At 38.3% G+C, this 69,145-nt stretch overlaps 4 protein-coding genes across 4 annotated transcripts; 1 reads left to right on the forward strand and 3 right to left on the reverse strand.

The window, feature by feature from the left end:
• The first annotated feature begins 26,024 nt into the window (after nucleotides 1-26,024).
• On the forward strand, nucleotides 26,025-28,586 carry LOC141723322 (uncharacterized). The gene has a single exon (XM_074525116.1). It carries the CDS (start codon nucleotides 27,720-27,722, stop codon nucleotides 28,359-28,361), a length of 642 nt encoding a protein of 213 aa, XP_074381217.1. The 5' UTR covers nucleotides 26,025-27,719; the 3' UTR covers nucleotides 28,362-28,586.
• A 12,727-nt stretch (nucleotides 28,587-41,313) lies between these two features.
• Nucleotides 41,314-44,400, reverse strand: LOC141659690 (uncharacterized). The gene is made up of 3 exons (XM_074466617.1): nucleotides 42,737-44,400; nucleotides 41,966-42,655; nucleotides 41,314-41,761 (listed from the first exon to the last, which is right to left on the reverse strand). The coding sequence occupies exons 1-3, from the start codon at nucleotides 44,398-44,400 to the stop codon at nucleotides 41,314-41,316; spliced, it is 2,802 nt and encodes a 933-aa protein (XP_074322718.1).
• A 14,879-nt stretch (nucleotides 44,401-59,279) lies between these two features.
• LOC141659691 (uncharacterized) lies at nucleotides 59,280-60,467 on the reverse strand. Its single transcript, XM_074466618.1, has one exon. The coding sequence runs from the start codon at nucleotides 60,465-60,467 to the stop codon at nucleotides 59,280-59,282; it is 1,188 nt and encodes a 395-aa protein (XP_074322719.1).
• Nucleotides 60,468-61,815: 1,348 nt separating this feature from the next.
• Nucleotides 61,816-62,268, reverse strand: LOC141659692 (uncharacterized). The gene has a single exon (XM_074466619.1). It carries the CDS (start codon nucleotides 62,266-62,268, stop codon nucleotides 61,816-61,818), a length of 453 nt encoding a protein of 150 aa, XP_074322720.1.
• Between the last annotated feature and the right edge of the window lie 6,877 nt (nucleotides 62,269-69,145).

The raw sequence follows: 69,145 nt of genomic DNA on the forward strand, positions 1-69,145 counted from the left end.
TTTAACACAATTTGATGTGAACTTAGCAAATTTGTATTTCAATAATTAGCAATATGTTAAAGTTGCCTTGTAATCCCTTAAATTAAATTACAAATAACTTTTAAACTAAAAAATATATTGATAATATATACTTTTTGCATTTATATATGTACTTTAATCAATTCGGGAAGTTACCAAAAATTGACAATATTGACTGGCAACCCTAGAGCATCTCCAATAAAAGTTGCCCAAAAGGTTGCAAAATTTTGTCAAGTTAATACATATATTATTTTTTTTATTTATCTCTCCTTCATGTCATCTTTGACAACCTTTTTTAAAAATACACTTAATAGTTGACAATCCCAATAGTTGTCAATATGGTTTATATATTAATGTTATATATTTATTGGCAACCCTAATAATTGTCGATATGAAAAAGAGTTGGATATAGTTTTTGGACAAAAGTTGCATTTAACTAAATGAGAAAATTATTTAGTTTTGGAAACCTTGATTGATAATCTCTTGCAACTAAGTTTGTAATGCCAGATAAGAATTGGCAATTGTTGACAACCCCAACCTACCAACTCCAATAGATAAATTACTAAGAGTGTCTTGTCACATCAATTTTGACAAATTCTTACAACACTTATTGGGGATGCTCTTCCGCTTGTTTACTCTCATCATAAGAAGTAGTAGATTCATCTAAATGTACTTTTACAGTTCCCAACTAGAGACCCATTATCTCTTTATTGAATCCTAAAACGGTTCTAAAATGTCACGTGACATGTCCAAATTGATTAATTATGTAATTAATAAGATGTACTTCATTCATTCCCATCATTCTCACCATCACCTATTAAAATAGTTTAAAATGACACATCATTCCTGCCCCATCATTTTGAAACTATTTTTTGTACACAATTTTATGTTTATATTGTTTCACCGTTCATTGTCGAGTAATCTACCGTCAAAAGAGGGAATTACAGTATAAATAAGGCTAAAATTACACAATACAATAACTTCACAGGTTCTGACTTCTGAGTTCATCATGTCACAAAGAAAAAACAAAAACAAAAAATTGTTATGATATTATTGTATGACTCTTAACTTTCTAGATGTCCTTTGACCTTTCACCTTTATCCCATTAATTGACACAAACTCTTGGCTTTTTACTTCTCAAGTAGTATATGTTTTAGAAGCCTATAAAAGGCTTGCATGTACATTATCTTATGATATCAATAAACATGAAATCTTAAGTTCTTTCTTACTCGCTCTACTTTTATATTATATAGCACGTTATCAACACGAAAGCTAAGAAGATCTGTCATCAACCGGGTGTGGCAAAAAGAGAAGTTGGTTAACAGATTACAAGAGTTTCTTTATAACACAAGTACAAGGTGATCATTACTTCTGGTCTCTGCATAAGGTACCATTACTTACCATCTTTTGTAACACCATAGACTACCGATATATTTATGTAGGTTTGTAACTTGTATTTGTGAATTAGAATGATTGATTAACGAAAATGTACTTGTCATAATATATTATTATTCCATGTTATTTTATTTTGTGGCAATATAATATATTAGTATATATTCTTTTGCACTGGTGTATATTAAAGATGTGGAGCATAAGTAATCAAATTATTTTAAAAGCAGTATCCTTCTATATTCTTAATGATAACATTATTTAATACTCTTAATTACTTTGATCTCTTAAAAAAAGGGGAGATTAGATATATTGTAGCCTTGTTACTCATGATTTTTAAAGTCACCATGAAAATTTGAGGACACGTGTAATATGTCTTCTTGATGTAATTTCCGGTTAATAACAAATGGAGGTTGTTCGTTGCTATAAGGACATAAACATTCGTATTTGGATCTAAGATATTTTCTTAGTGAAATCCATGTAGAAATAAGAGCAAGAATGTTTATTTGTATAAGAGTTGTTTCGGTTTTAGCTGAGGAGCATAGTGTGAAATTTCTACAATGTTCAGGGTCTGAGGTTGGAAGCTCAGGACCTGATGGTATGCTGAAAACGTTTCTGCAATGTTCAGGGCCTGAGGTTGGAAGCTCAGGACCTGATGGTATACTGAAAACGTTTCTGCAATGTTCAGGGCCTGAGGCTAGGTGTTCAGGTCCTGAGGTGCTAAAAAGTTTTGGTTTGTTCATGGCCTGAACTGGAAGCCAATTGCTAAAACTATATAAACATGTTTTGTATAAATAAGTATATTTTATATTAATATTTGAGCGAGGATTGCTTGTTTTCTTTGATCGTATTCTGTGCAAGGTATATTTGCTAATTTTCTAGACTTATACATGTTTATTGGATAATTAATAGAATTTTATTATTTATTAGTGATAATGTCGAATCTTACAAAACTTAGTTTACCGCACTTGATGTTACCAGAAAAAATTACTTGACATGGATTTTGGATGCGGAAATCCACCTCAATGCTATGGGCCTCGGTGACACAATAAATGAAGGAAATAAGGCCTCCGAGCAAGATAAAGCAAAGGCCTATGATATTTCTCCGCCATCATCTTGATGACGGATTGAAAACAGAATATTTGGTTATTAAAGATCCAACAACCCTTTGGAAAAATCTGAAAGAAAGATATGATCACTAGAAAACTATCATACTTCCTAAGGCTCGCTATGATTGACTACACTTGAGGTTGCAAGATTTTAAAAATGTAAGCGAGTATAACTCTGCAATATTTAAGATTACTTCTCAGTTGAAATTATGTGGTGAAAATATATCTGATAATGATATGTTGGAAAAGACCTACTCCACTTTCCATGCCAATAATATGCTCCTGTAGCAGCAATATTGTGAACGAGGATTCACAAAATATTCTGAGCTTATATCTGTATTACTTATTGCTGAGCAAAATAATGAACTTTTGATGAAAAATTATCAAGCTCGTCCAACTGGTTCGACACCATTCCCTGAAGTGAATGTTGTGACTAGTAATGAATTTGGACGAAATAATCACTTTGGGCGTGGATATGGTTTTGGACGTGGGCGTGCCCGTGGACGTGGTTTTGGACGTGGTCGAGGTCTTGATCACCAAAAAATTCTCAAATTTTAAGAAAACTCACCACCAGAAGTGGTCAAAAAATGAGGAAAAGTCCAAAGGAAGTACAATGGATAAAAAGGTTGAGCACTTGTCATCGTTGTGGGATGAAAGACCATTGGAGTCGTACCTGTCGTACCTCCAAACACCTTAGTTGATCTTTATCAAGCTTCTTTGAAAGGTGTGGAGACTAATTTTACTGAACAAAGTGATCCTTTGGGCATTGCCCATCTTGAAGCACACCTCGGAGGAGGAAATAAAATTGATACATTCAATTCCACTCACATGTAAGTGGCTGATTTTTTTGGAGATGGAAATGTGGAGATGGTCAAACTTGGTGATGAAAACACTAATAATAATTAGAATATTAAGGCCTTGTCTTGTTAAGCTTTTATGTATTTATTTGAACTCTAAGCATTATGTTTGAACTTTTATTATCTTTATATGTTTCTTATCTTATCATCAATAAAATGTTTGAGATATTGCATTCCGAATTTTCATATTATTTTTGTGAAGAAATATGGCCAACAGCCTCACTTCATGTGCTATAAAAGATGACGAGTCACTTTGCTTAGCGAATAGTGCAACAACACACACAATATTGAAAAATCGAAAATATTTTTTGCATCTAATACTAGCTAAAGCTAATGTTAACACCATATCTGGTGCATCAGATCTTATTGAGGGCTCCGGAAGGGCAAACATAATGTTACCTAATGGTACACAATTAACTATCGATGATGCAATATTTTCTTCCAGATCAAAAAGAAATCTTTTAAGTTTTAAAGATATACGTAAAAATGGTTATCATATTGAAACGACAAATGAAAATGATGAAGAATTTTTATATATTATATCAGTTGTTTCAGGGGTGAAGAAATTAATGGAAAAGCTCCCCCTCATATAAATCTGGATTGTATTACACCTTTATAAATCCAGTTGAGTCATATATGGTGATAAACAAGAAATTATCGGACCCGACTATTTTCATTACATGGCATGATCGTTTAGGCCATCTGGGTTCAACAATGATGCGAAGAATTATTGAAAATTCAAATGGACATCCACTCAAAAACAAAATTCTTCCATTGTCCCAAGATTTTTCATGTGTTGCTTGTATTCAAGGAAAATTGATAACAAAACCATCTCCTGTAAAAGTTGTCATTGAGTGCCCAAAATTTTTGGAGCAAATTCAAGGAGATATATGTGGACCAATTATCCCATCTAGTGGGCCATTTTAGTACTTTATGGTACTCATTGATGCATCAACAAGATGGTCACACGTTAGTTTATTGTCCACTCGTAATGTGGCTTTTGCACGACTCCTTGCTCAAATAATTCGATTACGAACACAATTTCCTGATTATAATATAAAGAAAATTAGATTGGATAATACAGGGGAATTTACATCCCAATCTTTAAAAGATTATTGTATGTCTATTGGGATTGAAGTGGAGCATTCTGTTGCCCACACACACACTCAAAATGGTCTTGCTGAGTCTTTCATTAAAAGGCTACAACTAATTGCGAGACCATTACTTTATGAGAACAAATTTACCAACTACCGCCTGGGGACATATAATATTACATGCGGATTCTTTAGTTCGGTTAAGACTGACTTCTTATCATAAATATTCCCCAATGCAACCGGTAAATGGTCAAGAACCAAATATCTCTCACTTGAAAATTTTTGGGTGTGCAGTTTATGTTCCAATATCCCCTCCCCAAAGAACAAAAATGGGGCCCCAAAGAAGATTAGGGGTATATATTGGATTTGATTCTCCCTCGATTATTAAATATTTGGAGCCCAAGACTGGTGATTTATTCACAGCAAGATTTGTCAATTGTCAATTTGATGAGACGGTTTTTCCTGCATTAGGGGGAGATAAGACAAAATTTGAAAAAGAAAAGTAAGAAATTTTGTGGAATGCAGTATCCCTGTCTCATTATGATCCTCGAACAAATCAATGTGAACTTGAAGTTCAAAAGATTATCCACCTACAAGAAGTCGCAAATAGATTGCCTGATGCATTTACTAATGTCAAGAATGTGACAAAGTCACATATACCAGCTGTTAATGTTCCTTGTAAGATTAAACTTTCTGAAGAAGATAATAAAATCATGCTAGCAAATGAGTCTAAAGCACGCCATAAGCGTGGCAGACCTATTGGATCCAAGGATAAAACTCCAAGAAAACAAGGAAACTTGATAAGAAAGTTGGAACATCAAATGACATCATAAATTTGATCACTGAAGAGACGTCTTCCAAGGATGATCAAACACCTGAAATTGTTAATAATGAAGAGATCTCGATAAATTATGTCATTTCAGGAAAGAGATGGAACAGAAAAGAAATTTTCATGGATGATATATTTACATATGCAGCTGCACTTGACATTTCTGAGAAAATCGAGGATCATGAGCCTAGATCGACCTATGAATGTAAAAGAAGAAATGATTGGCCAAAATGGAAAGAAACTATTGAAGCATAATTGAAATTACTTAAAAAACGCCAAGTTTTTGGACCTATTGTCCAAACAACTGTAGGTGTAAACCCCGTTGGATATAGATGGGTATTTGTGCGTAAAAGAAATAAGAAAAATGAAATTATGAGATACAAGGCACGCCTTGTTGCTCAAGGCTTCTCATAAAGACCGAGAATCGATTACGAAGAAACTTATTCCCCGGTAATGGATGCAACAACATTCAGATTTTTAATAACTTTATCAATTCTAGAAGGGCTCCGAATGAATTTAATGGATGTTGTGACTACCTACTTGTATGGGTCACTCGATAGTGACATTTACATGAAGATCCCTGATGGATTAAAAATGCCTGAAGCATATAGTTCAAGACCCCGAGAGATTTACTCAATTAAATTACAAAGATCATTATACGGATTGAAACAATCGGGTCGTATGTGGTACAATCGGGTCGGTGAATATCTTTTGAAAGATGGATATACTAATAATGTAATATGTCCATGTGTTTTTATTAAAAGGACAAAATTGGGGTTTACTATCATTGTTGTCTATGTTGATGATTTAAACATCATTGAAACTCCAGATGAACTCCATGAGACGATTGGATATTTGAAAAGAGAGTTTGAAATGAAGGATTTGGGTAAAACAAAACTCTGCCTTGGTTTTCAAGTTGAATATTTATCTAAAGGAATCTTTATTCACCAGTCTTCATTTATTGAAAAGATTCTTAAACAGTTTATTATGGATAAAACATATCCTGTGAGTACACCTATGGTTGTACAGTTCACTAGAAAAGAACAAGGATCCATTCCATCCAAGAGAAAAAGGGAGAAGAACTTCTTGGTCCAGAAGTACCATATCTTACTGTCATTGGTGCATTAATGTATCTTGCCAATTGTACACGTCCTTTAACACCCCCAAATCTGGGGTCGGGGATCTGGGTTGTCACGAGTTCCATTTCCCTTAATAACACTCAATCTTAATAATTACTCAACTACTCTGTACTGTGACCCCACAATAAACACACACACACCACACGTTATAGTCTCAGAGATGAACATCCAAAAATAACCACAAGTCATTTTATTCCATAATTATCTGCTAATACACCTTAAAAGGGTTCTGAATAAATTTACATTTCTTTGCCATTATTACAATTCATAAATATACATAAATCTGGTACATCAAAAGTTGAAGCCTAGTCTATTGGTAGTTCCCTACCTCAGCTACAGTGACTTCAATGCCTATAGGAAGCTGCGGAACGCTTCCTATCCGCTCGCGAATTGGGAGCTTGGTCCTGTTCATCTTATCTATCTGATGTTGTGTGATGAAAGAAGAAAGCAAGGGTGAGCAGCAAGCCCACCAAAATAATATGTATAATGATTTACAATATATGAGCCTACTCATAATACTCATGAAAGTCTTGGTCAAAAGAAATGAACCAAGTTGATAACTTAATGCGATGAAGTCGCAAAATATTCAGTATATATATATACATATATACTTTTCAAAATATTGGAAGTCCTCTTCCATGCATAATATACACAAAGTCCCAGTGTATAACTGTATAAAAATATCGTTGCAAGGTGATCTAATATATCTAACCTTGTCTCAACGTTTTTCTGAAAATCTTTGTCATTCATAAGACAATTATTAATTAGATATAAGTTTAAAAGATGAGGTTACCAAATACCCCAATATACTTATATCTTTCCCAATACTACTTGAACTACCACCGTTCAAGTTATAATCAGTTTCAAAAGTTCATCACATAGATGAGACTACAAGATAAGATTTGAATAGATTCAATCTTTGAAATATTATTGAATGAAATAAAGTTACGAGATACTTTATTTAGTCCCGATATATATATATCCACATATATATATCTCTTAAACATTTCCTGGAACCTCTGTTATGTAAAGTATGAACAGAGTTTGAAACATCCAATGAATTTTGGAAAGGAAAAGAATTTTGGCATAAACCAGATATCTTGCTGATCAGGCAAAGATACCAATAAGTAACCTTTTCTACTAGTAGATGGACGAATTCCCCACTGGTCATCACCCTGGCCGCATTAGGACCTATGCTGGACTGCCACTCAGCCACTTATGCATTTGATGGACTCCCACTGAGCCACTTACACTATCATGGACGCCCACTGAGCCCATGTTGCTTATGCCGACTCAATAGATGGACTTACTTCCCGAACGTTGGGTAAGTAATCAATTCATTTACCAAAACTGCAACCTTGTTGCGAATATAAAATACACCACAGAGCCGGATTCCCCAGGTTTTGAACGAGTATTTAAATCCCCTTTAAAAGGAAGATCTTAAATATAAAAATGAGTTTTGGGATCCGCTCTAACTTTTAAAAATCATTTTGAAGACTCGAAAACACTTTAAAGAGTGTTTGGAGTAAAGCTGATTTAATGAAGTAAATCAGTCCCCAGAATATTTAGAAAATGACTGAATATTATTATTTAAATAATATTCCCATAAAGAATAATCTTTTATAAAAATAATTGAAGTAGAAGTTTTAAAACTTATACTTGAAACGAGTATTAAATAACCAAAGATATACTTATATGAAAGTATTATCTTTATTTGAATAATCGAAAATAAGTTTGATTATTAACACCTTATTCTTTAATAAAATAAAGAATATATTTCAGCAAATAATCGGAGTCATAGATCCTCAAATGAATATTCAAATAATATTCATTAAATAATATAAACTGAGTCATAAGCCCTCGAATGAATATTCAAATCATATTGAAATAATAAAATAAACTGAGTCATAACCCTCGAATGAATATTCAAATCATATTCAAATAATAAAATAAACTGAGTCATAACCCTCGAATGAATATTCAAATCATATTCAAATAATAAAATAAACTGAGTCATAACCCTCGAATGAATATTCAATATAGTAATCAATTAATAAAATAAAAGTTATCGAATAAACCTTATTCGATTAATAGTTTGGAAAAATATAACCATATATATATAAAAATATATATATTATACTCGGGAACATCGACTCCCGGTTTAGAAATATTTTCACCTTTTATCCCCTATACTAAGGGTATACGCAACTACTTGCTTATTTCTAGCATAGGTATTATGCAACTATAAGCATTGAAATCAACAGATAGATAACCAGATTACGAAACAGACATGCATATATACCATATTAGCATGCTCCAATATATCACAAAATTTGCTAATAACAATCATGCAATATCACAAGATAATGCATATACATATATTTACATCACAACAACAGTATAACGGGTAGAAAACTTGCCTGAGCGACTTGGGGTGATAAAAGGCTCGGGACGAGTCTGGTAACCTATAAACAACAAGTAAGTTGGAATTAAACCAAAGTCACTTGTAAACCTATACTTTAACTAACTTAGACTCTAACGCTTGTTTTGCGCTTACTGATTCTCTTAAGTCACTCGAGTACCCTCGGCTCCACCATTTTTAATAATTTAACCTTTACGAGTTTTAATGCGATTCCTTCGCGAGTGTCTTACCAACTGCCTAACATACTTACCATAAATGTTTCATACATTAATTAACCCTTTTTGGTCTTTAACCTATGTTTCAAAGTAAGGCGAGGGGAAAAGTTTCATTCGCGAAACGCCGTTACTTGAAACGGTCGTTTCTCCTAAACCGTGCATCGGAATCGAACGAACTACATATCAAAATGAAGCTCGTAACATGAGCTATCTAAACATGGCAGTGGTCATAATCTAGCAGGGGGTCCTCGGGTCCTAATGTTATGCACAAAACAGTCTAAAGAAAATCGGACGTTACGACGGCTATGTTTACGCGATTACCAATATTTATACCACTCCAATTCTTTACCAATTCACTACAAACCACCCAACCATCATCAATACATCAAACACAACTTATATCAAGGCAAAGTCAGTCCATAATCTCAAGGTTTTCCAACTTATTCAACCGCAAACATGATCTACTAACCATAACTTAAGATTCATTAACCATTAACCAAGATTCATATCCAAAATCACCACAAATCCAACCAAACTATCTAACATACATGGATCTTGCTATACATACATGGATATTTCTATATATACATTAATCCATCCATAAACTCATCAAAACTCAAAGTTCAAACTATAAGTTAAAGGTGAAAGTTGTTTATACCTCCTTGAAGCTTCCTAACACAACCCAAGAGCTTTGAATGCCTAAAAGAACCTTGATCCTTGCTTGTATAACCTTAATCTTTCATAAAAATTCAAGAAAACTAAAGTTATTTCTTGAAGGTTACTATTCACCATCTTCTTCCTTGATTTATTGGAAGAGATTGTGAAGGAATTAGGAGCTTAAACTTATAGCATATCCATATCTATGTACAAGGAAGCTTAGATAATTACCTTGTGATTTAACAATGCTTGGAACTTGATTTTTGAAATTCTTGCCCTTGAAAAAGATGAAAAGCCGAGAGCAAGATGATGAGAATGAAATGATTGTGTGTTTTTTTTGATTTGTTTGGCTTAGCTTGGTTGTTTTTTTGTTTTGTTTTTGGTTAATTACCTTAATAACCTTATATTTGTGTGGTTATAAACCAACCACACCTCCTCCTTCCCTATGTCATGCTTACATCACATTGCTATGTCATCCTCCCTTCCTTGTCCTCTTCTCATTGGTTGGGTGACATCACTTCCTCTAATCCCTTTGCTTAACTTCCTAATTGTTTGCCTAATGACCGCTGATCTGTTATACGGTTCGCTTAACTTTCGTTTTCGTTTATCGTTTGAGGGATCATACCCGGGATCTTATTACTTAGGTTCCCTTAACCTTTCTCAATATATTATATTCCTTTTATGATCCTCTCCTATAATCCTTTAATTTAAATCCTTTTTATCCTGTTACCTTATACTCAATTCTCTCCGTATCTAGTGGATTTCCGGGAAAAATCAAAGTGTTCGGATTTGGATTCTGACGATCTTTACATACACTTATATCCCATATAAAGTACTAATAAAATCTCAGAATATCCATATCAGAACCCCTACATAGTGTGGCATGAAAAGTTTTCTCATTCAGCAAAAACACTATTCATAAGGGTTTCAAAAATTTCCCAAAAATTGGGGTTATTACAGTCTCCCCTCCTTAAAAGGATTCCGTCCCGGAATCAGATAGAAATGAATAGGGATACCTTCTTAGTATTGCACTTTCTAACTCTCAAGTCAATTTTCCCACATTGTGATTCTACCATCAAACTCTGACTAGTTTGATAACCCTTCTCCTAAGCACTTGTCCCTTTTCGATCTATAACCCTTTCTGGTTGCTCCATATAGGTTACGTCGGGTTGCATATCTATGCGCTCATATGCCTCTATTTATCTGGCATCTGAATTACACTTCCTTAACATTGATACGTGAAACACGTTACGACCTGCTACATGTTCGGGGTTAGGACTAGCTCATATGCTAACTTCCCAAACGTCTTAATATATCCAAGGGTCCAACAAATTGTAGTCTTAGCTTTCCTTTCTTTCCGAACCTCATCAATCCTTTCCAAGGGATACCTATAACATTACTAGGTCCCCTATTTCATACTCTTTATCCTTTCGTGTCAAATCAACATACTTATCATGTCCATCTTGGGCTACTACCAGCCGTCCTCTGATTAGATCTATCATATCCTTGGTCCTTTGGACTACTGCGGGTCCGAGCATCTTGCGCTCTACAACTTCATCCTAACATAAGGGAGATCGACATTGTCTTCCCTCAAGGATCTCATAAGGCGATATCTCAATACTGACATATGATCTATTGTCATAAGAAAACTCAATCCGCGTTATGTGATCATTCAAATTTCTTTCAAGTCTATTGCACAGACTCTCATTATAGCTTCTAGATTTATAGCTTTTGCTTCTTAATACCCATTCTTTTCCAGTTCGTAATCGCTACTACCTTCCGTTCCTAATATTATACTGGTTATACTTTTGCTCGCTAGCGTTCTATAACCTTTTAATAACCACGTCAACCTTAGTATCACGAATGTGTTTCCATTCCGAATACTACCACAACTTTACTACTCCTTTTTCAGCTGCTTCTATCTTTGGAAGCTTGATCAATCATATAGAAGTAAAGGAATTTGTTGAGAGATCACTATGATCATGAACACTTGTTATATCGCATAGTTAGTACAGAAGGTGGCCAGCCTTTAGTACTTGACAAGCAATTAAACAATAGCTGGTATCCTACTCGGCTTCTATCACACAGATAGATAGTCATTCGGCAATACCTCCCCTTCTGGAAGGGTTGTTCTTCTCAGCTTACATGAAATGAAAAGAAGAGAAAAGAACGAACTGAAGAGAATTGTATATATGAAAAAAAATATACTGCCACAAAATATCTGGCTTGGAACCTACCTCTGAACTATAGAGGTTTGTCATAGGAGAACAAAACATATACGTATTTATATCAGCATCAAGCATTATAGCCTCGTATTTCCCATGCCTAAATATTTTCGCTATCCCGTCCATCATTCTATGGACCCACACTCTTCCTCGAGCTTATACATAATCACCTTTGAAACTCCCTCGACATCGAAAATCGAATCTGGGATCTCATTCTATACATCATCGTTACTAGAATTCTATGCTTGCACCGCAACCTTCCTCGTATAATAATACGACTCTCTATTGATAAGAAAGAATAATTATTCACTAGGTAGATACTCTACTTAATTAGTCTATCAATGATAACTTATACACTACCACGACCCGATTAGTGGTACTCAATCTCAACACCCATTCCAATACAACTCTCACGGTTGTAATCAGCTCAATACTCGCAGAATCATTGCTGCCTTACTATGGTCCACCACTGACCTACTGTCGTCATTCATTTTTCTATAAAATCTCAATATCTAACCATACGGAGTCCATACATATCGTATCGAATTCTTCTAAGGAGGTAACATAATCATCATTCATGATTCATGAAGAACACTCCTGATCCTGACATACATACATGACATGAAGCATATAAAATTGCAGAAGAGTTTCAATCAAAGCACCGATAGCAGGTTAATACCATTCTTAATCATATGCCTTCAATAGAAGACTTAACTCAAAGGTTTGTTTAGTCCTTTTGAAACATGGTCCAGGCTCATTCTCAAGATAGTACCTTCTAAGATAGATAGCCCGCTCATGGCGATTACACGAATTAAACCTTTACCAACTACTATTACGGCTGGGTATTGCACAGTCATCAGAAGGAATGTCAATCTTCCAAACCATAATACAACCTTCAGCTTTTAACCATCATCACTGTATCCTTTGGCACAAGCGCCTACAATTATCCTTTTACCGTTAAAGTGTCGGCCACCTCTTTGGCCTTTCTTGATAGTAATAGTTCCTTATAATCAATGTCTTTTAACCACCTTCAACTAAATTTTCTATCTCATTTCAATCACAGCTTATGTGAAGATGTTTTCCTTAAAATCTGATAAGAAAAAAAAAATATCACCATTTTTCCATAAGTTATTGCCTCAGTCTTTAGAGGCTAATCACTGTCAAGACTGACTCTCAATCATACTTAGAACATTTTTTTTTCTTAAGTCCTAATTACCCTGAACAATTTCGACCATTACTGGTTCGATCCATACTTTCTCGTGGTTTAACACGTGCCCCACTTGGCATCATTATAATTACGTCATATTTCCTTTATCCACATTTCTATTCTTGAGAATTTTGAATATTACCTTTTTCCTTATAAAACCTCTAAGGTTATCCTTCAATCGTTCCTCCTGTATTCCCTAGATACAGGGCATATCACAATACCATTTACTAATAGTAGAACCATTGTCTATATACTTCTGCAAAATTTCTCCACTGATTCTTAAAGGTTGTTGTTACCTTAACCCTTTCCCAATCATACTGTCAAAACTCATACTGTCCCTATTAAGGGTGAAATGCCAACCTTTATGCAGTCCCCTAGGATTCATTTTAAGTTACCAATGTTCTATCCTTAATTCCACCTTTAAAAAGGTACAAGCATCCTTCCATGGATAAATAAAGTCATATATCCCTGATAAGGGTATCTTATTCAATCATTTCCACCTCGATAGTCTATACTGAATTTCACAATAGCATCCTTATTCAAGTTAAGGTCAATCCACATGGCCTCCAAAAGATAAAAATGGTTATCCGCTTTTCTTTCCTGATTTGGTAATGATCACATGGATGATCTGGAAGATATTGGTCGTGTTCAACGTGAACTTCTTCTTAATAAATCCTTATTTACTTTTGTTGTTTATCTCAACAGTCATCTCAATGTTGGGATATCTTTCATACCTGGCGTCTCCCTTCCTGGGTATCAAGCCACCGGTCTTACACTTCACATTCTTGAAGGTCACTTCCTTCATCCAATTTTCTTAATTTCTTACTTTCTTGTCTCCTCAGTCTATCCGCGTCTCATTATTTATCCTTCGAACTATCTCAAGGTTTCTTCGAATCCTCCCAACTTACAGGGGGTAAACTATATATATCTCTTATGTCTTCCACCATCAACTTTAACTCATGGTGAATCACCCTCATCCTTACGAATGCATACTTTTCTATGTCTATTGCTACGAGTCTTTAGGGTTTCCTCATACCCAACTCCTTTATCATACCTCAAACTCTATTGCCTTTATATTCCTTTCCACTTCAGTTGCTTTTTTTTTTCCTTTCTCTTATCCTTATTTCATGAACCAACACAACATAAGCATTGATTTCAAACGTCCCGTCATTCTGGAGTCGTGTCCTCAGAACGAATCTTGATAACTTTTATAACTTAGATTCATAATTCATCATACTCATCCACTTTTGTTCTGGCTCTAAAGCTTTTACACTATCTCCATAACTTTGGGAAGTACCTTCCTGAAAACAATTGACTGAACTTTAATCAGTTTATTCTAACCTCTGGCTCCGTGCCTTTCTTGGTCTTTCACCAGCGAGTGGTCTCTCTCTTAGGAGGGTAAGTGACAAAAACAGTCTTTGGTGATTCGTCAATCATTTAGAATCTCCAATGATTCCTATATTTCCTTTAGCCAGGCTCTTGCCTCGACTGGGTCAACCTGTTCCTTGGAACTCTGAGAGCTTAGCGATTTAGAGGTCATGAAAGAATTTTCTACCGCATTGTTTCCTCAAGGTGGTGGTTGGGGATAATAGTCTAAGTTCTTTTTAGACAGGTCCATGAATTGCCGTATAGGAGTACCGTCTCGGGTCTCCTTTCCTTACTCGACTTTCTGTTTCCTTAGTATGAAGTGTTTCACCCTTCTCCCACAATCAGGGTTATCTTATACGTTAAAATCCTTGTTTTCCACTTCATTAAATTATGGGCTCCTTCTTTCTTAATGGCGTCCTCCCTGACTATCACATTCAGGGTTTGCTCTAAATCTTATTCCTCAACTAGCTTCCATCTAAGATCTCATCTTTAAGCTCTTGAACATTTGGAACCCAAATTCTATAGGAATACCTCATTATTCCCTTACCATCTCTCTCGGTATTAATCTCATATCTATTTGTTGGCTCTCTGCCTTCATTCATCACTCTTTCTGGCACAATATGTTCTTTTCCGATAATTCGGACTGTATTGCAATCTCAAACAGCTTTTCGGTACCGGCTCCGGTTACCTTCACTTCTATTTCCAAAATCTCTTATAAACTCTCCCAAAGACCTTATCATCTTGAGCCTCTCCTTTTTACTAAGGGCATCAGCCACCACACTGGCTTTCCCCGAATGATAAAGAATCTCCCAATCATAATTCTGGATTAGCTCTAACCGCCTCCTCTGGCGTATGCTGAGCTCTTTCTACGGGAAAATGTACTAGAGTACTTATGGCTTAGGTAAATCTCGCACTCCTCTCCATACAAGTATTGCCTCCAATCTTTAGGGCAAAACTATATCCACGAGCCCAAGCTCATGGGTGGGGATATCGAATTTTATATTCCCTTAATTGTCTTGACGCAGACGCGATTATCTTGCTGTGCTAAGAAGCACCCTAATTCCTTATGTGAAGCGTCACTTACAAATCACAAAATCTCCTTTTTCCATCCGGCAATGCCAGCATAGGGGCCATCACCAACCTCTGCTTCAGTTCTTGAAAGTTGTTCTCGCATTTCTCTGTCCATTCGAACTTCTCAGTCTTACGAGTAAGCCGCGTTAAAGGGGCTACTGTCTTTACAAACTTGAACGAACCTCTGGTAGTGACCGACCAATCCTACCTCTGGTAGTCGACCTAACCATGGTCATCAATTCATCAGTGGTCCTTTATTCATTCTTGTCAAGATCCTCCTTGGGATCCTCCTCAACAACTATCCCCTCTAGGACAACCTCCTCAACCGCTACATCCTCAATATCAACATTATCCGGTCCTGCATTAGGACGCTCTATCGGATCCATAATCTGATCTCCAATAAGTAATAAACATCATCGCATTGTTGCTCCTCAACCTCAGGGTTCGGAATCCCGCTACCATATACGATAACGAACTACGCTACTATCACGATATTTATAAGGGTTCCCATAAGGGTTTTAACTGTCAGTACTACGTTAGGTAGTCCGACTATGAACTTGGCAAGAGTTCTTATTATCTTAGTGAACTTATTATCTTAACGTCACATCATCTCTGAGGTTTATAACGCTTAGCTCTGATACCACTTCTGTAACACCCCCAAATCCGGGGTCGGGGATCTGGGTTGTCACGAGTTCCATTTCCCTTAATAACACCCAATCTTAATAATTACTCAACTACTCTGTACTGTGACCCCACAATAAACACACACACACCACACGTTATAGTCTCAGAGATGAACATCCAAAAATAACCACAAGTCATTTTATTCCATAATTATCTGCTAATACACCTTAAAAGGGTTCTGAATAAATTTACATTTCTTTGCCATTATTACAATTCATAAATATACATAAATCTGGTACATCAAAAGTTGAAGCCTAGTCTATTGGTAGTTCCCTACCTCAGCTACAGTGACTTCAATGCCTATAGGAAGCTGCGGAACGCTTCCTATCCGCTCGCGAATTGGGAGCTTGGTCCTGTTCATCTTATCTATCTGATGTTGTGTGATGAAAGAAGAAAGCAAGGGTGAGCAGCAAGCCCACCAAAATAATATGTATAATGATTTACAATATATGAGCCTACTCATAATACTCATGAAAGTCTTGGTCAAAAGAAATGAACCAAGTTGATAACTTAATGCGATGAAGTCGCAAAATATTCAGTATATATATATACATATATACTTTTCAAAATATTGGAAGTCCTCTTCCATGCATAATATACACAAAGTCCCAGTGTATAACTGTATAAAAATATCGTTGCAAGGTGATCTAATATATCTAACCTTGTCTCAACGTTTTTCTGAAAATCTTTGTCATTCATAAGACAATTATTAATTAGATATAAGTTTAAAAGATGAGGTTACCAAATACCCCAATATACTTATATCTTTCCCAATACTACTTGAACTACCACCGTTCAAGTTATAATCAGTTTCAAAAGTTCATCACATAGATGAGACTACAAGATAAGATTTGAATAGATTCAATCTTTGAAATATTATTGAATGAAATAAAGTTACGAGATACTTTATTTAGTCCCGATATATATATATCCACATATATATATCTCTTAAACATTTCCTGGAACCTCTGTTATGTAAAGTATGAACAGAGTTTGAAACATCCAATGAATTTTGGAAAGGAAAAGAATTTTGGCATAAACCAGATATCTTGCTGATCAGGCAAAGATACCAATAAGTAACCTTTTCTACTAGTAGATGGACGAATTCCCCACTGGTCATCACCCTGGCCGCATTAGGACCTATGCTGGACTGCCACTCAGCCACTTATGCATTTGATGGACTCCCACTGAGCCACTTACACTATCATGGACGCCCACTGAGCCCATGTTGCTTATGCCGACTCAATAGATGGACTTACTTCCCGAACGTTGGGTAAGTAATCAATTCATTTACCAAAACTGCAACCTTGTTGCGAATATAAAATACACCACAGAGCCGGATTCCCCAGGTTTTGAACGAGTATTTAAATCCCCTTTAAAAGGAAGATCTTAAATATAAAAATGAGTTTTGGGATCCGCTCTAACTTTTAAAAATCATTTTGAAGACTCGAAAACACTTTAAAGAGTGTTTGGAGTAAAGCTGATTTAATGAAGTAAATCAGTCCCCAGAATATTTAGAAAATGACTGAATATTATTATTTAAATAATATTCCCATAAAGAATAATCTTTTATAAAAATAATTGAAGTAGAAGTTTTAAAACTTATACTTGAAACGAGTATTAAATAACCAAAGATATACTTATATGAAAGTATTATCTTTATTTGAATAATCGAAAATAAGTTTGATTATTAACACCTTATTCTTTAATAAAATAAAGAATATATTTCAGCAAATAATCGGAGTCATAGATCCTCAAATGAATATTCAAATAATATTCATTAAATAATATAAACTGAGTCATAAGCCCTTGAATGAATATTCAAATCATATTGAAATAATAAAATAAACTGAGTCATAACCCTCGAATGAATATTCAAATCATATTCAAATAATAAAATAAACTGAGTCATAACCCTCGAATGAATATTCAAATCATATTCAAATAATAAAATAAACTGAGTCATAACCCTCGAATGAATATTCAATATAGTATTCAATTAATAAAATAAAAGTTATCGAATAAACCTTATTCGATTAATAGTTTGGAAAACTATAACCATATATATATAAAAATATATATATTATACTCGGGAACATCGACTCCCGGTTTAGAAATATTTTCACCTTTTATCCCCTATACTAAGGGTATACGCAACTACTTGCTTATTTCTAGCATAGGTATTATGCAACTATAAGCATTGAAATCAACAGATAGATAACCAGATTACGAAACAGACATGCATATATACCATATTAGCATGCTCCAATATATCACAAAATTTGCTAATAACAATCATGCAATATCACAAGATAATGCATATACATATATTTACATCACAACAACAGTATAACGGGTAGAAAACTTGCCTGAGCGACTTGAGGTGATAAAAGGCTCGGGACGAGTCTGGTAACCTATAAACAACAAGTAAGTTGGAATTAAACCAAAGTCACTTGTAAACCTATACTTTAACTAACTTAGACTCTAACGCTTGTTTTGCGCTTACTGATTCTCTTAAGTCACTCGAGTACCCTCGGCTCCACCATTTTTAATAATTTAACCTTTACGAGTTTTAATGCGATTCCTTCGCGAGTGTCTTACCAACTGCCTAACATACTTACCATAAATGTTTCATACATTAATTAACCCTTTTTGGTCTTTAACCTATGTTTCAAAGTAAGGCGAGGGGAAAAGTTTCATTCGCGAAACGCCGTTACTTGAAACGGTCGTTTCTCCTAAACCGTGCATCGGAATCGAACGAACTACATATCAAAATGAAGCTCGTAACATGAGCTATCTAAACATGGCAGTGGTCATAATCTAGCAGGGGGTCCTCGGGTCCTAATGTTATGCACAAAACAGTCTAAAGAAAATCGGACGTTACGACGGCTATGTTTACGCGATTACCAATATTTATACCACTCCAATTCTTTACCAATTCACTACAAACCACCCAACCATCATCAATACATCAAACACAACTTATATCAAGGCAAAGTCAGTCCATAATCTCAAGGTTTTCCAACTTATTCAACCGCAAACATGATCTACTAACCATAACTTAAGATTCATTAACCATTAACCAAGATTCATATCCAAAATCACCACAAATCCAACCAAACTATCTAACATACATGGATCTTGCTATACATACATGGATATTTCTATATATACATTAATCCATCCATAAACTCATCAAAACTCAAAGTTCAAACTATAAGTTAAAGGTGAAAGTTGTTTATACCTCCTTGAAGCTTCCTAACACAACCCAAGAGCTTTGAATGCCTAAAAGAACCTTGATCCTTGCTTGTATAACCTTAATCTTTCATAAAAATTCAAGAAAACTAAAGTTATTTCTTGAAGGTTACTATTCACCATCTTCTTCCTTGATTTATTGGAAGAGATTGTGAAGGAATTAGGAGCTTAAACTTATAGCATATCCATATCTATGTACAAGGAAGCTTAGATAATTACCTTGTGATTTAACAATGCTTGGAACTTGATTTTTGAAATTCTTGCCCTTGAAAAAGATGAAAAGCCGAGAGCAAGATGATGAGAATGAAATGATTGTGTGTTTTTTTTGATTTGTTTGGCTTAGCTTGGTTGTTTTTTTGTTTTGTTTTTGGTTAATTACCTTAATAACCTTATATTTGTGTGGTTATAAACCAACCACACCTCCTCCTTCCCTATGTCATGCTTACATCACATTGCTATGTCATCCTCCCTTCCTTGTCCTCTTCTCATTGGTTGGGTGACATCACTTCCTCTAATCCCTTTGCTTAACTTCCTAATTGTTTGCCTAATGACCGCTGATCTGTTATACGGTTCGCTTAACTTTCGTTTTCGTTTATCGTTTGAGGGATCATACCCGGGATCTTATTACTTAGGTTCCCTTAACCTTTCTCAATATATTATATTCCTTTTATGATCCTCTCCTATAATCCTTTAATTTAAATCCTTTTTATCCTGTTACCTTATACTCAATTCTCTCCGTATCTAGTGGATTTCCGGGAAAAATCAAAGTGTTCGGATTTGGATTCTGACGATCTTTACATACACTTATATCCCATATAAAGTACTAATAAAATCTCAGAATATCCATATCAGAACCCCTACATAGTGTGGCATGAAAAGTTTTCTCATTCAGCAAAAACACTATTCATAAGGGTTTCAAAAATTTCCCAAAAATTGGGGTTATTACACGTCCTGATATTACATTTTCTGTTAACCTTTTGGCAAGACATAGTTCTGCTCCAAATCGAAGACATTGGACTGGTGTGAAACAAATATTTAGATATCTTCGAGAAACAATGGATATGGGTTTATTTTATTCTAAAGACTCAAAATTGGAATTAGTTGGTTATGCAGATGCATGATATCGGTCTGATCCACACAAAGGAAGATCACAAACAGGTTATATATTCACATATGGCGAGACTGCAATATCTTGGCGCTCAACAAAACAGACTCTTGCAGCAACTTCTTCAAATCATGCTGAATTATTGGCCCTTCATGAAGCAAGTCGAGAATGTGTATGTCCAAGGTCTCTTGTTCACCATAATCGAGATTCATGTGGTCTTTCAGTCAACAAAAGAATTCCTATCACTTTGTATGAAGACAATGAAGCTTGCATCATTCAGACACGTGAAGGCTACATTAAAGGTGATCGGACAAAACACATTGATCCAAAAATTTTCTTCACCCATGAACTTCAGCAAAGGGGAGAAATTGATATTTGTCAGATTCGTTCATGTGAAAATCCAGCAAATTTGTTTACAAAATCACTTCATACATCTTCGTTCGAGAAGTTAGTGCACAAAATTGGAATGCGCAAACTTCAAGATCTATGTTGATATTCATAGTCATGCCAAAATGAGGGGGAGATATAATACACTCGTTATTACACGAGCAACACATGTACTCTTTTTCCTTCACTAGGATTTTTCCCACAGAGTTTTTCCTAGTAAGGTTTTAATGAGGCATGTAGTTGTACGAGTCATTTAAGGGGGAGTGTTATGATATTATTGTATGACTATCGACTTTCTAGATATTTTTGACCTTTCACATTTATCCCATTAATTGATACAAACTCTTGATTTTTCATTTCTCAAGTAACCTATGTTTTAGAAGCCTATATAAAAGGCTTGCATGTATATTATCTTGTGATATCAATAAACATGAAATCTTAAGTTCTTTTTTACTCTATCTACTTTTATATTATATAACAAAAACAATTATTTTACGGGTACGGGCCGAAGGTGAAGAAAGCCCGAGATAACCTAGAAGCTAAACACCTAAACAACATTGCGAAAAATAAATAAAACAAGAGTCCGTAAACAAAACCCTGGTTTTATATTAACAAGAAGAAATGGCTTGGCGAAGCGCATCAAGGTCCCTGTTTTCCACAGCCCGAACTTCAATTTCACGTTCCTCATCTTCTTCTCTACCGCGCCTTCGTTCGCAGCCCAATTTAATTGGCCAGCGCATCAACACTCGCCGCCTTTTCTCAACTTCCAACCTAGGGTAAGTAAATGCTCTCCTGTTTTTCTTTTCTTTTGGAAAATTACACATTATTAGTCTTAGCTTAGCTGATTAGTACTTTTTGTTGTGATGAAAATTTATTGTAAAAGCGCAATTGGTTGCACTCAATCTCTGTTGCCACTCCATAGTGTGGTTGCTGCTACTCGTTTGACCTCTCATATCTCCGTCGAGGCTCGTGCCTGGTGCGAGCTTACCCAAGGTAATTTTCCGCAATTTTGCATCCATTTCTTGCATTTTTTTTTATTTATTGTGGTGTTTAGATATGCTACTGTGTTGTAGGACTGTGCTTGTTTGCTTCATTCTGTTTTTTTTATTTATTTAAGATTTGATAAATATTATGACATTTCATATTTGGACTATTTAAGAGTGTTGGTTTGGTTGGAGAGGGAGAGAATGCGGTGAGGGAAAAGTGTAATGAATTTTTTTAAAACAAAATTAAAAGAGAAATGAAGTTTGTAAGATTCAAGAGTGAAACTTAAGTAAATTAGAGAGCTCAATATTTTGTTCCATGAGATTTTTAAACGGTGTATTTAGTCTCTGGGTTGGGCGCTGCTTCAAAATGGTTGGGAATGGTTTGGAGGAATGAATGAATATTACATAATAGTACAAATTTTATTATGTTCCCTTGTACAAACACAACGTAAGATATAAAAGAGTTGAAAAGAATAGGAACAAAAAGTTTATTAAATTTTAAGAACCAAATTACTGGATAATTTGAAAAACGTTTATTTTCTTTGTTAAATACATATTTGATTTTGGATGGGTGTTAGGTCTTTCCAAGGCAGGGAGTACTATCCTTGTCTTTGCTCCTATAACCAGAAACTAATCCTTAACTCACCTAAATCCCCATGAAAATGGAATTCCTTTTTGTTTTTTAACAAATTTATATATATATATATATTTATAATAATATTATTAGGTAAAAGGGAGTTGCGAAGGGACTGGGATCGAGAAATTCGAGTTGGTTCAGGTCGAAGAGGTACAAAAACCTGTTTGCGCCCCAATCCTGAAATTTTAATGAAATTTTCGAATCATGTAAGAAAACATGAATATATAACGGGGATCAATAGTAGAGAGGTGAAAAAGAGATTGAGAGATAACTTTGTACTAGAAAGGTGAGAAAGTAATTTATTTTATTTTGTTGATAAAGCGGACGATAGAGTTTGATGACTGGAACATTTGATAACCCGATACCTTCTTGGAATTGATGGAGAACTTTTTGGGATAATAACTCACGAGTACGCGGTATACTTTAGGTCGTGTGTGACATGAAAGGTGCTCTGTCACCACGACGGAGGATGGCCTCTAATCAGCCCTCAAACGGTAAGTTGTAAAGAGATCAGGCTTCGTCCTTTTTTTTAAAAAAAAATGATCGGTCTTTGTCCTTTCCTTGCTCGATATCAGTATAAATGAGCCAATGTCTGAACAAATGAGGTGGTAGGTAAAAGGTGTTGCTATCATCACCAAGAGCAATTTCAATGCAAAAAATCACAACGTCAAAGAGCTGTGTATTTGGATGCAAATACGCATACTTGTTACTTATTGAATCGGGCCACATCATTGATCAAACATAGTGAAATGCAAGTTAGCCTGCTTCAAGTGAAATTTGGGAGAGTTGGACTAAAAGTAGTTAAATTTGGAATTTGGTTGCAAAATACAACTAGTATTACAGTGCAAGTTCTATTTTAGCATAAAAAATCATGTCTTATTATAGCAATGGATTTGTCAGTGTTATAAGATTGATTCTTGCCTCTTCCTAACTTGATGGCCCGAATTTTTTCTACATTAAGTGCCAAGTGGCCAAGTCCATGGCCTACTCCAAAGTCCAAACTGTGGATGCCCAACATCCGTACCTCAGCTCGATTATCATTCCTTAATCTGTTAATAAGATGCCCCATTAGAATCGCCTCTGGAATCTTCTTGAGTGGCACGGCCAATTCTATGAACTTCTGGCGGAATTTAGACACCGTTCCGGTCTTTGTCGCCGCCAACCACCGCTTACATAATGACCCGGAATGAAGAGGGCGGAATCGTTGCAAAAGTAGACTTCCCATCTCATCCCAACGCCGTATTGGTCTCCTACGATTTTCCAGCTGATACTTTTACCGACAGGTCTCCGTCAAACCCAACCACAGCAACCTCAAGCTTCTTATCTTCATCAAGACGATTAAATGAAAAGTAACGCTATGCTCTTTGTATCCACCCATCAGGATTGAATCTATCAAATACCGGGAGATCCAATTTCTGATACCTCCAGTTAACCCCATCAGCATCAGGTACCATCCCTCCTCCCCCTCCTATGTCATTTTCCCCTTTTTCCTTCTCTTTGTTACGATTGCTTCCCAGAATCCCTGCTCCTCCAAAGATGTTACGCACCCCTGACTGCATAGAATTACTATTGCACCTTCCTTGTGCTCCAGTTTCTCCATTACCATGGTCGCTGCTTGTTTTGAGGGAGGAAATGGTGAATTTCATCTCCAATTGAAATTCATTCTGTCATTTCCTGATTTATTCTATAAGGCTGTTGGTTTCTGTGACCCTATTGATTCGAAACTGTAGCTTTCGGGGGTCCTGGTCAAGGCTAGAGGTGATTTGGGTAATTAGAGTTTGCTGCATCTCTACAGCTGCTCGATTTACCGCTTCCGACACTTCATCCATCATCGAGCTTCTGATGTCAGCTACCGCTGCTTCTAGTTGTTTAATTCGGGTTTGTGTGTTTAGATGCTGAGGTGCCATGATCGTAGGGCTCTGATACCAGGTTTGCTAGACAATTCACTTTAGAGTAGTAAACACAGATAACAAGAGCAACACTGTACTCAACTGAAAGATGATATATTAATTTAAAGATACTGAAATGAAAGGATAGATGATAGCTTTCGAGTAGCTTCATTCTTTTAATACCCTGAGGGTTTACAATTCTCTCAACATACCCTCCTTTCTCTTTTAACTCCTACCTATCGTGTATATTTCCTGCCACCTCATAACTTCTTCCCTAAGCTGTTTTTACTTCTTTGCGCTTCTTTAAGTGACGTCGTTTATATGTCATCAAGATGGGTGGGCTGTTAAGAGTATTGGGGTGCATTGCAATTTGTTGTCGCACTATTCGTTTGGTGTAAGTTTTACACTATTACAGTGTTGCATTAGAGTTAGTGTAGAAGCTTACACTATTATTATGCTTTAGTGTTGGATTCTAGATGCTCTGCTTATAATTCTTCTCCTTTTTACAGCCATTTTTGTTTTAGCTTTGCGGCTCTTTACATGTTATATATTATGTGGAAAACATGAAATAGTATGGGGACTGAGAGGGGAGGAAAGATTTTCAGAGAACTGAATGTATGTCATGAATGCTTCTACTGGACGCTTACAATAAGGCAGGGACTTTATTTATAGAGTAAATTTATTAATTTACTGCCTTTATTTTACAATTATACTGCAGTCTGCAGTAATTGTATAACTACCGTAGTAGTTATTCTTGCAGTTACTATTGCTGAAATTTGATAAAAACTATCCTGTACTCTTAAAACTTTCCCGATATCCCGCCATGTTTGGTGCATAGATCGGATCAGGATTGGCTAGGCGGAGTGATGAGCATCCCTGATATATTACTCACTCGAGATGCACCCTAACCCGAAAATTGTTGTTTATGTCCTATAAACTTGTACTTGACTTTATCAGTGTGGTTGGTAGAGTGGAATGTAACGAAAAATTGTGAACAAAATTTTTAAATAATAAAATGGCGGTATGAGGGAAGAGTGAAAAAAACGAGGGGGGGGGGGATTTTCAGTGACGAGACTTATAAGGAAAATGAGTAGGATAAAGAATGGAGCGTTACTTCCCTAATTGGTGGGTTTGAATTATGGTTAAAGATTGTTATGAATGGAATGGAGGTAGAAATGAAAATTGTAAACAATTACCTCTATATAAAAAATAGTTTGGATTTAATTTGACTCCCTACCAATTTCATTCATCCCAATCAAACACATCTTATGATGTATTTGTTGATTCTAAAAACAATGTGTTTCACAAAAATGTCCCATTTTCACTCGTTAAAATTGATTAGCACTTTTGATTCGTCAATAAATTATAGTGATTACATAGGTGTTTTTTCTCACTATTGAGAGCGAAAGTTGTATATAATATTTAGTGGAAATGGTGGAGTGTATATTTTCCTGATTTAATTATGGATTTTATTGCAGGTACTTGATTTGATTATATTATTGCAGATATTGCTACATGGACCAGGGTTCGCAGGGCTTAATTGGATCCCCTTGAATTTAAAGGGTGTAGGTTTTGTTTTTGTTGTTGGGCACAAGCTAATATGGATGATTAAAATGTTGCATGCTGATAAACATCATATACTCATTTATATATATGGATATGGTAATGACTAGCATAAAATTAAGCTTTGTTGCTTTAAGCAGTTTTAAAATAATCTAATGCCTTTTGTACTTTGTATGCTAATATCTGTACTATTCAAGATTTTCATTACTGCGATGTCTAAGCAAATAACATTATGCTTATTATCTTCTTGCCTTTTAATTTTTAACTAGGGTGATACACTTGTATTATATGCCATAATAGGGCCCGTCTGTTATATCATTTGTATGTTAACTGTATTATTAGTCATGAATAATGTTCATGCAAGAGAAATAAAATGGATTATCTTCCATCCACTATTTAATCATTAATCATCCTCCAGTAGAATACTGGAATTTTGCCATGTACGTAATCATCCCTCAATAATTGTTCCCTCATGCAAACACAAAACACAGTACTACATTAGTTTAGATGTTCATTATTCTTTATATTTAACTTCTTATAATAAAACTTGTGAAGATTGACATAAACTTATGTGTATACCTAATTATAGTTCTTCACAGCTACTCCCTCCGTCCCACTCATTTCATTATATGTTTTTCTCTCATGCTTGGCACACATTTTAAGGCTAATATAAAGTATATTCATTAGTTGCTGATGCCTATTGTTGAGTGCCTTGTAATTTAAACTTGTGATACCTTGTTTTTTATTTGTACGTAATTGACTTTTTCCTTTTGGAGTTAATCACTACAACTTATCATGTTGATGACATATTTTATTACTTGTATTATCAACTTGATAGCCCCTAAATATATTATTAGCATGTGTAACATTTCCTTTCTGTACGATATACATTTTCTTGGTACATTCCAGTGAGTGGCAAAATTTTATCTTTAAGTGGGCCTCAAACATATATAGATATCAGAGATAAAAATATTAGATATGCTAATGATTCTGAGACTGAGGTTTTCTGATGGCCAAGGAGTACCACCATCAAAGGTTTAAAGGCGGTTCGATTTGAAATGATATGGCTTGGTTGAACAAAGCCTGCAGGTGACTTCGCAAGCACCAATGTTCATAAATTTGCGGGTGATTTAAATTGTTATCCTAACAGCTTTTAGTGAACTAATCAAAAAACCAGTAAGATACATGTAGGAGCTACAAAGTATTTTTGTCATGAATCTTCAAGATATATTAGAAAATGTATGTGATGCTAAAGCAATGACCTAGTTGCATATATATTAGCTATATTTGAAGAAAACACTTGCAGTTGTTGCCATTACTGTTAATATAGAAAATCAAAGATGCTAAATAGAGAATAAGGAGCTTCCACTGCCGACAGGAGATGAAATAAGCATTTTATTTTTTCTTGAGTTGATGTGGTATTATATACTGACAATAACAAGATATTGTTAAATAATGCCTCTTGGCCCTTGCCACCTCTGTTGCCTCCAATTCTGTCCACTGAAACTTTGGTTAACTACATGTATTTAAGCGCAAACAGTTCCTCTTGTTCTGCTCTCTGCAGTCATCTTCCTCCCTGATTCTATCAAGGTTCTTGACGTTGTTGTGATTCAATGGGCTTAAAGAGTAAACAAGACGAAAGAAACGAGCTCCGAGATCGCAAGCAATTAGGCAATGAATTAACAATAAGTTATGAGAATGCGGTAAAATCATTTCAGAAAGATGATAACTTGGGAGAATGGTTAACTTTAGGCCTTCACAGTTCTGGGGAATCCTCAGATTCTGCTAGTGCTAAAGACATTGCTGCTCGTATTCCTTATAAGCAGGAAGCGAACAAGGTCTTCTCCTGCAATTTCTGCATAAGAAAGTTTTATAGCTCACAAGCTTTGGGAGGTCACCAGAATGCACACAAGAGGGAACGTGGGCAAACAATAGATCATCTTTCAGTAACGTGTAAGCCATTTATTCCTCGAGCAATGCATTCTCTAGGCGTGCATCCCCAGTCGTTTGTGCACAAACCAAGCAGAGGAGGGAGCAGCGCTGTGCTTTCTTCGGTTGTGCAGGCCCATTCATTGGTGCACAAACCGAGCAGAGACGGAAGCAGTGCGGCTCAAAGATTTAGTGATCACACCTCTGGATATGGCGTGGCTTGGAGAGCTTCCATCGCAGAAGAAGTGGGATCAAACTGGCCAGGCAGCTTCCATATGGACAATAAGTTGGATGGGAACAAATTACAATTGAATCTTCGGTTGTGATTGCACAATTTTGCTTGTGAGTTTCTGTCAATCATGGTACACCAATAAGTCATGGTCTTCCATTGTTCCTTGCCAAGAAATCAATTGAGTTTTTCAATGTAATTACGGTTTTTATCCAGATCCTCGTTATCGTTCTTGTTGTAATCTGTAGTTACCTGCGTAATTAAGCAAGGCGTTCTTCAACAAATCTTCGTAAACTATAATCAATGGAATACCCCCACTCAGTTATGTCGACATGCTCTGTGATTTTAAGTATACTGTGATTGCATGCTTTGTTTATAAATGAAATAATACAAAATAGGTCTATCATATCATATTTCTAATTTAAGTTTAAGTGGGGCTGGCGATTTTGGCCTTTGGGTCTTTATCTGATATTATATCAGTCACTCTTTCGCTTGTTTTTCTTAAGGAATTCAATATGACAGACTCCACAGCGAAGTAAACACATCTTTAGTCAACAGTTTTAGGGATTGGTACAGAAGGGAGATTCAATATTTTATTGTTACTCAGTCCGTTTCAATAGTTTGTTAACATTGTTGTTTGACGCGAGATTCAAAGAACCGGAGAAAGTAGAAGAAAATTTAAAAAGTTTTGGTAAGTTAGCAAAACCTACATATGAAAAAAACCCAAAAATATTATGAAGTACAGTTGAACTTCAATAAAGTAATTATCAATAAAATAATAACCTCACTAAAATAATAATTTTCTTCGATCCCAACATAATGGACATAATGTATATTTACTCCCGATAAGGTAATATTTTTTTTGGTTCCAGCCAAGAAGTTTAACTGTGGTATAACAACTCAATCATACATAACACTCCTGCAAATTATTCGTTGCAATAATACAGATTAATTAAACATCAGATTATCAATGATGCATGGCTGTGATAACTTTGAAATAATGTTTGCATGAATACCCTAAGAATCTTTGAGGGGCAACACTAAATAAATTAAGTAATCCTGAAAACTTGCAACGACAAGGTTCCCTACTCTACAAAGCAGCTGTTTCTGATACACTCACAGACAGTCCTCAACAGCTGGTTTATAAAGCTATTTAGAGGACAAAACCTACAACTGATCACAAGATTAAGGAATATGCATTAGATTATCCGGATCAATTGTTAGTCTTAGAGAGGGTTTGCTGTCCTAGAAGCTAATGCTATCAATTTTGGGCCTTGATATATATCCCTTAAAATCTGGTTATCAATAATATCACAACCCTAAAACATGTTTAATAACTAAGGGTAGAGTTATTGTCAAACTAATTGTGTTTTGAGTTACATGAATTCCTCCCCTATGTTTGCCTTAATAGAGGCATGCTCTGATATTTGACCTCATGTAGCTGGATTCTGTCAAAGATTGTCTTGGAACCATGGCTCATCCATATATATGCTCCCACTATATTCTTAATTTTTACAAGATGTTCCCGCCTACATTAAATGAAACCAACTTGAGCCTGGTTTAATCCTTTTCTAAACTGTTTTTCTTCCTCTAAATTTTTCTTCCTCTAAATGTTTAATTAGTCAAATATAGTTAAACCTCTTTAAAGTAATAGTCTCTGGCCCGGGAAAATTTTTTATTTTAACAAATTTATTTCTTCATCACGAATAAAAACTTCACCGAGAGTTAAAATATACTACATTCTTTATATTGAAACCGAAAAAAATATTATTTTATCAGTTAATACTAATTTATTGAAGTTCAACCGTATTGTTTGTATAGGTATTATTTAAAGTATTGCATATTTTGCACAAATATGCAAAAGATATAGGGCCTGTTTGTCAAACCTGATAAACCCGCTTATTGACTTATAAGCCCGCAACATCTTATTGACCAATGTTTTTCTACCCAACTTATAAGTTAAATTTACAACTTATAAGCTGACAAGTTGAATGTTGGTAATGACGTATTTTTTCTCAACTTATTTTTTATTTTTTGTTTCTTTTTATCAATTTTAGTTTTGAAATTTATTTTTTAAATGTTAATCTAACTTAAAATATAAGAATTAAGATAATTATATTTAAAAATTATTTATTTTTGTTCATGTAAATAAAAAAAATTGACTTATAAGTTAAATTATACAAACGCTTGGATAACTTATAAGCATTTATCAACTTATCACTTATCAATCACTTATTCAGTTTAAGTCATACGTTACTTATTTTAACATTTTCCAAACGGGCACTCAGTGTAAAAAGTGATGCATAAGGTACATTACCTTTTAACATCACAGTCCACCTCTATCACAAACTTATGCATCATTTTGTCTAGTTGCATCTTATCCGGTGTCCTTGAGAAAAATGTGGAGAATAGAAAAGAAAACTAGTGCCATCTACTCAAATACAGTTGGCTGTGCTTGTCAAAGAAAAAGTGAAATGCAAAATTGTACACAAACATTTGCAATGTCAAGGGGGACTTTATAAAGTGAATGGAACTGAAGTCGGATAAGCTAGTGTTGTACAAATAAACCGCTTAACCGCATCCAACCGCTCACAACCGAACCGCATTTGCGGATAATCGCGAAACGCGGGTTGGTTGTGGATTTAAATTTTAAAAACCGCTCATTCGCGGTTTGGATGCGGTTTTAAATTCTTGAAAATCGCAAAATCGCAACCGCAACTCGCAACTCGCAACATATATTTATAATAAAATAAATTTCCAAAAATGTAGTTGATATCATATAAATTAATAAGTATACACATTTATCAACTAATCTTAGGTTAATATTAAGACTTCATTCATCAAATTCACAATCATTATAAGATATATAACCAAACAAATGAAATATAATCAACATGTAATTTTTTTTATCATTTTTTTTTCTCTGGCGTCCACATTTTTGTATATTTTTAATATCCTTACTCCACACGGAACATTAGTTTATATTTTATTTTTGAGTGTAATTTATCACGTAACTTAAATTTCAATTTATTAATATTCCAAATTTATTTTTTTGCAAATTATTAATTATTTAAAATAAGTGGTTAAACCGCAAACCGATCCGCAATAACCGCAAATTCGCAACCGCAAATGACGCGGTTAACCGCGCGGATGACAATTTTTTAAAACCGCTCTTCGCGGTTTGATTCGACTTTTACTCCAAAACCGATCTGATCCGAACCACGTACCTGTGATAAGCTATAATGTCGTTACATAAATGCACAAACCAAGAAAATAGTACACACGTAACTACACAAGTGCGTAGTCTGATTAATTGGTGTAATTTTCTAAAACGTTTTTTATGTCATCCACTTGCATGCATTATTTACCAGCTTTGACAAGAAATTATCAACATGTCAACATATAATATTATTTATATCTTATTTATTTTTATACACTTTTTTTAATGTATCATTTAATTTTATATTTTTTTTAAATTTATCCAAAAATGTAAAATTTTATAATATAAAAATTAATTACGAACTACTATTTTTTTCACTATATCTACTTTACACGTATAAATATTGATAAATTTCCGTGTTCAAATCAAACGTTTAAAATTTAGACAAGGGAGAACAGTTTAACTAATAATGTGTCTCAGTCTCACGTAAACAAAAGAAGTTTAATATTATTACTAATAATGTCCACAGAGCTCTATATGAAGGAAGTCATATCTCAGCCCGTTCTAATTAAAAACATAAATCAGCATTATTTGAACCAATCAACTCTGATATATATAAAGAAATGAATAGTACTAGCAATATAGTAAAAGAAAACTAGGCACTAGTCATTAGGTACTGGAATATTGTATAATACTCTTTGATTCCAATAAGAAAAGGAACAAGAATTTTAGTCACAATCTATTCGAATAGAATATAAACTAAAACTACGCAATTGGTTCTGTAAATAAAAAAATGCTCTTTCGTTTTATAAATGACTCATTCATCTGTCTCTCTTAAAAAAAACTTAGCCTCCCAAATTTTCAACCATCAACTACATAAAAAAAGTCAATTAAAATCATGTTCTATTATGTTTTAAATCATATAGAAAAATGTTATTTTCAGAGCTGTTTTTCAATTTTCAAAGCAAATTTGACATGCAAATATAAGATTGCTACTTAAAATCTCATAATCAGTATTATAGATATGTCGTGATATTATTATCTTTTCTATTTATTTTATTTTAAAAATAAAAATTATGTCTTGAAAATAACATCCGTCTGAAGTAACGTTGTAGTAGGTCTTGAACAAGAGTGTATTTGTCAACTATAACTGTATATAATTAAAACTCCTATGTGATTAGCTAACATTTAACTAACATTAATAGAATAATCGAGTTAGTGCAAGCATGAATAATGCGTTTCCATTAGTGCACGAAAATAGTCAAGAAACAAATAATTACTATAAAACATGGGTTATATTATATAGACAGATACGAGATGATATGATACGAAGAAAGATAAAGTTTACGAAGACAAGTACCAGTTTGTGTCGGTACGTTTCGTGCAGTACGGGGTTGTGGAGATTATGAACCGAAAGAAGAAAAAGAAAGACGAGATGTACGTGACGTAGATGCATGCATGGCCTTTTTATAGTATGATGACCAGTTCGATGGTACCTGCTGCGCTTGAATTAAACACACAACCCCATATGAGAGCTTCCATCTTCCATCATATTTAACACTGTACTGTAGGTACCCTCAAAGTCTTTATTATTGGGGTAGACGAAGACCTTTTTCTCTTCGGTTTACTACAAGGCAAAAATAAAAATAGAAGTTGTATTTGTTAAATATTATAAGATCATGTTCGGACCTTATTCTATTACCTTAAGATTTTAGACGGACTGTTAACATGGTATTAGAGTTCAGTTTAGGAAATGTTACTCCCAGATCCTTTCGGTCCCTTGAACAGGCTTCGACTGGATTGAAGGTGGCTTCGGCCATGCCTGAAAGTGAAGAGAATGCGAGGGTTTGGACCCCTGATTCACCTCCGGTGTGAGAATCAGAATCTGGTTGTAAGAATAGGGTAATAATACAAGAAAAGCAGAGTGTTTACGAGAGAATGTGTCTATCTTTTGTCTTACTTTTTTAGGGTTTTTATACCCGATTCTGCTTTAAATGTCAATCGTTATCAATCATTAAGGAGGGAGTGAAATGGGGGCGTTATGTCCCTTGTTCTGTCCAACGGTCTGCAAGTATTGGGCCTCGGCCTGGACTTTCGTGGGCCTCTATTTCTCGGGCATGGAGGTCCTTCGGCCCAGTACCTTAACCGCTTATTGGGCCTTCGTTCAGTGGGCCTGGTTGGGCCCATAACCAACATGTCCTTGTCCTTCGGCTGGGCCTTTGGGCCGGCCGACGGACACCAGTCTCGGCCCATGTTGGGGCGAAGAAATCCTAGGGCGATCGCTTCAGTTCCGCCTCGATCTTCGGTCGTACACGTGGCAAGCTTCTGGGGACTTGCAGTGCATTAATGTGACAGCTGTTGGCACGTCGTTCCATGACTTAATCTCAGTCGTTGAATGTCAACCGTTTTGATCTGGGACGTCCATTTCAAAAACCCCCAATCGTCGCTTTTCTGAATTTATTTTAGGCGCCTACATAAGCCCATTTGTGCATTTCATTTTCTTTTTATCACTTTAGCTCCTCCATACACAGTGATAAATTGCGGTGAATCTTCCAATCACAGGCAACAACAACTCCGTCTTCCCAAATCACCCCATTTCAATCCAAGAACATCTCCAAATAAGTAAGTCCCTTTTCTCGTTTTCCAGTTTTGAATTTGCATGCCAGTTTTTCTGTGTTTTAGGATGTTTGCATGTGGACTTTGTGGTTTTGTTCTGGGTTCATGGGGTTTTTCTGGGTTTTGTGTGTGTGTCATTGTATTTGTTTGGGGTTTTTGGGCAGGTAATAGAAGTTTCTCCGGGTTTTTCCACTTTGAGGGGGCCCCACGGGTTTAAAGATGGCATGCAAGGCGTTTTCTGACCAAGAACTTTGTTGACGGAGGAATTTGGGAACAACAAAACTTGAGGTTAGTAGCCGGAAACAAGATCTGTGATGGCGGTTCTTTATCGGAAACGTGAGCAGTAGTCGGTGGATCCGATGAACAGTATTCGTCAGAAAAGATGAACAGTATTTGGTGGTGGTGATTATTGGGGGCTGAGATTGCTTAGGGTTAGTGGTGGCTCCTTTGCGCTCTCGCTTCTGACCCCTTACAATGTGCCTACGTACCCCTATTTATAGGGGATCAAGCCCACGTAGTTCTTGGGGAACAAGAAACCTAATGGGCTTAGATTTCTTATCCCGAGGCCCAATAGGAAACCTACTGGAAACCGTCTTCTACTAGCTTTAGGAATGTCCGCCGATGAGGTCCAACCACAAAGGCCCAAGGCTCGTCCGCGGCTTCGAGACTTCACGGATAAGGCATCTCCCTGGCCAAGGATAACCCTCCGCTACCAGCTGTTTCTCTAGTCCGTGGACGCAGGTATAGCCGTGGTTCACCCCAAATGTTGGACGCATCCTTGTCCCCCGATAAGGAGCCCCTACCAGATTGCAGGACAAGTGATCCCAAGCTTTTGGGTGCAAAGTGCAGGATACTCCGAAGTCTCCCAACGAGGACACCCGTTGACTACAGAGACAGAGCTCCCAAAGGACACACCAGATTTCACCCCACATCCCCAATGAGGACACCCATTGACTACAGGAGGAGGCCTTCAGTCCAGGCATACCCCTGGAGGTCTCTGACCACGGACACCGCCTTTCCTGTAGATATGCTATAGGAAGGAGTTCCTCAATAGAGTACCTGCATCAAGTAGGTTAGTAATAATAATCTCCATCTTCCTTGAGCCTTCTAGAGAATCCACCTAATCAGCACATAAAAGCTATACTTATGTCCAAGTAGAAATTCAAGGCGCGCCCTAACATCTCTGTATGTTGGCGCCGCCTTGTATCACCAGCTTTTGGTTTTACATCATAAGGCGCGCCCTAAACTATTCATCTTTGGGGCTGACTTTAATTCTGCCCAAGCCACAGTATGGACATGTCGAAGTAATCATGTCCAAATGATCCACCCAAGGAGCCTTCCTTACCTAGGGCGCGCCCTAAGGCTCACTATAGGACAGACTCCAATTAAGCCACTCATCTATCTTTTTTCAACGATTGGACGCGCCTCGTCATGTTCAAAGGCGCGCCTTTAAGGCAAAACGGTCACGGGCCACTCAACTGTTTAACCAATGCAGCGCGTTCTTAGGGCGTGCCATCTGTTTATGGAAAGTTAATCTTATCTTTTCCTAGTTTTTAGGCGTTTCTCCTTCAATTTTACCTATTTTATCAATCTTAATCTGAATATTGTTTATACCAACATTTGGGCATAACAACTACCCCCCAAATTCCATATGTCATTTGAGAATGGGATTGGAATTTCTCTTTATCTTTAACAAAATCTGTATAAACAATTCCCTAGTACTACTTACTGGGGCGCGCCCTCAACAGGGCTTGATCTGTTTAGAGTTCCCATTTTCGCGCATCCCAAATATCACACTTATGAGGCGCGCCTTAAAAAGGGTGTGCATTCCTAAAGTTTCGGATTTTGCATTCAGGATTACTAAGTTAATTTATACGAGGCGCGTCTTCAAGAGGGCGCGTCCTTCAATTTGAATTATTTTTAAAACGGTTCCCCTGTTTATTCGGAAATCGTGCCTGACGTGATTGGTGTGATTTATTTTAACAGCTGTCAATTTCACCTATAAATACAAGTCACCGTCAGTCATTTTCATTTTTACTTTCACTTTCCCCTTCCTTTTCATTTTCTCTTTCTTCACCAAAGACTTCAACTCCGGCGACGAACTCTTGCTCAGAATCGGCCTTCTCCGTCACCATATTCTCGATTTCTTCCAGTCAACGTCTTCTCCATTTGAAAAGGTATGTAAATCTTCTTTCTTCTCGGGATTTCATCACACAAATAATACTGCATGCTACATTGTCTCTTCAACTTCCTTAATTGTTCTTGATGATAAACACAAAACGATGTATGTATTTGTGTATGTATATCTTATACTTTCAAATTTTGTTGCTCTAGATCTGAAATCATGGGGTCTAGCTTTTAATTTTATGTTTCTAGGAATCCCAACCATTTTAAAATTAAAAATATACGTCCCATGATAAGGCGCGCCTCTTTATCGATACGAGGCGCATTCCTTTTACTTTAAGCCACGCCAATGTCATACAATCTTCCAGTCTTTTATAGATTTTAGGACAGAATAGGGCGCGCCTTCATAGTGTATGACTCACCTCACCCTTCCTTTAAGTCTATCCCTACCTTTTCTGTTTCCTTCATATTTTTGTATCTCGTTCTTTCGTATTGGGCGCGCCCTCAACATTTTTGGTTTTCTTGGCAGCTGGAAGACGAGGGTGCGTCTTCTCCTTTTCACCCCTTCAAGGATTTCCTTACCAACTTGGAAATCTATTCTCCTCCAAACGCTTACTTGGACCCCCAGCTTCCAAACGCTCACCATACTCCCGAATTCCTGAACCGGGTGGCGCGCCTTCTTCAAGACTCCAAAAAGGGTTCCTTAATGGCAGATTTTTCAGATAGCTCGTCCACGGACAACATTACCTTATCTCGTAGACACGGAAAACAAAAATTAGTCCAAAAAGAGAGGTCTCCAGCCCCAACTAGTACAGAGCTAGACGATAATGATTGGTTTGAGAGCTTAAATGCCGACATGTATAGGGGTGTTGAAAGGGGGGTTAATGTAGACGCTGGGCCTTCCAAGGTTTTTTACAAGGCTGTTTCCCCAAGTCTATCTCCTCAGCGACCAAAGGGCGCGCCTATCTCTCCTACTCACGAGGGCGCGCCTGAAGCAAATGTATCACCACACCGTGATGAAGAAAACTTCTTTGATGAAGACTCCTTTCAATTTTCCACCTCTCCTGAGCCTTCTCCAATTCCCTTCCAATATTGGGAAGTTTCTGACAGCGAATTGGATTTTGATTGGGACGAATTCGAATCGTGTAATGAAGTTGTGAAGAAACGTTTCAGGAAGGAACATGGGAAGCTTTTCTGCGTGGGCCTGTTTTCGGCTTGTTCAGACGAACAACTAGGATGGCTCATGGAGTTTTATGACATGGAAGGCATATGGGCGCGCCCTTTGAGCATGATGCGGCCCCATATCTTCAATTATGGGAGAAACTTAAAATTCCCAGAATGGTGACCAGCCCCAAGCTGGTGTCTTTAGGTATAGGCGTGCCATTACATCCCTTCCTTAGGAAAGTGATAGAATTCTACGACGTAGCTCCACTCCAACTTTCTCCCAACAGCTACAAGTTCGTCCTGACCTTGTTCATCCTCTATACGGACTTGGGTTTTTCCCAACCGTCCATGGCCGAAGTTGCTTATTTTTTCAATCTAAGAAAGTCTGACCACAGGTTCTATTATTTGGTGGTGGATAAGCAGCATAACAAGAAGGGTTTCTCCTCTGGCAAGCTTAGCCACGAGAAAGGTTGGAAAGAGAACTTTTTTTACCTGTATGACGTTCCCAGGATAAGAATAAGATTCAACAAGTCACCAAGTAAGGACGCGCCTTTGTATCTTTTCCCTTATGTTTTTTTTTACATTTTTTCTTTCTTTTCTCATTCTTATACTTTTCCAGACAGACCATCTTCAAAACTCCTTAAAGGCGAGCCTAAAAAACGAGCTGAAGCCCTCCTTAGAGTGGCTTCTGACAGGTGGAACTTAAAATCCTTAGTTACTCGATCCAACTTGATGCGAGTAGGGATTCTTTCTGACCAAGTAGGAGTGAAGTGCAAATACGTAAAATTTAGGAAAGGTGCTCCTGTTTCCCGTGTTATCGACTTAGGTAGCGAAGAAGCTGAAGAAGAAGAAGAAGAAGAAACAGAGGACGGTTCTTTACAAGGCCCGGATCCTTCAGGTTAACTAACCGTAGGATATAAAGGCGCGCCCTTATCCTATGGGCGCGTCCTTTTCTTCTGTCATCTTTAATAATCACACTAGATGTAAATTTTTGTTTATTTAAGCTCCACCTTCCAGGGCACGCCCTTTGCATCTTAGGCATAACATTTTATACATGTTTGTCAATATTATTATTATTATATTTAACTGCCATGCTTAACTAATATGTCCCATGTTTTGTGCAGAAATGGCCCCTCCAAGAATCCCTAAATCCTTTGGGACGCGCCCTGGTGATAAGCCTAGGCCGAAGTCGAAGAAAGATGTTCCTGCAGCACAGACATCCGTCCCCACTTCAGCTCCCATTCCTCAAACAACACCTGTTCAAAAACGGCCCGTAATTGACCTTACAGAAAAATAGGGCGCACCCAAGAGACATAGAACAGAGGGCGCGCCTTCTGGTTCTTCTACTGCATTCAGCGCTCTTGGCCCCATGGGTGCCCTTCATGTTTCAGATGAAGAAGTGGAACAGTGGCAGGCTATGGATTTGGGAGATGCTGCCCGTGCTTCTATAAAAGCTTCTTGCCAACTGTTCATCCACTCCACCCAAGTGGTGGACAAATTACTTGAGGAGAAGGCGCGCCTAGAGAGGCTGCAGGGTGATAACAACATTCTGAAGAATACCCTCACAGACAAAGACTTCTTGCATGCCAAAGACATCAAAGCTAAGGATTCTGAGATCTCTTTCCTCAAGGATGAGGTGGCCAATCTCACTTCTCAATTAGAGATTGCCAACAAAAAGGCTACCTCTCTCCATACTGAGCTTGTTGGTGCCAACTTGAGGATAGAGTACCTCGAAGAGCAACAGAAAATAGGCTGGCCTGATGAGAAGAGGGAAATGACTGATGAAGCATTTGCCAATGGTTTTCATTTTTACAGGGTGGGCTTTGTGGCCAATGATCCTGACTATTCCTTTGAGAAATTTGGGGAGGAGACTGTTGCTGAGATGGTGGAATTCAAAAAAGAGCATGCTGCTGAAATCAAGGCAAGGAGGATAGAGCTTGGATTAGAAGAAGAAGAAGAGAGAGAGGGCGCGCCTCAAGAGGAATTCTCCAAGGACGCGCCTGAAGTTGATCCAACTGTCCCCCTCCAATCTATTCCTCCAACAGACCAGCCCCAAGGCGCGCCTTAATCATTTATAGTCTTTAAATTTCATATACTTATGAGGAGTCAGCCCTCTTTTGATGTTGTGCAAAGTTGTATGACTTGTTTTGTTGCTACTTTTCCTTTTTGCATCGTGACTTTCTGCATGACTTAATATCTTTTTTATAAAAACTTTGTTAAGGCACTTCGATTTTTCACTTGGCCTTTTTACGTTCCCATGGATTTTGTGACTATAGGGTGCGCCTTATTTCTTGAATTTGCAAATAACACCTATTTGTAATCCCTTTGCGATATTTTACTCAAGTATTAGTCCACGGGCGCGCCTTAACCTAGGGAGCTTAGCTTATTTTGATGGCCATGAACACTTATTCCTTTCACCCTCGTACACTGTATTTAATCTTGATTATGAATCAACAATTACTAGACAGGGCGCGCCTCGGATGTTTTTCAAATGAGTAATTTCATGTTAGGCAGATAAAACAATTTGAAGTAACTTTTCCTTTTGATTGATAATGCGCTCTAGTGTTCAAATTACACCGGTCCCATGGCTACTATGCTCTATGGGGAAGTTATTTGAAAAAAAAATTTCTTCCTTCTGCTAGTTCCAGGGTTCGCAGTCACATGTATTACCCCCCTAGGCTAGAAGGAATTTATTTGCTACTAGCCTATTACATGAGAATCAAATAAGAAAACAAGGGGGCACAGCCACACCCTACTGATAATACTTTCGTAGATGTTCTGTATTCTATGCTCGAGGAATAAGTTTACCATCCAGGTCTTCTAGGCGATAGGTTCCCTTCCAGAGTATAGCTTTGACCTTGTACGGTCCTTCCCAATTAGCCCCAAGCACCCCGTGTTGAGCTATCTTAGTATTAGGCATAATCTTTCGCAACACAAGATCCCCAACCTTGAATGGTACAGATTTAACCCTTTTATTGAAATACCTTGCGACCCTCTGCTGGTATGCAGCAAGCTTTAATTGAGAGTTCGTTCTGGCTTCATCTAGCAAATCCAAGTGAAGCCTCTGGTTAACTTCTGCATCTTCCTCAACAAAGACATCTCTCCGGAGGGATCCAGCTCCTACCTCCACGGGAACCATGGCCTCATATCCATAAGTTAGTAGAAATGGGGTTTCCCCTGTAGTCGTTCTAGGAGTCGTATTGTAAGAGCAGAGGATCATGGGCATTTCTTCTGGCCAGTCTCCCTTCTTTTCTTCCAACTTAGCCTTCAAGGTATGCTTTATGATTTTGTTTATGGCTTCTGTCTGACCATTACTCTGCGGATGATAAACCGCAGCGAAGTCTTTTTTAATCTTTAGGTCTTCACAGAGCTTCCTTAACTCCTTACTATCAAATTGTTTCCCATTGTCTGAAATGAGCTTGTAAGGAATACCAAACCTGCATACTATGGAGTTGAACACAAAATCCCTTATCTTTTTTGCCGTGATCGTGGCTAATGGCATGGCCTCTGCCCATTTGGTGAAGTAGTCCACAGCCACCACAGCGTATTTCACACCCCCCTTTGCTTTGGGTAACTCTCCAATGAGATCAATCCCCCACATGGCAAAAGGCCAGGGACTTGTTAATGAGGTAATGGTGGTTGTCGGGATGTTAGAATAGTTGGCAAACCGTTGGCAGTGATCACAAGCCCGGACAAAATTGAAAGCATCTTCCCTCATAGTCGGCCAGTAGTACCCTTGTCTGAGCACTTTAAATGCTAAGAAACCACCCCCCGAGTGATTGCCACAAATCCCTTCATGCACCTCTCTGAGAATATAATTTCCTTCTTCCCTGTCCACACAACGTAACAGTGGCTGGTTAAATCCTCTCTTGTATAGTACTCCGTCATACTCGACATACTTTGCAGCTTGGTACCGAAGACATCGAGCCTGTAGTTTATCCTCCGGTACAGCCCCTGATTGAATATAGTTATGGATGGGGGTCATCTAGTTTTCTTTTGGGATTTCTTGCATTTGACACACCTCCACCTCTGGGATACTTGGAACTTTCTGGATTCCCAAGGGGATTTGTCCAAGTTGGACGATGTCCATCTGCGACCCCATCTTGGCCAAAGCGTCTGCATTACTATTCTCTTCTCGTGGCACGCTTTCCAGTTTGGCACTTGAAAATTTTCCCAGTAGGCGTCTTGCACATCTCATATACAGCTTTGTCCGCGGTCCTCGGGCTTGGAATCCTCCGTTGACTTGATTGACAACTAATTCGGAATCACTTCGAACTATCAAATTCACGGCCCCTACCTCCAGAGCTAACTTCAGACCGTTAATCAAGGCTTCATACTCAGCATCATTGTTGGTAGCATAAAATTTGAGATGAATAGCACTCATCAAGCGGTGCCCCTCCGGAGTGATCAAGATTATCCCGGCACCGGACCCGCTGTTGTTTACAGCCCCGTCCACATGTAATGTCCACCACGGGTGGGGGAGTTCCTGCTTATTTTCGTCCTGATGACTTTCTTGTGAGGTTGGTTCTGCCGGTACTATGGCCTTATCATCAATTTCTTCATCAAACTCAAGTATGAAATCGGTCAGCGCTTGTCCTTTGATTGCCGTGCGTGGACAATATTCCAAATCGAATTACCCTAGCTCTATGGCCCATTTTAACATTCTTCCCGACGATTCGGGTTTATGTAGAATTTGCCGGAGCGGATAAGCGGTGCGAACTTCTATTCGGTGAGCCTGAAAATACGGTCTTAGCTTTCGTGCCGCAAGAATAAGAGTGTACACTAATTTTTCCATGTTGGTATATCTGGTTTCTGCATCCAACAACCTTTTGCTTACATAGTATACAGGCCACTGGTAGCTTGCTTCTTCCTTTACCAAGACGGCACTGACGGAATATTCTGACACCGCCAAATATAGAATTAATGTTTCTCCGTCTTCTGGCTTGGTCAACATCGGCGGATTTCCCAGTTGTTCTTTGATTTTCAGAAAAGCTTCTTCACAATTAGGGGTCCACAGAAAATCCTTCCCTCTCCCTTTGATTGCTTTGAAGAATTCTTTGCACCTATCCGATGACTTCGACACAAATCGATTCAGGGCCGCAATCCTTCCTGTTAGACTCTGTACCTGTTTGACACTGGTGGGGGATTTCATGTCTAGCAGAGCTTTTATTTTTTCCGGGTTGGCCTCAATCCCCCGGTTATTGACCATGAATCCCAAGAATTTTCCCGATTCTACGCTGAACACGCATTTCTGCGGGTTTAGTTTCATCCTATATTTTCTCAGGATATGGAACATTTCATTTAAGTCGGCGACGTGGTCTTCCGCCCTTTTCGATTTCACAAGCATGTCATCCACATACACTTCCATAGTCTTCCCAATCTGCTTCTTGAACATTTTGTTTACCAACCTTTGGTAAGTGGCACCGGTGTTGATCAGACCAAATGGCATTCCAATATAGCAGTAGAGCCCTCTATCAGTGATGAAAGAGGTGTGCTCCTGGTCAGGCTCATACATAAGGATCTGGTTATACCCGGAATATGCATCCATGAAGCTGAGCAGGGCATGCCCCGCCGTGGCGTCGACCAACTGATCAATTCTTGGTAGGGGAAAACTATCTTTTGGGCATGCTTTATTTAGGTCGGTGAAGTCCACACACGTTCTCCATTTGTCGTTGGGCTTTTTTACCAATACCGGATTTTCTAGCCATTCTGGGTAAAAAGATTCTCGAATTAGTCCGACGTCTAGGAGCCTTTCTACTTCCTCTGCTAGGGCTATAGCTCTTTTTCCACTTACGGCCCTTCGTTTTTGTCGAACCCCTTTATGCTTGGGGTCGATATTCAATCGATGGCACATTATTTCTGGATCAATCCCCACCATATCAGAATGGCTCCATGCAAATACATCAAGGTTTTCTAACAGAAATTTTGATAGACCTTCCTTTAACCTTGGTGTCAATTGGGACCCTATTCTCAGAACCTTACTCGGGTCTTTTTCATCAACGGGGATCTCGATCGTATCTTCTGATGGCCCCATCTTTTCCGTCGGCATTGGTATCCGGGGATCCAAGTCAAGGGGATTATAGTTCTCCTGATCTTGTAGAGAGGGTGCATTCCCTTCAGGACGTGTGCCTTGCGTAGTAGAGTTATCAATTTTTTCAGTATATTTTGCGGGCGGGGGTGCTTCTGCAAGAGGAATGACGTCACCCTGTTCGAGGCTTCGCAAGACACCGAATCTTCCTTCTAAACGTTCCCCATGGAAATCTGCTTGGACTATGGTATACATCGCCTCCTCTTCTTCTTCCAACATCTCAATTCTGATTGTGTCTTCCAGGTACAACATTGTCAAGGGCAACTCAGAGGGATGTTCTTCTTCTTGCTCAACATAATAGTGGACTCGGATTTCCTCGGTTGGTTGCTCAATGCTTTTCTCTCGATCCACGTCCGGAGTATCATTGGCGTGGGAGTCTTTTCTGAACCCTTTCATTGCTTGCCTGTAGCACTCCCGTGAATCATATTGGGAACCCCTGATACTTCCCACTCCATTTGGCGTTGGAAATTTGATTGTTAGGTGATGAATTGAAGTGATGACTCTCATCTCCCGTAGAAAAGGTCGTCCCAATAACACGTTGTGGGATGATTCCTGATTCAGAACTTTAAATTCGAGCATCTTTGTTACCGATAGTGGGCTTTCCCCTAGTGTGCATGGGAGCCGAATTGACCCCATGACTCTAACTCCTGCACCTGAAAAACCATAGACCCACGAGTCTTCCCCCGACATATCCTGATCAGGCAGTCCCATCTTCTTGAAGGTGCTGTAATAGAGGATGTTTGCGGAGCTTCCATTATCCACGAAGGCTCTATGGACATTCTTTATACCGATTTGGATGGAAATAACCAACGCATCATTGTGTGGGTGATGTACCCATCGGGCATCTGTTTCTCTGAAAGTGATATCCATGGACTCCCCTTTAAACACTTTGGGTGGCCGGGTTTCCACCCTATGAATATTTGTGAGAGGCCTAAACCGGGCTTCCCTAGCGTATTTTGCCAAGGCTCGGTTGCTGCATTCCATTCCGGGATCTCCCCCGTAGATTGTTCGGATACTGCCATCTCTGATAAATTTATTTTCCTCCGGGGTATCATTGTTTGTCCCGCGTGGGGCTCATCTTTCCTCTTCCCTTGTCCTGTCATCCTTGTGCTTCCTTACTTCCTTGACTACCCATTCTCCGAGGTATCCTTCCTTGATAAACGCTTCGATTTCGTCTTTTAAATGTCGGCACTCGTGCGTGTTATGTCCAGATGATTCATGATATTCACAATATTTTTTCTTGTCTTTGCTTTGCCATGATGATAAAGCTTCAGGTTTCCTAAATAGCCCTTTATTTCTGTTTACCTCATAGATATGGTCGATAGATGCGACCAAAGGTGTGTACCGGCTTGTCTTGTAGTCATAGTTTGAGGGAGGGCTCCATCCCCTCCTTGTGCTTGTTGTATTTATCCGGTCTGGGCTTCGACTACTCCTTCGGTATCTCGGGCTTGGTGACCTATCCCTCTTCCTTCCTTTGTTTCTTTGACTCGACTGTGAAGTTGGTTGTACATCTGCCAAAGATTGTTCTATAGCTTTAAAGGATTCTGCCAAAGCGAAGACATCTGCGAGAGTGGCCGGATCTTTCCCTTGCAAGTGCTTCCAAAAATCTGAACCAACCCTTAATCCTGCGATCAGGAAACTTTTTAGGGCTTCGTCTGAGGCCCCACTCACGCTAGTAGACTCGGCGTTGAACCTTTTGAAGTACGATGTTAAACTTTCATTTTCTCTTTGCCTAACATTGGCAAGAGTTGTGACAGAGGGAGCGTATCTCACCGCGGCTTGGAACTTAGTTAAGAACAAATTCTTCATCTGATCCCACGAGGTGATCACTCCTGGCCCGAGCTTTTGAAACCACTGCTGGGCGCTTTCTCTAAAAGTTGCCGCCAAGAGACGACATCGAGCCAAGTCCGGGACTTGGTACACATCCATCTCTATATTAAAACGACCCAGGAATTCCACCGAATCTGAGTTTCCGTGGAAGCGAAGATCGCTGGTAGTGTTGCGATACCCGGCCGGCAATTGCGCATCCCTTACTGCTGCCGAGAATGGGGACGGGATTTCAGCTGTAGCCGCCACCCTGCCTTCGAGATGGTTAAGTAGCCCTTTCAGATCTCCTACATTGAAAGTTCCCACACCGGGAATGGTCTGCATTTGAGTCTGTAAACCTTGGGGTTGCAATGGAGGTATTTCCACTTGATTCCCCCCGGGAGGGGCTTGCTGCTGGTTTGTATTCTGGGCGTCTTCAGGTATTACAATTATTTCAGGATTTCGTCCCTGATTTCCCCCTTGATTCTCTTCTCCGCCTTGGCCGCGGCCTCGAACCGTACCGCGGTCATAGTTTTCTATATTCCTGGGGTCATCATGTTCCACATAATCATAGCCATCTGCTTGGTTATTCCAGCGGGAATCGAGGTGTCTGCGGTAATTGTCACAATGGTATCCGTCTAAATATCTGCCTCGGCCTCCACCTCTTCCCCTCCATTGAGGCCTTCTCCATCGATCGTTTCCATACCCACGTCCATGATCGCGGTGCCGCTCCCGATTTTCCTGGGAATTCGGGGGCACACGCGTTGGATCACGGTACCGCTGCGGATTATCCTGGGAATTTAGGGGCACACGAGTTGGATCGCGGTGCCGCTCCCGATTATCCTGGGAATTCAGGGGCACACGCGTTGGATCGCGGTGCCGCTCCCGATTTTCCTGGGAATTCAGGGGCACACGCGTTGTATCATGGGGCGTCACATCTCCGTGATCAGCTTCTCTCTGCCATTCAAGTAACACTATTCCCAAATCGTCATCGTCCAAGCGAATCCCCAAGCGATCTTTCAGAGCTGCGAAGCCACGTGGCTGATTCCCCGGTATTGATTCTGCCTACCGGCGTTCCTCGAGAATACGTCCAGAACGGTGTGGATGGGTGGCTCCCCGGTTATCTATTCGCAGAATTTCCCGTCCATCAGCATCTTCTTCCACTAGCTCAACGATCGGGGACGTGTCATTAGAATAGTCCAGGCATCGCGGGGTTATCGGCACGCGCCCTCTTTCAGTGTGGCCATGGCCGGCCGAGACATCCCTGTCTGTAATGGGTGCTTTTCCAGGCGCCTGAGCCGCTCAGTTGTGGCGAAGACCTCTCCTGCCCTTGCGTCGTTCCACGGTGCTTAACCTTGAATCGAAACCATTCAAAGCATCGCCCATGCGATACAATTGTTCCAACAAGTCAGCATTGCTGATGAGCACAGGCGGCTGTCCTCCAACGTCCGGTGTGGGACGGTCAGTCATTGGCGGAACGTAGGGTTCATATTCATAGCCATGATCGGAATCTTCTTCAGAACTTCCATCGTAAAAACCTCCATCGTGATATTGAGACATCCTTCCTCCCAGATGTAGATCTTGTTAGGCCCCTCCTTCTAGCGCCAATTTGTTGACGGAGGAATTTGGGAACAACAAAACTTGAGGTTAGTAGCCGGAAACAAGATCTGTGATGGCGGTTCTTTATCAGGAACGTAAGTAGTAGTCGGTGGATCCGATGAACAGTATTCGTCGGAAAAGATGAACAGTATTTGGTGGTGGTGATTATTGGGGGCTGAGATTGCTTAGGGTTAGTGGTGGCTCCTTTGCGCTCTCGCTTCTGACCCCTTACAATGTGCCTACGTACCCCTATTTATAGGGGATCAAGCCCACGTAGTTATTGGGGAACAAGAAACCTAATGGGCTTAGATTTCTTATCCCGAGGCCCAATAGGAAACCTACTGGAAACCGTCTTCTACTAGCTTTAGGAATGTCCGCCGATGAGGTCCAACCACAAAGGCCCAAGGCTCGTCCGCGGCTTCGAGACTTCACGGATAAGGCATCTCCCTGGCCAAGGATAACCCTCCGCTACCAGCTGTTTCTCTAGTCCGTGGACGCAGGTATAGCCGTGGTTCACCCCAAATGTAGGACGCATCCTTGTCCCCCGATAAGGAGCCCCTACCAGATTGCAGGACAAGTGATCCCAAGCTTTTGGGTGCAAAGTGCAGGATACTCCGAATTCTCCCAACGAGGACACCCGTTGACTACAGAGACAGAGCTCCCAAAGCACACACCAGATTTCACCCCACATCCCCAATGAGGACACCCATTGACTACAGGAGGAGGCCTTCAGTCCAGGCATATCCCTGGAGGTCTCTGACCACGGACACCGCCTTTCCTGTAGATATGCTACAGGAAGGAGTTCCTCAATAGAGTACCTGCATCAAGTGAGTTAGTAATAATAATCTCCATCTTCCTTGAGCCTTCTAGAGAATCCACCTAATCAGCACATAAAATCTATACTTATGTCCAAGTAGAAATTCAAGGCGCGCCCTAACATCTCTGTATGTTGGCGCCGCCTTGTATCACCAGCTTTTGGTTTTACATCATAAGGCGCGCCCTAAACTATTCATCTTTGGGGCTGACTTTAATTCTGCCCAAGCCACAGTATGGACATGTCGAAGTAATCATGTCCAAATGATCCACCCAAGGAGCCTTCCTTACCTAGGGCGCGCCCTAAGGCTCACTATAGGACAGACTCCAATTAAGCCACTCATCTATCTTTTTTCAACGATTGGACGCGCCTCGTCATGTTCAAAGGCGCGCCTTTAAGGCAAAACGGTCACGGGCCACTCAACTGTTTAACCAATGCAGCGCGTTCTTAGGGCGTGCCATCTGTTTATGGAAAGTTAATCTTATCTTTTCCTAGTTTTTAGGCGTTTCTCCTTCAATTTTACCTATTTTATCAATCTTAATCTGAATATTGTTTATACCAACATTGGGGCATAACAAACTTTCTTCGTGATTTCTTGGTTTTAGAACGTCTTTCGGGAGTCGACTCGCCTATTAACTGTTTTCAGAACAGGTGTCTTCACGCTGGGATCGCACCCATCACTCGCCTATTCTGGTACCATTATGATTTTCGGAAGAATCCGAAGAGTTCTGGTTTTTACACCATCGCCCGTCGAGTAGGGTGACCTGATTGGACGGTGACCAATTCGAACAATAAATCCACTCACACTCATTGGTGTTATGTGAGTGGTCCAAGGTTGGCGGTCATGTCGGTTTGGCGAGATGTGAATCCCGCGCTGCTTCTCATGCCGAGCTTGACCTTGGAGGAGAAGGAAAATTACACGGCGTTGGTGGACGTCAATGTGAAGAAGCTGGGTCCCGGAGAGTTTCGGGACAAGGACTGGCTCTTCAGCTTGTGGGGTGGGTGTAACAAAACTTCTTCCTTTGTTTTTTCTTTAGTTTTGTCCCAGCACTTGTATATTTGATTTTCCTAGTTATGCATTCGATTATATATGCTTGGACTGACTTGTTTCCCCTTCATATTTCAGTGTCTTCAAGGGAGGCTTTGATCGAGAGAAAAAAGGCCAGGGCGGCCGAGGAGGCGGCGAAGAAGGCCTCCGATCGGAGGGTTACTCCAGACCCTTTGGAGGGCACAGACGAGAGGGCTCAGACCGAGAGGGCTCCTTCCCACCGCCAATCTCATGTGGCGACTGAGGCCGAGGAAGGGGATGACCTGGAGTACATGGGAGAGGGAAACCCTTCCAAGCGGACCCGGAGCAATGAGGGGATTGTGCGCTCTTATCTCCCAGGGTGGGGCGTGCTCACGTCCGACCATACTGTATATCCAGCCCGACAATCCACGAAGGAGGTGGCTTCAGACCTATGTCATGGCCTCCAGCTTCCGGTCGATCTTCCGACCTTTGCTTCGGCCTCTGTGTTAGATATATTTGATAATGTCATGGCTAATATAATTTATGTTTAGTTTTCAGATCTTACTTAACAGGACAAATCAGTACTTAACTGGGAATCAGTACTTATACTGGAAGTCAGGACTTAAGGATATCAGTACTTATATTATCAGGAGATAATCATCAGAAGTTGGATATCAGAACTTAAGTGCTGCAGGACGATCAGATAAGGACAGTAACTGATTAAAGGAAAGAAGATCGAGATAAACATAAGAAGAGATATGCATGAAGAAGGAGTTCCGTGAAGAATGAAATACTTGGAAGAAAAGATATCTGATTGATATATTTTAGGAAGCAGAATTATATTCCATATCAATTAGTGATTATCTTGTAACTGTGTAATATATAAACACAGACATAGGGTTTACACTATAAGTGTTATTATATTCAAGAAGATTATTAATTGTAACCCTAGCAGCTCTCGTGATATTTGTTCATCACTGAGAGGTAACAGTTCCATACTGTAACAGAGTTTATTGTTTCAATAAAGTTTGTTTTATATTATTTAAGATATTAAAGTTTGATTTGATTGTATTTTACACTATATTCACCCCCTCTATAGTGTGTGTGACCTAACAAGCGGTATCAGAGCCTATCTGTTAACACACATACAGTTAAAGATCCAAACACAATCATGTCTGACACAGAAACTCCAACTAAGCCTACCAAAACTGAAGAACCTCCAAAGACACAAATCCAAAGTCGGTATGAAACCATCAGAGTTCCCATACTGAGACCATCTGAATATGCCATATGGAAGGTGAGGATGACCATATTTCTGGAAGCTACAGATCCAGAATATCTTGATAGAATCAAGGAAGAGCCTCACAAACCAACCAAGCTCGCTGTTGCAGTTGCAGGTGAAGCAGCAAAGACCGTACCAAAGGAGAAGAGTGATTATACTGCTGAAGATATAGCATCAATTGCTAAGGATGCTAAGGTACGGCACTTACTGCATAGTGTCATTGATAATGTAATGTCAAACAGGGTAATTAACTGCAAGACTGCTAAGGAGATATGGGATGCTCTGGAAATAAGGTGTCAGGGAACCGACACAATTAAGAAGAACAGGAAGACAATACTCACTCAAGAGTATGAACACTTTGACTCAAAGGTTAATGAATCATTGACTGATTTATATGATAGATTTGTCAAACTCTTGAATGATCTGTCACTGGTTAATAAGGAGTATGATCTTGAAGATTCAAACCTTAAATTCCTGTTAGCTCTTCCTGAATGTTGGGATTTGAAGGCAACAACAATAAGAGACAATTACAATCTTGATGAAACAACTCTTGATGAAATTTATGAAATGCTAAAGACTCATGAACTTGAGATGGAACAAAGAAGCAAGAGGAAAGGAGGAAAGTCAAGGACAGTTGCTCTTAAGGCTGAAGAAGAATCCCCCAAGGCAGCTACCTCAAGGAAAGACAGGGGTAAAGCTCTTTTTACAAAGTCTGATACTGAGTCATCAAGTTCTGAAAGTGATGATAACTCAGATTCTGAAAGCTTGCGTGAGACTGATGCTGATGAGGAGATGATGAAGCTGTGTGCTCTTATGGTGAAAGGGATCACAAAGATTGCATACAGGAAGTTCAGGAAGGGAAAGAAGTTTTCCAGAAAAGGCATAAGTTCTGATAAGAAGAATTTCAGAAGATCTGAAGGCAGAGGAGGAAGGTCTGATAGAGGAGATTATACCAATGTCAAATGCTATAACTGTGGTGAGAAAGGCCACATATCTCCTGATTGCAAAAAGGTAAAGGGTGACAAAGGCAAGGTTCTTGTCACAAAGCAGAAAAGGTGGACAGACACCTCAGACTCTGAAAGTGAGGAGAACTATGCGTTGATGACAAATGCTGATAAAGAAAGTGATGAGAGCAGTTCTGTAGCTGCAGAAACAAAGGTACCTCAGACTACTTATGCTTTTCATACTGATGATATTAATGAGTTGAGAAGATATCTTAAAACCATGTTTGTTAGTTATAGAGATCAAACTTTAACATGTGAAAGATTAACTTCTGAAAATCTTGCTTTTAAGAAAAGAAATGATTTCTTAGAAAAAGAGTTAGTTATGTTCCATCAAACTCAGAAGGATAGAGATGATGCTTTTTATGTTAGGGATGAAGTGCTAAAAATGAATGAATCTCTAAAAACTGAGTTAGAAAAGGAAAGAGAGATAATCAGGACTTGGACTAACTCTGGCAGAACAACTCAAAATTTGCTAAGTAGTGAAAATTGGAAAGAGGGCTTAGGTTATGGAGAGGATAAGAATGATAAAAGAACTGTAGAAATTAAGCATGTTATTAAGTAAAAGCCAAAGTTAAAACCTATTAAGTTTGTAAGTGTAAAGTCTGATAATGATAAATCAAAAGTTAGAGAAGGATTAACTTCTGACAAGCTAAAACAGGAAAAGACAGCTGAAGTAAACATAGGCATAATGACTAAGAAGCAGCTTAAGCATAAGCTGAAAGATGTTAAGAATGTAAACAAGGTAAAATCACCTAGGAAAAATAGGAATGTAAAGGAAGGTGTGAATAAAAGCAATGATTATAAACCTGTTCCTGATGCTCCTAGGAAAACATGTCATAACTGTGGAAGTTCTAAACATCTGGCTTCTTTTTGCAGGAAGAATAAGAACATTAACTCCTTACCTTCAAAATGAGGAGTTAAGAGTCAGTCTGTTAGATATAAACCACAGAATACTTGTTTTCATTGTGGTAGTTTATGGCATTCCATTTATACTTGTAAGGAATATCATAGCTTGTACTGTGATTATTATCAATTAAAACCTTCTTTGAAGAAAGTTTCCATTGTTCCTTCTAGTGTAAATTCTGATTCAAAGTCTGATAGTGTAAGTTCTGATAAGAAAAATGTTAACATAAACTCTGATGCTAAATCCGCTGCAAATGTTAACAAACTTGATAAGGCCAAAGGATCCAAGCAAGTCTGGGTCCTTAAAACTAATCATTAGTGGTCTTTGTGATTGCAGGGCAACAGGAAAAATATTCTAGTTCTGGACAGTGGATGTTCAAGACATATGACTGGAAATAAAGCCCTGCTATCAGACTTTGTGGAGAAAGCTGACCCAAGTGTTTCTTATGGAGATGGCAACATTGGAAAAACATTGGGATATGGCAATATCAATCTTGGGGATGTCATCATTAAAGATGTAGCTCTGGTCTCAGGACTTAAACATAATCTGCAGAGTATAAGTCAAATATGTGACAGAGGTTATCATGTTGATTTCTTTGAAGAACACTGTGAAGTTGTAAGTAAATCCAAAGGCAAAGTTGTTCTAAAAGGATAGAGGCGTGGTAACATTTATGAAGTTAAGCTTTCAACAAGTACCGATGGTTCTGCAATCTGTCTGATGAGTAAAGCATCAATTGAAGAAAGCTGGAATTGGCACAAAAACTCTCTCATTTAAATTTCAACAATATAAATGAGCTGGTCAAGAACGATCTTGTGAGAGGACTGCCAAAGTCAGTATTTGCTCCTGATGGCCTTTGTGATTCTTGTTAGAAGGCCAAACAAAGAAAATCTTCATTCAAGAGCAAGACTGAATCATCAATTCTTGAGTCTTATCATCTACTACATGTTGATCTATTTGGTCCAGTAAATGTCATGTCTATTGCAAAGAAGAAATATGCATTGGTCATAGTGGATGAGTTCACTAGATACACATGGGTGTATTTCTTGCACACAAAAAGTGAAACTGCATCTATCTTGATTGATCATGTCAAACATCTGGATAAATTGGTCAAAGATTCTGTGAAAACAATAAGGAGTGATAATGGCACTGAGTTCAAGAATTTGATAATGGAAGAGTTCTGCAAAACCCATGGAATTAAGCAGGAATTTTCTGCTCCTGGAACTCCACAGCAAAATAGAGTTGTTGAAAGGAAGAATAAAACTCTCATTGAAGCTGCACGTACAATGCTTGAAGAAGCAAAGCTTCCAACCTATTTCTGGGCTGAAGCTGTGCAGACTGCTTGTTTTACTCAAAATACAACACTCATTAACAAGCAAGGAAAAACACCATATAAGATGGTGAAGAAAAAGAAGTCAAATCTGAAGTACTTTCATGTATTTGGATGCAAGTGTTTTGTTCTCAAGACTCATCATGAACAGCTATCCAAGTATGATCTAAAAGCTAATGAAGGAATCTTTGTTGGATATCCACTTTCCACAAAAGCCTTCAGAGTCTATAATTTGAGAACAAAAGTGGTCATGAAATCTATCAATGTCTCTTTTGATGACAAGAAGATTACCAGTCTTGAAGATTTTATTGACCGTGATTAGCTGAGATTTGAAAATGAAGACTCAAATTCTGATACTGAAAATCCTGACAGTCTAAGTCCTGATACTGTAAACTCTGATGGATTAAACTCTGATGTTATTGAAACTGTGGTGACTACACCAAAGGAAGATGCATCTATGCAGGGGGAGCATACTCATGATCTTACCACATCTCAAGAAACATCAGAACATACATCTGGCTCTTCAAGTTCTAATTCATCAAGTTCTGATAAGCCAGGTTCTGATAGTGCTGAAAATCTAAATTCTGAAGAATCCAACTCAGAGAGCATAGTTTCAGGGGGAGCATCAGAAAATGAAAATGAAGACAGCATGGATCATGGGGGAGCATCCAGTTCTAGAGAAAACCTTCCATCTGCAAGGAAGTGGACAAAATCACATACACCTGATTTGATAATTGGAAATCCTGATGCAGGTGTCAGAACTAGAACAGGTACTTCAAACGAATGTCTTTGCAATTCTTTTCTCTCTCAGACTGAGCCAAATAGAGTGGAAGAAACTCTTCAAGATGCTGATTGGGTGCAAGCAATGCAGGAAAAGTTAAATGAATTTGAAAGAAACAAAGTCTGGACCCTAGTGCCAAGACCAAAGAATAGATCTGTAGTTGGTACAAAGTGGGTATTCAGAAACAAAACTGACAGTGATGGCATAATTACAAGGAATAAGGCAAGGCTGGTTGCAAAAGGATATTCTCAACATGAGGGAATTGATTATGATGAAACATTTGCACCAGTTGCTAGGTTAGAAGCCATAAAGATATTTTTGGCTTATGCTGCTCACAAAAAGTTTACTGTCTTTCAAATGGATGTGAAAAGTGCATTTCTCAATGGAGAATTGGAAGAGGAAGTATATGTTGAACAACCTCCAGGCTTTGTAGACTCCAAACATCCAGATTATGTATACAGGCTTGATAAAGCACTTTATGGACTTAAGCAAGCTCCTAGAGCATGGTATGAGACTTTAGCTCAGTTTCTTCTGGAAAGTGGATTCAACAGAGGAACAATAGACAAAACACTGTTCTACATCAACCATGGAAAGGACTTACTTCTGGTCCAGATTTATGTTGATGATATCATTTTTGGGTCTACAAATGACAGACTTTGCAAGAGGTTTGCCAAACTGATACAGTCAAGGTATCAGATGAGTATGATGGGGGAACTTAGCTATTTTCAGGGCCTTCAAGTCAAGCAGAATGAAGAAGGCACTTTTATTTGTCAAACAAAGTACACCAGAAACTTGCTGAAGAAATTTGGAATGTAAGATTGTTCAAGTGCATCCACTCCCATGACCACTGCAACAAAACTGGATAAGGATACTGGTAAATCAGTAGATGTTACTGATTACAGAGGTATGATTGGCTCTCTACTCTATCTAACTGCTAGTAGACCTGATATCATGTATGCACCCTGGTCTTTGTGCAAGATTTCAAGCAGATCCAAGAGAACCTCACTTAACAGCTGTGAAAAGAATTTTCAAGTATCCTAAAGGAACAGCTGATCTGGGATTGTGGTATCCTAGAGAATCAGATTTTAAACTAATAGGTTACTCAGATGCAAATTTTGCAGCTTGCAAAATTGACAGGAAAAGCACAAGTGGAAGCTGCCAATTTCTTGGAGACAGATTGGTTTCTTGGTTCAGCAAGAAATGAAAGTCAATTTCCACATCAACTGCAGAAGCAGAGTATATTGCTGCAGGAAGCTGTTGTGCACAGATTCTTTGGATGAAGAATCAGTTACTGGATTATGGGTTAACATATTTCAAAATTCCTATTTACTGTGATAATCAAAGTGCTATTGCTATGACAGGTAATCCAGTTCAATACTCTATGAAAAAGCACATCAGTATCAGGTACCACTTCATAAGGGAACATGTGGATGAAGGTACAGTGGAATTACACTTTGTTCCAACAGATCAACAACTAGCAGATATCTTCACAAAACCATTGTGTGAAGCCACTTTTACAAGATTGGTAAATGAACTTGGAATGGTTTCAGGTTCTTTCTCTAAATCTGCTTAGTTTTGTTCTGTTATATCAGACTTTATGATCAGTATTTACAGAATTTAATCTCTTTGTATATTATGTGCTTAATTGACAAATGTATTTAAGTACTGACTGTTGTCTGATATATGTTTCTAAACTCTGATAAGTGATATGTCTGTTTAAGTAACTATTCAATCCTATGAGGATAACTGTGCTAGATGTTGACCTAGTAGTCTTCAATAAACAACGGATCCCATGTAAGAAGTAATTATTTCTGTGGAAATCTATTGACACAAGCAAATTCTGATAATTGAGCTTAGTTGAGTTTACTTTGTCTATCTTATTACTAAGTCACAAATTAGAATAATGCTACTCATCTGTTAAGTTCTGATACTAGTAAATCTGCTGAATGCACTAAGTGCTGATAAACCTCACTTATCAAAAGAAAAAGCAAGAGGATCAAAGAATAAAATCAGGTAATCCTTTAAGATCTAGAGTAAAAATGTGGAAGGGATGACCCAAGTGCATTGCTGGTATTAAGTAATATGCATCAGAAAAGCAACTAAAATATTTTCTTGGTGACTTTTCACACTCTATGATTACTGGAGAAATACTCTGATAATAACATAAATTCTGATAAGCAGTCGTGACTCACTTACACTGAGAAGCCACTGTGAAATGGAAATTAAAAAGATGCATAAAATTAGCACAAAATAGTTGAGGTGGACTCAAGCATGAACTCATTCATCAGTAGGTTTCAGGATAATGACAGCTCTTTAGCAAAGTTTTAGTTATGCCTTATTTCTAAGATGTACTGAAGTGAATCAGACTTTACTCTTTGTCTGATATTTAGCTTAATGCACACACTAATCACTCCATATGAATGATGAAAATTACTGTGGTGATCTATGTTGTTTTAGATGAACAGTCATTGTGTTTCATTGCACAAATTCTGAGGACAAGTTCTGATTACATATTCTGATGATTAAGTTCTGAAGAATATAAATCAGAATTTGTGTGAGGACTTCCTAAGATAGGCATTCCTTTTTCGAGTTAAGAAATTATGTTCTGATAACTATTAAGTTCTGATATAAGTCTAAGTTCTGATATTACAGTCTAATTCTTTACTTGACTTATCTGTGGATAAAATTAAATAACAGTCTCGGTTCAAACTAAAATATGATGAAGTGGAAGATTAATAGTCACTATGGTTAGGGTTAGTGATATTCGTACTTGAACAGTCAACTTTTACTTGCTTCTTGTGCGCATTAAACCATGTTTTCTCTTTCCAATGAATGTTTTTCTTTTTCCAATTCTGGGGAGACGAGGTAGAATTAATTCTACCTGTCAACATTAAATTATTTGCGTCTCCTGGCATTCTTCTGCCTATATAAGCAACCACTTCACATATTTTTCCTTTCGGCACCTTTTAGTAATGTTTTTGTCGTCCTTTTGCAGGCTGCCCCTTGGGCCGCAGCCGTGGAGGATAAGGTTAAGGACATGGAGACTCGGATGGCCGAGGTAAAGGAGTTGGAGAGGAGGGCCGCGACGGCCGAGGAGGAACTTGTAAGGGTGAAAGCCCAGAACGAGGTCGAAGCCGCTGCGCTGAAGGAAGACAGATCTCGGCTGGAGACTGAACTGGAGAGGGTGAACCGGAGGATCTCCCACCAGAACGTCCAGCTGAAGAGGTCCCGAAAGAAGCTTCGGAAGAAGCGGAAGCAGCTGGACAGGACGGAGGAGCGCTGCTTTCAGTTCGGCGCTGATTATGTCCTGGAGAAGGCCCATGGCCTGAAATGGGATTATAAGCAGTTGCTGAACGACAGCCTGGAGGATCCTATCAGCCGGCCAGCAGTCGAAGTCCCTCATGTCTCCTCCGGCGAAGACGAAGAGCTCTCGGATGAAGACCCTCAAGCCTAAACCTTCAACACTGAGGTGCTTGACATGACGGAAGATGATCTTGTTGCGAAGTTTGTCATTGGTGTTTCCATGGTCGTACCTAACTCTTACAGCGGCCTTCTTCGTTCGTCTTCCTGTATTTCTTTTTTTTTGTAATCAGTACTCTTTGTAATTGGAACTCTTGCCTTCGGGCTTTTGTAATTTAGCTAGCCTTCGGGGTTTTATATTTTAATGCATCTTTTGTCTCTCATCAGCATTGTCCAACTGCATTTAATAGTTGTATCTTTGGCTTCATCCGCCTTAATAATTAAAATAAATCTCCTCTTCGGTGTTATTGATGCTTTAACGATTTTAATGAAATGAATCGTGCCTTCGGCTTATTCATCCGCCTTAACGAAAATGAATTGTATCTTTGGCTTCGTTTGCCTTAACAATCTTTTTTAATAAAATGAATCGTATCTTTGGCTTATTCATTCGCCTTAACGATCTTAATGAATTATATCTTCGGCTTTATCTGCCTCAACAATTTTAACAATTTTAATAAAATGAAAAATGAATCGTATCTTCGGCTTATTCATTCGCCTTAACGATCTTAATGAATTGTATCTTCGGCTTTATCTGTCTCAACAATTTTAACAATTTTAATAAAATGAAAAATGAATCGTATCTTCGGCTTATTCATTCGCCTTAATGATCTTAATGAATTGCTGCCTTACTACCCCCTACGGCCCCAAAGGTTGAAGGTCGAAGGTGAGTTCGGGCTGTTAATCCTTTTACTGAATTCAGGCGAAGGAACAGGGGTGCTGATCTTTCAGCGATTGCCTCTAGATCAGCAGGTCATGGTTCGTTCATCCAAGTGGAGGTTTTCTTCGGGATCGCCCCTAAACCTGGTTTTGGATTTAATTTTGTGTACCTGATTGAGGCCGAAGGACCATGTTCTTCTTTTGATCGCCCCGGGACAGGGGTTCCTTAGGCCTTATTAATAACAAATGATTAAGTTAAGACGAATGATAGGGCGTTATTTTAGGATTGCCCCTTAAGGCCCTTAATTCGTGTTTACCAATTTCAAATTGTCATAATAGTGTAGTGAAGGATGTTCGAATTTTGGGCGATTGCCCCTTATGTCGTTTAATTAAAAAATTAGACAAGGGCGGCGGCCGAGGGGTTTATCTTCTTCGGGATCGCCCTCAGATAATACTCGGGCGGCCGCAACACGTATAAATAAAGAAATTTGACAGGAAATGCATCTTTATTTAGTTAAATTGCTTACATTCTTCACATATAATTTAAATACAAACTTTTAAGAAATTTCTTACTGATAAAATTTTCGAAGGCGACTGGCATGCCAAGTGTTTTTGATTGGTTCGCCTGACAATGTTTCGAGCTTATAGGTTCCAGGACGAACGACTTCGATCACTTTGTAGGGCCCTTCCCAGTTAGGCTGGAGCTTTCCTTGTTTGGACGGCATGGATGCGGCCAACTCCCTTAGGACTAGGTCCCCTACTCCAAAGGACCTTTTCTTCACATTGGATTCATAGTGTTGTGCCGCTTGTAGTAAATACCTCATGTTCCTTTGATGTGCAGCTTTTCTTTCTTCCTCCAGTAAGTCTACGTTCGCCTTTAACCCAAATCTATTAGTTTCAACACTGTAGGTCTCGGTTCGGTACGATTCCAAGCCCACTTCAACAGGAACTAGAGCCTAGGTTCCATAGGCCATTCTGAAAGGAGTTTCTCCCGTTGATGTCCTAGGGGTGGTTCGGTAAGCCCATAAGATCCAAGGGAGTTCTTCCGCCCATCTTCCTTTGGCCTCGCCCAACCTCTTTTTTATTCCTCGAAATATTACTTTGTTTGCCGCCTCGATTGCCCCATTTCCTTGCGGGTGGGCGACTAAGCTAAATTTATGTTCAATTCCGAAATGGTGTAGAAACTTGCGTGAATTTGTTTCCAATAAACTGAGTTCCATTATCTGAGATGCATATTTTTGGAATGCCAAATTGGAGAATGACCTGTTCTAAGAAGAACTTTTTCGCGGCTTCTTCGGTTATGCTTGACAGAGGACGGGCTTCGACCCATTTGGTCATATAGTCGATTGCGATTATGCAGTACTTCGCTTGCTTCGTGCTAGTGGTCAGTATGCCAACTATGTCTACGGCCCATATGGCGAATGGAATTGGGCTTATTACAGAGGTCATTTCTTCTGGAGGTTGTTTCGGGACAGTGGCGAACAGCTGGCATTGTACACATCTTCTTGCATAGTCGACGGCGTCTGCCCTCAGAGTGGGCCAGAAGAATCCCTGTCGGAGAATTTTAAAGGCGAGCGACCGACCAGCCAGGTGCTCACCGCAAATTCCTTCGTGCACTGCCTCCAAAGCCTTTTGCTGTTCTTTGTTGTTCAAACAGCGCAGAAGGGGTTGACTGACTGATCGGCGATACATCCGCCCATTGATTATTGTGTAGTTCGATGCTCTGTATTTAATTTTCAGGGCATCCTTTCGGTCGGGTGGCAGAATGCATTTTTCCAAAAATTTCCTGAGGGGGGTCATCCAGTCGCTCCCCTGGTGAATTTCTAGACATTTTTTCTTCTCGATCGAAGGCGTCTTGGCTTCGGTGAGGTAAATAGAACCAGTTAGGTTCTGTGTCTCGGCCGAAGCTAGCCTTGAAATGGCATCTACCCTAGAATTGTTCTCTCTGCCAATTTGACTTAGTTCAAAGGTTTCAAATGATAAAGAAGCCTCATGTACCTTGGCGGCGTAGGCTTTGGTTCGGGGGTCCCTTTGTTCATATTCCCCCGTGAAGTGTTTCACGACCAACATGGAGTCGCTGAAGGCCCTTAGGTGCTTCGCCTTAAGGCTTCGGGCCAGCTTCATCCCTGCGAGGAGGGCCTCATATTCGGCCTCATTATTTGTCAAGAGGAAGTCGAACCTTATGGCTTGGCATATTTCAAATCCTTCGGGGCTGGAGAGGATCAAGCCGGCCCCACACTTTTTTCCGGCCACCGACCCATCTACAAAAAGCTTCCACTTTCCTGGGATTCGGATTAGTTGTTCATCAGGTGAAAGATCCTTCGGGCCCGAGAATGTGCATTCAACCATGAAGTCGGCCAAAGCCTGGGCCTTAATTGCCGTTCGGGGAACGTACTAGAGATCAAATTCCCCGAGTTCGATACACCATGCTACGACTCTTCCAGATGCTTCGGGCCTAGTTAAAATCTTCTTCAGAGGCTGGCTGGTGACGACTTGGACCGTCCGGCCTTGGAAATAATGTCGCAATTTTCGGGAGGCCATAACCAACCCATATACGAATTTCTCGGCGTTGGGGTACCTCGTCTCCACATCCTTGAGGACATGGGACACGTAGAACACGGGATGTTGATTACCTTCATAATTTTTCACAAGGACGGCCCCAAGAGTTCTGTCGGACACAGCTAGATAAAGCTGAAGAGTTTCCTTCGGGTCGGGCCTCATCAAGAGTGGTGCCTTCGTCAAATATTCTTTTACTTCTTCGAATGCCTTTTGGCATTCGGGCCCCCACTCAAAATTCTTTGACCCTTTGAGCACGGCGAAGAAGGAAAGTGCTTTCTCGGCTGACCGGGAAATAAAACGCCGAAGGGCGGCGAGCCGGCCTGTCAATTTCTGTATATCTCTGATGCATTTGGGAGGCTCCATGTTGATTACTGCTTCGATCTTCTCGGGGTTCGCCTCTATCCCCCGGGCGCTGACCATGTACCCGAGAAACTTTTCACTAGAGACTCCGAAGGTACATTTGTTCGGATTGATCCTCATGTTGTTCTTTCGGAGTGTTTCGAAGCATTCCTTTAAATCTTCGGCATGATCTCGGAATAGTGATTTTACTATCATATCATCCACGTATGCTTCCATGTTCCTTCCGATATGCTCTTTAAAGACCTTGTTCACCATTCGCTGGAATATGGCTCCAGCGTTCTTCAGTCCGAAGGACATTTTAATATAAGCATAAGTCCCCTTCGGAGTTATGAACGTTGTCGTGGGCACATCCCTATCATTCATAGCATTTGATGATAACCAGAAAAAGCGTCCAAAAAACTAAGTACCTCATATCCTGCCGTTGCGTCTATCAGTTGGTCGATGTTAGGCAAGGGGTAGTGATCCTTCAGACATGCCTTATTGAGATCCGTGTAATCCACGCACATCCCCCATTTCCCATTCAACTTCTTCACAACCACCACATTGGCTAGCCAGTCGGGATACTCGATCTCCTCGAATGGCCTGCGTACAATTCCACTTCTTCGGTCTCTGCTGCGGGTTCGGCAATTGGGCTCGAGAGATCGGCCCCAAATTTTTCCAGCTCGATGTTTAATGTTTCCCGGCTTCCGCTGGGTTCGGATTCTGCCCGCTTCCTCTTCCCGGTTCCATCTGGCCCTTCATAATCCCGATCCTTCTCAAGGTCTTCGAGCATTATGATTCAGGCGGTTTTCTGATCGCCCCTCATTTCTCCTACCCCTTTTTCAGTTGGGAACTTGAGTTTGAGGTGGGGTATAGACTCCACTACTTCGAAGGTTGATAAGAAGGGCCTGCCAAATATTGCATTGTACGTGCTTTCAATCCGAACCACATAGAACTTCACCAGCTTCTCGACGGTATACGGCAACTTGCCCAGGAGGACCGGAAGAGTAATCGTTCCTTCGAACTGGATAGGATGTCCTCCGATGGCGTAAAGGGGAGCCTCGTTACAGGGCTCTAGTTGCTTTCCCGCCAAGTTCATCTTGTAGTAGGTTTTGTGGAACAGTATATTGGTCGAGCTGCCTGTATCCACCATTACTTTCCATATTTTGTTCTGCCCGGTGATGGGATTGATGATTAGAGGGTCTTCGTGCGGGCGAATGACATCCTCGTAATCTTCAGTGCTGAAGGTCATGGGCATGTGGGGCTTTACCTGTCCGAACTGATACAGATTGTACACCTGTCGGGCGTACTTCTTCTTCGCTGTCTTGTTATCCTTATCCAGGATGCTTCCCCCATATATAGTTTTTACTTAGCCCCTTATCCTGTCCCTTCGCTCAGGTTCATCGGCCTCTACTTCCTCCTCTTGGTTCTCCTTCGGCCCCAACCTATCTCTCAGATCTCGGACGAACTGATTAAGCTCGCCGTCTTTGATCATGCGCTCAATGAGCTTTTTGAGGTGATAGCATTCATCAGTGTTATGCCCCTTGTCCCTGTGATAGTCGCAGTACTTGTCGGGGTTTTTCTTGTGGTTCGGGACCTTCATCTTGGCGGGGCGAACAAACCTTGGCTTGCCCTTTATCTCATTGAGAATCTTGGAGATCGGCGCATTTAAGGGAGTAAATACGGACGAATCTCTATCTTGACGTCGTTCGGCCCCACGATCTATTTCTTTCCTTCCTTCTTTCATGTTATCCCTCCGGTCAGATCCTGATCTTGAGCCCTTGTATCGGTCGGCTCGCTTTGATATGTCGTCCCTTCTTGATTCTTTATATCCTCCAATATTTTCCATCTTTGGGCGAATATTCTCGCCTCTTACATATATATCATTTAGGGATTTTGGGGGAAAATCGTAAAGAGATGAGCGAAGCTTTTTACCTTTATAGGGGTCTAGCCCCGCCGTTAGGAAACCCATTGCTTTGATTTTATCCAGATTAGTGACCATCCCCGCTTCTTCCTTGAACCGAGCGAGATAAACTCCCAGCTCTTCATTCGCCCTCTGCGAATAGTGGACCAAGGCTTCGGTATCCTTCGCCTTTCGGCATAGGTGCGAGTAGTACTTTAAGAATTTCCTCTTCAACTGCTCATAAGACCCGATGAACCGAGGTTTTAGGGATTTGTACCACATCAAAACAGACCCTTTGAGATAAGTCTTGAATATTTTGCACAGCATGATATCGTTGTGGCCCATCCCAACCATCAGGAGTTCATACTTTTCACAGTGGTCCTCGGGGTCTCCTTTCCCGTTGAACTCGTTCATCTTGGGTAATTGTCTCTCTTCGCCCGGAGGGGGTCGGTATAGCTCAATCTCTTGTGTTACAACAGGTTCTCGATCGGGCCTCCTATCACCGAACAGGGCCTTCTCTAAGCGATTAAGCCTGAGGCGGGATCCATCGGGCTCCTCATCTGAATCAGAAGAGTAAGGTTGTTTAGCCCTCTTCCTTCGAGGATGCGAATCAGAGTCAGATTCATCTTCTTCGTCATACGCCCTACGTTCCCTTCTATCTTTATTCGCTCTGCCGGTCTCGTCGTCCCGCATCGCTTCCCTCAAGGTTCGTTCTTGCAGTTCAATTTCCTCCCTTTGCAGTTGCAGGGCCTTCAACCGGAGCGCATCAGCTTCTCTTTTCTTGGTTCGCGCTTCCGCTTCCTTGTCAACTTGATCAACTTTGGCTTTACCCTTCTCCGCGGCCTTTTCTGCCCGGATCTTTAGGAGTAAGGCCTGTTCTTCAGGGGTTAGCGTAATAACCCCGTCCTCGTCGATTAGGGTGGACGGTTGTCCTTTGTCGGTGAAACCAGGCGGCGATGAATGTTCATGAATTATTTTTGTCATAGTCTCGTTCTCAACTTGTGACTCTCGTATTTCCCACAGACGGCGCCAAATGTTACGCCCAGATCCTTTCGGTCCCTTGAACAGGCTTCGACTGGATTGAAGGTGGCTTCGGCCGTGCCTGAAAGTGAAGAGAATGTGAGAGTTTGGACCCCCGATTCACCTCCGGTGTGAGAATCAGAATCTGGTTGTAAGAATAGGGTAATAATACAAGAAAAGCAGAGTGTTTACGAGAGAATGTGTCTATCTTTTGTCTTACTTTTTTAGGGTTTTTATACCCGATTCTGCTTTAATGTCAGCCGTTACCAATCATTAAGGAGGGAGTGAAATGGGGGCGTTATGTCCCTTGTTCTGTCCAACGGTCTACAAGTATTGGGCCTCGGCCTGGACTTTCGTGGGCCTCTGTTTCTCGGGCCTGGAGGTCCTTCGGCCCAGTACCTTAACCGCTTATTGGGCCTTCGTTCAGTGGGCCTGGTTGGGCCTATAACAACAGGAAGAGACTCGATTTCGAGTCCTCTCAGTCCCACTTGTTTAATTTAAATTTATGTTATTGATATGAATATTAGTATTGGTTATATTTGTTGTTGTCGATTGTAGCAAAAAGTATCGTACTATTGAGGGAAAGTGCGAAAAGTATCGTACGATTAAGAGGAAGTGCGAAAAGTATTGTACGATTGAGGGGGAGTGTTAAAGAGTATAAAATCATGTTCGGATGTTCCTCTACCACCTTAAGATTTTAGACAGACCGGTTACTTAATAGTATTCAACTTAATTTTCATAAAGAAAACATACTTGTAGCACTAATGTCCATCGCAATAGTCCTATTCATATAATCTGAATCAGATGATCACATGTTATGTTAATAATCCTAGCAATTGCGGATCACAAAATTTTTAAGAACCATTAATATCAAAAGAAATTTTAAATTCAAATCATATAATCTCTTTTATATATAATAGCATAACAAGGGGATAATATTTTGAGATTAAAAAGTCTTATTGAAAAGACTAAATTACCTCTATTTTAATATTTATATAAAAGTTATGTTTTGTGGAAATCGAACTCGGGTTGCTTAATTCTTCTATACAACCTCGTACCGCCACACCATATTGTCACATGTGTTTTTTATCATACACATAATATGTAAGTGTGCTAAAAGAATATTTTATTTAACTTTAAAGATAACTACTTGAATTCCCCAAAAAAAATGATAGTTACTTAAATATTTGTATAATTAATTTTAAAAAACTGAATTCCAGATATAAATTTAGGCATAATACATAAATGGATTTTTATTTTATTTATTATTATTTTTTAGTTTGAAAACAACATTTTTTTATTATAAAAAGTAATTAAAATGTATATATATAATTTTTAAAAAAAATATTGAAAATAGAATCGCCTATATATAAATAATCTAGTTTGGTATTAAATATTTAGATAAGTTTGAATTATAATGGGTCAATGAATTTTAGTTTATTTTGAATTTGAAATCAGAATTTGGTCATTGTTCAAAAAATACTCGAAATTTGACTACATGACTAGCCGAAAAACATTGTCACATTCTACGTTTAGTAAATTTAAATTACAAGTTCGACGAGAATATCTTACCAATAATGTGAAATTTTTTGATATCTTATATTAATATAAATTAATGTGTTTGAGGTATTTATAGTTTCAAGTCAATTGATTATTTGTATTAAAATTACTAAGTTCACTTATAGCGCAATAGTGTTTTGGGACTTGTCCCGATTTTAAAAATATTTGAAATTTGATATGAGATCTCACGAGATTTGTTAAAACTACGATGATATATTAAATCGATTTATTTTCATTTTTCACTTTAAAAAAACTAGCATTTTAAAAAGAATTCTTTTAGATAAACAATATTTATTGATCAAGATAATATTGTACAAATATTTTGAATTATTTTAATATTTTGAATTATTCAAATAAAAGTTATATTTATACTATATTGTAACATTTGATTCAATACATTTTATACTATTTAAAAAATATATATTGTTCAATAATTTGAAGGAATTAACCAGTTCAACTAATATTTATAAAATTTTATCGAATTGAAAAATATTCAATTTTAGGAAAATAGTATACAATATTATCAAATTATTATATGAAGAAATATTAGAGTTGTAATGAAAGTAACTTAAAAATAGTTTAAATAACAATATAATTACAATTTTTCCTTCAAATTCTTGAAAAAAATCATGAACATCAATAATAAGTTTTACAATATATAATTTATTTTTATGTTACATGATTGATACTCGGTCGCGTAAAAAACAGATATGGATTGTTTGTAAGTGATAATGTGAATACCATATATAAATTATTGTAATTTATTTATTACATAATTTTAATTTTTGAATAATTATAAATACATGTTATTTAAGTAATCAATTGTCTCACTAGATATTAATAATGATTATACATGTACATAAATCAGATATTTAGCATATAAATAATTGAAACCATCGTAATTTTCTAAGAAATGTAATATACGATAATTCACATGCTAACACAGACATATATAACTTAATCCTATATTTTGTTAAGAGTAGTGTAAAAAAACTAACATTTTTCCGAACATACATACGTTAAATTTCAAAAACTAACATTTTTCATTAAAATCGACTTTTATATTAACAGTAGTGTAAATTTTATATTATTTTATATTATGATTGCAAGTAGTTCTGAATTCAGTTATTCATTTTTTATCTTTTTAAATTGAGTAAGTTAACTGTAAGTTAGCGAGAACTCAGTAATAATATAGACCATTTATATAGTTTATTTAAATGAAATTCAAAATTTTTGGTCAACTCTGTATTTAACATATATGTTAATTTTTAACTTTTTCTTTGTAAATATACCAACGACATTATACATATTAAATTTATTTGTTTCATTTTAAACGTACACTGACTACCCTATTTATATTCATTCACTAAATACAATTATACAACACAAACAATAATACATATATTTTTCTTAATAAGTTATATTGGAAACATTGTGTAATTTAGTAATGTCTTGTATGAAAATGATACACAGATAAATAAGTTAGACATTATACAATATTTACAAATAAGAATATAATTAAAAATATTATAATTGCATGTATAAAAAATTCTAGAAAATGTTGCACGAGTTATTATGCTAATTTTTCATATAAAGACATAAAAATCATTTGTTATATAATTTTTTCTGCCAAACAGTTGCAGGAACATGAACATGATCCCATCTACTAAAAGATAAATTTTACTTTCAACCGTTTATGTGTTCGGAGAAAAATTGAACCAATGACATGGTGAAACGGAACATGTTGTAAAGATTCATGTTGTAAGATTCTTTATATTTGCAAAAAACATGTCTCTGGACCCGGATAACCATTTCATTTAATTTGACCAATCGTACTAATACATACCTGCGTCAACATATATGATCGAATCATTATGTTTGAACAGATATACTCACTCCGTCCCGTTCATTTATATACATTCACTGTTTGCACGTATTTCGAGATTTCTATAACGTATAGTTTTTTGTTGTTTTTTTTAATTTTTTTTTATAAAAGTTGAAACATTAAACTTTTATTCAGAAAAAAAAAATTGAAAAAATATTATGAAATTACGTTTTAGAAAAATATTAAAAAACAATATATAGAATTTAAGGAAGTATTTAACGGCCATAATGCTTGAATTAATACACGACTTTCATGGTTAACAAGTCGTAGTACATTAAGATTATCTAAAATGATATATATAGCTGAGTTCATAACTTTAACGTGTACGACTAAAATTTGTGATGATTAATCACGCTTCTTTAAAGTACTAATAATGTTATCATCAGCTTCCCTTAAATAATTCTATCTTACATGACATAAATTATGAATCAGGCCAAAATTGTACTCTCTCAGTCCCATAAAACTTCTCCATTTTTGACTTTTACCATATTCATGATAAGCGATTTACTATTAATTTACGTCTATTGCATAAGATCAAATATAATCCTGAGTAATCTTGTTAGATTCGTATTTATGAGTATTTTAATACAATAAACTTTTATATTTAATACTAATACGAAATTAAAGATATTAACAATCAAAAGTGTGCATGACAAACATGTCCAAACACAAATAGGAAACGTTTTTAGAGACGGAGGAAGTAACACAATTATGCAAAAATTAAAAACAATTCAACCACTCATTTGTTCAACCGAAATGTTCAGCAGCAGTGGAAAACGAATTCTTTTCCTATGCTAGTTTTTTTTAACCACATATTTATCCAACTTATATGTGTGTCGAGTAATCCTGAAAAGAATAGTATATCATCGACTATTGAAAAATGATAACATATCATGATTCTCTACATAAATCAGCACTTACTTGAAATCGAATTTTGGACCTCGAAAACAGTAAGTAACTAAAGTCTCCGTCTGAACTAGTTGAGTTATCTGGCATGGATAATTATTCGTTTTTCTTTCATTTACCAAGAACTGTTTCTTTCTATTAATTTGTCATTCTATTTCTTCCAATCAACAGCACCGGAATATTGAATAAGCACGCAGGCGAGGCGATGAAAACGATGGTGTCGTGAGAGACTGACATTCGAATATAAACAATGGAAAAGTGAAAATGATTCAAAATTTTAAAAAATATAATGCAAGGGTCAGATATAGAGCCCGACCACATGAATAAGTACAAGTTAAATATTTTAACAATCATAGAATATATCCACGTGATTGCTGCACAACGATAATCTTTTCCGCCTCAATTACTTAATTACATTCCATGGCTGTATTTTATGAGATTTTCCAGACACATATTAGAAAGACCGGTATTTTATTTGTACAAAGACGGCAAACTTAACATGGGGGAGTTAAGTAAATTTTAGTTATATTTTCTAATATATACAGTGCCAATAATACTCTTGTTCGCAACAGCAACCGTTTTACACAGTCTCTCCGGCCGCATATCTCCATGGGAACCATAGTTTTTATTTTATTTTTGATATTACTGAAATTTGGATATTACAGAAAGATATGATTAGTTTTCATTAGCGGTGACAATTACAATAATCGGATCAATTACGAATCTGATTAACTTTTGGATTATGACTACTCCGGATCGGATGCGATTGGTTCAAGTCTAGTTCAAATTAAAATCGGATAAAATTTGGATTAATATCGGACAAAATCAAGCTCAAAATTTTGGGCAATAACTTAT

Source organism: Apium graveolens, chromosome 5, assembly GCF_009905375.1.
Source record: "Apium graveolens cultivar Ventura chromosome 5, ASM990537v1, whole genome shotgun sequence".
Taxonomy (NCBI): domain Eukaryota; kingdom Viridiplantae; phylum Streptophyta; class Magnoliopsida; order Apiales; family Apiaceae; genus Apium; species Apium graveolens.

Coding starts and splice junctions, on each gene's coding strand:
- LOC141659691 (XM_074466618.1), bottom strand. CDS start 60,467: ATGGTTGAATGCACATTCTCGGGCCCGAAGGATCTTTCACCTGATGAA.
- LOC141659690 (XM_074466617.1), bottom strand. CDS start 44,400: ATGGAATGCAGCAACCGAGCCTTGGCAAAATACGCTAGGGAAGCCCGG. Junction 42,656..42,736: donor ACCGGTGCCACTTACCAAAG/GTTGGTAAACAA, acceptor GAAATCGAAAAG/GGCGGAAGACCACGTCGCCG. Junction 41,762..41,965: donor AAATGGGCCATAGAGCTAGG/GTAATTCGATTT, acceptor TGTAAACAACAG/CGGGTCCGGTGCCGGGATAA.
- LOC141659692 (XM_074466619.1), bottom strand. CDS start 62,268: ATGACCTTCAGCACTGAAGATTACGAGGATGTCATTCGCCCGCACGAA.
- LOC141723322 (XM_074525116.1), top strand. CDS start 27,720: ATGGGCTTAAAGAGTAAACAAGACGAAAGAAACGAGCTCCGAGATCGC.